The sequence below is a fragment of the Gossypium arboreum genome, chromosome 3, assembly GCF_025698485.1.
Source record: "Gossypium arboreum isolate Shixiya-1 chromosome 3, ASM2569848v2, whole genome shotgun sequence".
Classification (NCBI taxonomy): domain Eukaryota; kingdom Viridiplantae; phylum Streptophyta; class Magnoliopsida; order Malvales; family Malvaceae; genus Gossypium; species Gossypium arboreum.
In genome coordinates this window covers 83,846,953-83,919,041 of record NC_069072.1, presented here as the reverse complement: position 1 = coordinate 83,919,041, position 72,089 = coordinate 83,846,953, and the positions used below count along the sequence as shown (strand labels likewise).

At 37.3% G+C, this 72,089-nt stretch overlaps 2 non-coding genes across 2 annotated transcripts; one reads left to right on the top strand and one right to left on the bottom strand.

Moving 5' to 3' along the window:
• Positions 1-37,490: 37,490 nt before the first annotated feature.
• Positions 37,491-37,597, bottom strand: LOC128290918 (small nucleolar RNA R71). Its single transcript, XR_008280697.1, has one exon. It is a non-coding gene; the product is annotated as a small nucleolar RNA R71 (small nucleolar RNA).
• A 7,701-nt stretch (positions 37,598-45,298) lies between these two features.
• On the top strand, positions 45,299-45,405 carry LOC128290699 (small nucleolar RNA R71). The gene has a single exon (XR_008280487.1). It is a non-coding gene; the product is annotated as a small nucleolar RNA R71 (small nucleolar RNA).
• The last annotated feature ends 26,684 nt before the right edge of the window (positions 45,406-72,089 follow it).

Genomic DNA, 72,089 nt, shown 5'->3' with positions numbered 1-72,089 from the left:
AAGTTCAGCAAGTGTGAGTTCTGGTTAAGAGAGGTTAGCTTCTTGGGTCATGTGGTATCTGCATCGGGTATTCGAGTCGACCGAGCAAAATTTCAGCCATACTTAATCGGAAACCTCCAAGAAATATTACCGAGGTTCGAGCTTTTTGGGACTTGCGGTTACTACCGACGGTTTGTAAAGGATTCTCGATGATAGCCACACCCATGACTAAACCGCTTGAAAGATGTCAAGTTTGAATGGACGGAAAAGTGTCGAAAAGTTTCGACCAATTGAAAACTCATTTGACGGAAGCTCCAGTGCTAGTACAGCCCGAATCTGGCAAAGAGTTTGTCATCTATAGTGATGCCTCCCTACTTGGGTTAGGGTGCGTATTGATGCAAGAAGGTCAAGTTGTGGCCTACGCGTCGAGACAATTAAAGCCACATGAGAAAAATTATCCGACTCATGATCTCGAATTGGCTGCCATCGTATTCGCCTTAAAGATATGGTGACATTACTTATTTGGTGAGAAGTGCCATGTGTATTCGGATCACAAAAGTCTCAAATATTTAATGACTCAAAGAGACTTAAATCTGCGACAAAGACGTTAGCTCGAGTTGTTAAAAGATTATGAGCTTGTCATTGATTATCACCCGGGAAAGGCTAATGTGGTTGCGGACGCCTTAAGCGGAAATCACTTTGTTTTTACGAGCAATGAATGTACACTTGTCTATTATACCCGACAATGTGTTAGTAGCCGAATTAAAGGCCAAACCATTGTTGACTCATCAAATTCGTGAAGCTCGAAAGTTGATGATGGGTTGGTTGCAAAAGCAATGAGTGTGTTCGAACAAGGAATTGGAGTTTCATATTGGTGATGACGATTGTTTAAGGTTGAAGTCGTCATGTGTTCCAAAGAATTTAGAACTTATTTCAATGATTCGAACGAAGCCCATTGTAGCCGAATGGCAATCCACCCGGAGTACGAAGATGTACAACGATTTGAAACGTCGGTTTTGGTGGCATGGTATGAAACGAGACATCTCGACTTTGTTTGAGATGTTTAATATGTCAACAAGTGAAAGCGAACATCAAGTACCTTCGAGATTACTTCAACCGATCATGATACCCGAGTGGAAATGGGATCGAGTCACAATGGACTTTGTGTCCGGACCGCCATTGTCGACAAGTAAGAAGGATGCGATTTGGGTTGTTGTTGATAGACCGACTAAGTCGGCTCACTTTATCCCCGCATGCGCACGGATTTTCATTGGATAAACTAGCTGAATTGTACGTTTCTCAGATTGTGAGATTACACAGGGTACCGATTTCTGTGGTGTCGGATAGAGATCCGAGGTTCACCTCGCGATTTTGGAAGAAATTGCAAGAAGCTTTAGGTACCAAGTTGCATTTCAGCACCGCCTTTCACCCCCAAACCGATGGTCAATTCGAGCGGATAATTCAGATACTTGAGGATATGTTGAGATGTTGCATCCTCGAGTTCAGTGGTTCATGGGAACGATACTTACCTTTGATTGAATTCGCTTACAACAATAGTTTTCAATCAAGTATTAAGATGGCGCCTTACGAGGCCTTGTACGGGCGTAAATGCCGTACACCATTGTTTTGGACCGAGCTCGGTGAGAACAAAATCTTTGGAGTGGATTTGATTAAAGATGCTGAACAGAAAGTAAAAGTAATCCATAAAAATCTGAAGATAGCCTCCGATCGTCAGATGTCGTACGCGGATTTGTGACGAAAGGACATTGAGTATCAGGTGGGAGATAAAGTGTTTCTTAAAGTTTCGCCTTGGAAAAAGATACTTAGATTTGGCCGTAAGGGCAAGTTGAGCCCGAGATTCATTGGACCGTACGAAATCTCTGAACGAGTTGGCCCAGTTGCATATCGTTTGATTTTGCCCCCCGAACTCGAAAAGATTCACGACGTCTTTCATGTTTCAATGCTTCGACGCTATAGATCTGATCCATCGCACGTAATTAGTCCATCGTGAGGTGAAGGAGTTGCGAAACAAAAGGGTTCCGTTAGTAAAAGTGTTATGGCTCAAACACGGGATGGAAGAAACAACTTGGGAACCCGAGAACTCTATGAAGGAGCGTTACCCAAACCTATTTACCGGTAAGATTTTCGGGGACGAAAATTTCTTAAGTGGGGGAGAGTTGTGACAGCCTTAAAACGACCCTAGTCGGAATGTGGTTTCGAGACCACAAAACCGAGGCATAAAAATAATTTGATATTTATTTTGATGCCTATAATATGTGTTAATTCATGTGTGACATTTTGATGCTTTAATTTAGAGTTATAAATGTGAATTTCACTAGAAAGGACCTAATAGAAAACTTTGAAAGTATGATGGGGAAATGTATGATGACTAATTAAAGCATGCATGCAAAACAATGGCCTTGCATGTCAAATACCCCCTTTTTACAAGTGATGGCCGGCCATGACAAGGGAGTATGGGCTAAACATGTCATGAAACATGTTTTGTTGGTGCATTAGGGAGAAACAATAAACAAATAAGTATGGGTAATAAGGAAAGAAAAAAAAAATGTGTGTGAGTGAACCCCCCCCATTGCCGTACATGGAAGAAAAGAAAAGAAAAAAATTTTGCTCATCCATTTCATTGTCTCTTGACCGAAAATACTAGAAGGAAGGGAGGAATTTTGCTTCATCTTTGGGGTTGGAAGAGGATTAGGAAGAGGTTTGGCTATATTTGCATCAAGATTAAGGTATGTTTGATGTTGTGCCATGAGATTCATGCATGTTTTTGGTTGCTAACTTGATGTTCTTATTAGCCCATGGTTCAAATCTTTGTTATATCATGGGGATGGTATTTGGCCAAGGTGGATTTTGAGTTAATGCCATTGCATGCTAAATATGAAGCTTGATGATGATACATGTGATGGTGGGTTGAGGACTCTTAGATTTTCTTTGAGCATTTTGAATGATATACTAAGTTCTTTGTGTAATCATGACCAAAATTATGGTGTTGTGATGTATTCGCCATGGTACATCCCCAAGTGTGATTTATGCTCTTTGCATGGAGAGTAAGATTTGTGTTTCAAATCATGTTCATGTTTAGTTACAATCAACTTGAGATTCGGTTCTAGCATACATATATGTATATATGTTTGAGCATGATGTATTGGTATGACGTATATACTATCTTAAGGTATATACTTACTTATGATGATGTTTCGGTTATGAAGGAAATGATAGATGTGTATTGAGTTTCAATATGGAAAGGTATTAGTTAGTAAAATGTATGCTGTTTTTGTGTGGTAATAAGTGCATAAATGGCCTCAACATGGACATGCATATTCGGCCACATGAGGGGAAATTGGTGTGCATGTATTCGGTTAGAGGCAACCATATTGAAGCCTTATCTTGGCTTAGATTGTTGACTAAATGGGTAATAAGTGAGGATGGTTGCCAAATATACAAACATACATATGCATGTGTAATTGAATTATGAATGTTTAGCAAGATGGTTAAACTAGTTGATTTATTGATTAAGCTCAAGGAGTTAAAGAAGGAGAATCCAGCAAGGGAAAGACGAAGGTCATCGAGTAGCCGACTTGGACTATTTTACCCAACACAAGGTAAGTCATTAAGCATATATTTGATATTGCTTAAATGATTGTAATATCTATGCAATTGTGTTTAATGAGATGAAATATATACAAATGTATGTGTATGAAAAGATGATGTTGTTGAACGTAAAAGAGATAGTGAAATGTGTAGGAAGTTTGCTTCGACACTAAGTGTGCGAGAAATAGATGTGTACGGTGATTGAGATTGGCACTGAGTGTGCGAGCTTGTAATGTATGGCACTAAGTGTGCGAATTTGGACTATATGGCACTATGTGTGCGGGCTTGAATCACATGGCACTAAGTGTGCGTGATTGAGTATTAAGCACTATGTGTGCGAACTCTACATATATCTCCGATTGAATATTTATATGGAGGTGTGACTCTATCGAGATGAGTATGGACAGCGGAAAGAGTAAGTACCTTGAGTTCATGGCCAATAGATGCTATGTTCATGCTCAGGGTGGAGTTGGTAAGATTTAAATCTATGTGATGATTTCAATTGCATGATTGTTGCAGAAATGAAATGATGTATGGAAATTGCTTCAAATATCCTATTGAATAGTATATGAAATGTAAATGTATGACTTGGTATGAGATTGATCCGAAGGATCTAAGGAACTATGGTATAGTTCGGTATGGCTAGAACACTTGGCCTTGTTTCATTATTTCATTTTATGATAATGTTATTAATGGATGGTCGTGGAATGCTTATGACTTCATCGAGTTATAAACTCACTCGGTGTTTTCTTGTCACCCATTTTAGGTTTCTTGGACTCGTCTCCTTTTGGGTGTTCGAATCACAACGAAGTCATCACACCGTGAGCAATTTTTGGTATTGTTTTCTTAGTCGACTTAGGAGAACATTTGGCATGTATGGGCTATTTTGTTTTGTTAAATTTTGGGTTGTAAGCTTTAAGCCATGTGAAAATGGCCTATGTGGTCGTTTGAGTGGGATGCTAGAATCTATAGCCACCAGTCTTAGAAACCTTAATTTTGATAAGGTGGCCATAATTTGTGTCACGTATGATGGATGATTAGTAAGGCTAAGGAAGGATTCATGAAATTGGCATAGTCTACTGCAGTAACTGTTGCGGACAGCAGCAGTGATATGAGATCGAAAAATCACTAAAAATAGTAGAAGTGGAATTAATAGCTAAAAAAAAATTTCGTACTCGAAGCTTGATGGGTCTATTTTCATATGGATGAAACGAAACGACCATATGAGCTGTATTTTAAGAGATATTAAAGTTCTCGTGAAACAGGGCCAGAACGGTTTCTGGATCCCCTTTTCCGACTTTGGAAAATCATTGTAAATTAACCAGAGATAATTAGGAGTCCTGCAATATATGTGTAGATTCCTCTCTGAGTCTAGTTTCTATAGAAACAAACGGCATCAGTATTGAAGCCCTGTACAGGGAGATATCCAATTTGTAACGCACAAAGGTCAGTGTAGTCGATCCCTGCAACAGGGGAGACTTTAACTAATAAACTGTACTAATTGGCTTGACCAAAAATTCTAGAAAAAAATCTGTAGATGGACATATGAGTCTAGTTTCAGGGAAAAATTACGAAACTGATTTTCGAGTTGTAAAACTCAAGTTATGATTTTTGAAGCGACTAGTACACAGATTGGCAGCTTGTCTGGAAAATTCTCAATAAGTGGTTTGAAGTCTGTTAACACCTCGTGTTCGACTCCGGCGACGGTCTCGGGTTCGGGGTGTTACACGAGTTCTCTTGTGAGGCATGATCAACCTGAACAAAAGATGGGAAAAATTATTTTCTCAAAAAATTAATTAAAAAATTATTAATGTTTCAATAAATTGAAAAATTAATTAGTAGAATAAAATTAAAATTTAAGAGAAAATTTGGTCTTACTACCTTTTTCGTAAAAATTTAAAAGCTCCTAAGGAAAATAATTATGAAACAAAAGTTGGAAAATAAGAATAGATTGGGGGCTTTTTGGCTGAGGATTGGTGAAAGGGTGGTGTGAGTAATAGGGTTGATGCCGCACCAATGTTGAGCAGCAAGCGGATGCATCGAGTAAAGACCGAAGAGCGGCATAACCTGGCGTGGGCAGCTGCTTGGCAGCGGGCAGCAACGTGGGGATGTGAGAGTTAAGGCTAGACACAGCGTGGGATGCGCGGATCCTTGCAAGCAGGCCTGTCAAGCACTAGAGCTGAAGTTGGTGTGGCACCGAGCAAGCCAGGCGATCTGTTGGTGCTGGACGGTCGTACACCGTGTGCGTGAGCTACTGCTGGCCGAATGAGGCTGTCGGCTAAGGGCTTGCGGCACTTAAAGGTTTGGGTGTTTTGGGCTTTTGAGTGATAAATGATGAAGAAGGTTGGTGGTATAGAATTCTTAGAAAATTTTAATAATTAAAAATTCTAAGTTCTAATTCTACTTAGAGTTAACAACAATTAATAATTAATAAAATACATATTAAATTATTAATTGCTATTAATTTATTAAGATAATCCTAACTCTACATAGAGTTGATAATAATTAATATATATTATAATGGATATAATTATATATTAATAATTATCATCTTTTTATTAAACTAAAACATTTATTCTAGAAGCCTTTTGAAAATATTTACAAAAATGGCATCTAAATTTTATTATTTACAAAAACAAAGAACCAAAATTTAAAAATAATTCAATTAAGTCCCTGAATTCATCGAAAATTTGAAATTGAGTTGCAATTTAAAACTTGGATCAAAATTGACCCTTTTATTTGAAAACCAAAATTTAATTTTCTATTTAGGAATAATTTTTGAAAATTATGTTAAAATCAATTCGTGAAAGATTGGAGGGGTTACAAGCGGTCCCACTTAAGTTCCAATCTCCTACACAGAATTTATTTAAACATACTAATTCCGAAAATATACAATAAATCATTTATTAAAAAGGAAAATAAGAAAATTTAAACATCTGATAAAATGAATGAATTTTGATTTCGTTCAATCTTATCTCCCTAGTAATGTTTCTGACACTGAGCATTAACTTGAAAATTACCTCCTTTACCTTGGAGTTCAACAACTCCGTATGGATAGACGCGATGAATCGTAAATGGACCGGACCAATGCGATTTTAGTTTACCTAGAAAGAACCTTAATCTAGAATTAAATAACAAGACTTGCTGACCTACTTAAAATTCTCTATCATGCCATTTCTTAAGTCTCTCCTTGAGTAATTTGGCATTTTTGTACGAGAACATTAGGAATTCCTCTAGTTCATTGAGTTGGAGCATCCGTTTCTCTTTAGCAAGCTTAAGATCCAAGTTGAGTTGTCGAAGGGCCCAGTAAGCTTTGTGCTCTAACTCCAAAGGCAGATGACAGGCTTTCCCAAAGTCCAACCTATAGGGTGACATCCCTAAAGGTGTCTTGTATGTTGTTCTGTAAGCCCATAAAGCATCTTCCAGTCTTTTGGACCAATCTTGTCAGTTCGTGCAAACTACCTTCTCAAGTATGCCTTTGATCTCCTTGTTTGCCAGTTCGGCTTGCCCATTCGTCTGCGGAAGGTAAGTTGTAGCAACCTTGTGTTTCACTCCATGTTTATCTAATAACCATTTCGACCACTTGTTCACAAAATGGGACCCTTCATCGCTGATAATAGCTCTTAGGGTTCCAAACCTTGTGAATACGTGTTTCTGCAAAAACTTCATCACAATCCTAGGATCATTTGTTGGATAAGCTTCAGCCTTGACCCACTTAGACACTTAGTCTACTTCTACTAATATGTACTTGTGACCAAAGGACGGAGGGAAAGGACCAAGAAAGTCAATACCCCATACATCAAACAATTCTACCTCAATGATATTTATTTGAGGCATTTCATTTCTGTTGGTGACATTTCCAACCTTTTGACATCGATCACAACTCTTTATGTAAGCATATGCGTCCTTGAATAGTGTTGGCCAAAAGAATCCGGCTTGCAATACTTTGGCCGCAGTACAAGTACCTCTGAAGTGTCCCCCACTCAAAGTTGAGTGACAATGGTATAGAATCTTTTGTACTTCTTCTTCTGCCACGTATCTCCTGATCATTTGATCTGCGTACTTTTTAAACAAATATGGCTCTTCCCAGAAATAGTACTTCACATCGTGAAGAAACTTTTTCCTTTGATGATATGTCTTATCAATCGGCATCAAACCACAAGCTAAATAGTTAGCAATATTAGCAAACCAAGGGTTATTATGGACATGATTTACCTTCAATAGGTGTTCATCTAGAATTGTCTCTCGAATTGGTATAAGAGGAGAGTTCCCTTCTTGCGGCTCCAATCTAGACAAGTGGTCTGCTACTTGGTTTTCCACTCCCTTTCGATCTTGAATTTCTAGATTGAACTTTTGAAGTAGAAGTACCCACTGGATCAGTCTCAGCTTAGCATCTTTCTTGGCAAGTAAATATTTAATTATTGAGTGGTCTGTATAGACAATCAACTTGGTACCTACAAGATAAGATCGATACTTGTCAAAAGTAAACACAATAGCAAGTAACTCTTTTTCTATTGCCATAGAATTCAGTTGAGCTCTGTCAGAGTTCGACTTGCATAGTAGATGGGATGAAAAACTTTGTTCCTTCGCTAACCCATGACAGCTCCTATCGCGAAGTCCTTAAGCACTCTTCATCAAATTTGAAAGCTCTTAAGCACTCTTAATCAAATTTGGTGTGATGATTATGGGTGCCGTAACTAACCGAATCTTCAAATATTTGAAAGCTCTTAAGCACTCTTCATCAAATTTCAACGTTGTGTCCTTTTCTAATAATTTGCATAAAGGTTTAGCAATTTTGGAAAAGTCCTTGATGAATCTTTGATAGAAACCGGCGTGGCCCAAAAAGCTCCTAACACCCTTTACAGATGTTGGAGGTGGGAGTTTCTTAATAACATATATCTTTACTTTATCAACCTCTATTCCATGTCTTGTTATCTGATGCCCTAGAACAATCCATTGTCATACTATGAAATGACACTTCACCCAGTTGAGTACTAGGTTTGTTTCTTTGCATCGCCTTAGTACCTTGGCTAGATTGGCTAAGCAATCATCATAAGTATCTCCAAATACTAAAAAATCATCCATAAAAACTTCCAAATACTTCTCAACCATGTTTGTAAAAATAGACATCATACATCTTGGAAATGTAGCAGGTGCATTACATAAACCAAATGGCATGCGTCTAAATGCGAATGTACCGTACGGGCAGGTGAATGTTGTCTTGTGTTGATTTTCCGGTGCTATTTTAATTTGATTATACCCTGAGTATCCATTGAGAAAACAGTAATAGTCTCACCCTGCGAGTCTATCCAGCATCTAGTCCAAAAACGGCAAAGGAAAGTGATCTTTCCTAGTCACCTTATTCAACTTCCGGTAATCGATGCAAATTCTCCATCCAGTAATCGTTCTAGTTGGTATCAACTCGTTATTATCATTTTCAATAACCGTGATACCTCCTTTCTTTGGCACGCACTGGACCAGACTTACCCATGGACTGTCTGAGATGGGGTAGATTATACCTACATCTAACCACTTGATGATTTCTTTCTTGACTACGTCCTTGATGATGGGGTTCAGTCTTCGTTATCCATCGATCATCCCTTTTTTTCCATATTCTAGGATAATATTGTGCATGCATATAAATGGACTAATTTTGAGAATATCGGCTATGGTCCATCCGATAGCCTTCTTGAATTTTTTCAACACCAGGATGAGTTTCTCTTCTTGCTCACTAGTTAATTCTGCTGAAACAATCACAGGAGGAGTAGAAGCGTAATAAACATATTTTAGATGTGAGGGTAGTACCTTTAGTTCTAATTTAGGTGGCTCCTCGATTGATGCTTTTTGTTGTGCATAATCCCTTTTCTCCAATTCCAAAGATTCCAAAAGGGATTGTGAATTAAATCCCTTTTGATTAGCTTCTAACAAGTCTAAGTATTCATCATTCTCTTCATAATTCAAAGGATTTGATGTCAAAATTTGTTCTAATGGATTCTCAACATAGTTGAGCACCTTCTCCATTATTAAAACCTCTAATTTGGATACTGTAGAACAATCATCAATTGTGTTAGGAAATCTCATAGACTTAAAAATGTTAAACGTTACCTGATCATCTTGAACATGCATAGTAAGCTCACCTTTCTGCACATCGATAAGGGTGCTTCCGGTAGCTAAGAGCGGTCTTCCTAAGATAATTGACACTTCTTTTTCTGCTTCAAAGACTAGAATAACAAAATTAGCAGGGAAGATAAATTTATCTACACGTACCAATACATCCTCAATTTTTCCTTTTGGATATGTTAAGGATCTATCCACCAATTGAAGTGTAACCGTAGTAGGTCTAACTTCACCTATCTCCAGCTTCATAAATATTGACATAGGCATCAAGTTAATACTCACACCTAAGTCACATAATGCCTTACCACAGTATGTGTCTCCAATGTTGCAAGGGATGGTAAAACATCTAGGATCCTTCAACTTTGGGGGTAGTTTGTCTTGAAGATATGCATTGTATTCCTTCGTCAGAGCTACCATCTCAAATTTACTGAGTCTTCATTTTTTGGACAATATATCCTTCATGAATTTGACGTAGTTCGACATTTGCGCAAGTGCTTCAACCAACGGGATGTTGATATGAAGTTGCTTGAGTACATCTATGAACTTCTCAAATTGAATCTGCTACTTTTTCTTTTGAAGTCTTTGAAGGTAGGGTGGCAGTGGTTTCTTTACTAGAACTGGTTGATTCATCATCTGTGGCAATTCTACATCTAACAGAGTTATTAGTTGATCAGAATTAGCTAGTTCTGAAATTACCTTGTACGGTTTTGCAGAGTCTGGTTCTTGTGAAACTATAATTTCAACACTCAGTTGAACTTCCTCTAAATCTTGAGCGTCAGCTTGCTCCTATTCAGCTTTGATGGTGTTGGGCTCCACTGTCTTTCCACTTCTAAATGTCGATGCTTTGCAATGCCCCTTCCCCAGATTCCTCAGATTCTTTGTATCACTAGGTAAAGCACCTGGTGGTCAGTTTCTGAGTTCAGTTACAAGCTGGCCCATTTGGTTTTCTAGGTTTTTCAATATAGTTGCTTGGCTTTGGATTAAGGCATCATTCTTGACCATATATGCCTTCAACAAATTTTCTAAGCCATTAGATGATTCTGTAACACCCCTAGTCTGTATCCGTCGTCGGATTAGGATTATGAGGCATTACTGATCAACAGTTCAATTCCAGACATTTATGTATATATATATTCGTTCAAGTCAAATTCATTTATATTTGAAAATAAAATCAATTTAACATTTCAAAACAAGTAATGACTTATATCTTGCATATACGAGTAGCAACTAAGCTCCACTTATTACTTATTGCATTAAAGTATTTGCATGCGCAATATTAACTAATACCCACAAGGTCAAACATACTTCTAATACTAGTTATGTGGTTATTCATATGGTAACCAAATCATATACACATTTAAAATTTAGTAAGCCATAAAACGTATATAAAGCACCACATATGCGACTTAAATAATAGGCAAAATGAACTTACATGCTTTATTCTTTAATACAAAGTGAATCAACTATTGGATTTCTTAACTATCAATCTTTAATACCATTCAAAATTTAACTTTAAGAGAAAATCCTTAGAATCCATGTCAAATCATGCAACAATATTATATATTTTAATAAATAATCACAAATAAATGTTTAATACATTACACCATAGCCGAATAGGCTAACATATACTTGTACATAATATGCAATCAGCACTAAGGTAGCAGTCACATTTAGCATTAAACACATGGTAGAACAATTGACCATTTATTCACAAGACACATACAATATTCATCACTTAACCGATTCAAGTATATAACACCTAACATATATAATATAAAAACAACTTGCACATGAAATAAAATCAACCATACGCATATTTACATATATATATATATGTAACATCTATAATATAATCATTGTATGCCCATGTAAAGTATAAGTAACTTTTCAACTCAATTAAGGAGATCGAATATTTCATATACACATATCCTAGTATATACGTTGCTGGTTATTAATTTATTACAAGCATATGACATAATTGTTACCTAGCAAACACATGACAAACCCTAGCAAAAATATCATAATTTATAAACATATGACCGAACAACAAGTATTTTTAAAGACCACAACATGTAATATAATTATCAAAAGGTCTGAACAATAACTCAACCCCAAACCAATTTCCACCTAAGACATAAAGTCATTATCATTGCAAAAAGTACTTACCACCTACCAAACCATGACCAAGCATCATAGCATATATCAAACCAAAATCATTGACAGCAAAACTAAGCACATATAAAACTAAAACTAAACATAAGTAACAAGCCATTTTCGTATAGCCTTAGTTACATAGCTAAAATCAACATTTCAAAAATATATTCCAGCCTATACATGCCATAATTTAAGATTAGCTAATAAGTTACCAAAACGGTAGATAGTATGATGAACTTGGCTGACGGTCTCCCGAGCTTGTAGCTTGGTTCCAAAATCTATAAAATAAAGAATCAAATACACAAGTAAGCTAACATAGCTTAGTAAGTTTAAAACAAATAGACAATTCCAAGATTTAACCATTCCTTTCAAGCTAAGCCGAATGTTATAAACTAAACAAAGTTTAACTTCGAATTTACAAGAGAAATAAATGGTAGCATTATCATGCATACTTTTACTTAACCGAATGCTATCACAACCGCAATAGCCAAATGTGAAACCGACTTCCTAAGTTATAATATCACTATACACTTAAATACATATACATACTTATTCGCAGAAACACAAGAATTCAACTAACAATATGATGTACATTTGTATACAATAGTACTTTACTTAAACTAAATGCTTATATAATCAAGATTAACAGACATTATTTAACCTTCAAGGCTGGATGATCAATAGGTACCTAGTTCACATGTTCATAATATAATCCGATGTACCTATGTTAAATCATTTGAACGAATACACATAAATGCACATACACAAAATTATCACTTATTCAATAATGTACAATAGACCGAATATACTTACCTTATTTTTATTAATAATCAAACTAACTCATACCTGGCCATTTAACTCGTATTACACAATCCGTACACAATAACCTTTGCCCGATTAACCATTCAGAATTGGATAGGACACTCAGATAATCACATAATCCGTACAATGCCAACGTCCCAGACGTGGTCTTACATGTACCACATATCGATGCCACTGTCCCAGACAAGGTCTTACTCATAAACACATATCAGAATCACAAATTGAAGCCATGGACTTACTCGTACACATATATCGGAATCCTATGTCATGACATATCTATCCTAGCTATTCCTAAGGTTCATAGGGGGCTTTCGGACGTCGTATCTCGGTCGAATCGAACATATTCAGCAATAGCATAATTTAATTATAACATTTCATAACAACATATAATTATAACATTAAAATAATGATAAACACGTCTATGTGCTTATAAACTTACCTTGGACGTCGTAAAATGAGACGGGGCTGCTAGTCGACATCTTTCATTTTTCCCCGGTCCAAATCCTTTTTCTTTGGTTCTTGATCTAAACATATTCAAATTAAGCTCATTCAAACATATTTTCATTCAATTTAGTCCAAAAACACATAAATAGGCAAATTACCATTTTACGCCTAACATTTACAATTTTTTTACAATTTAGTCCCTATTGCACAAAACACAAAATACACAAAATTTCACAACACCCATGTTGGGCCGAATAGTACCCATGCTCATACAAGTCCCTATATTTTATCAATTTTACATTTTAATCCCCCAAATTATTATTTTTTGCAATTAAGTCCTAATTACTCAAAATCATCAAAAACTCCAATACAAAATATGTTAATCTAAAACATATCTTTCATTTTTCATCATCAAATAACAAAAATCACAAGATATTATCAATATCACAACTCAAAATATTTATCAAAATAAAAAATTAAAGCATGGGTCTTGAATGTTACTAAGCAATGGTAAAAAAAAACGTAGAAATTATCAAAAATCGAGCTAGATACATACCTTGATTAAGCTTGAATATGGTTGAACCTAGGTTTCTTTTCTTTTCTTTGGTTATTTTAATATTCAGCAATGAGGAAATATGAACACATTACGTATTGTCTTATTATTTTATGATATATCTTATATTATAATATTTTATTTCATAAGTTACTATTTTAACCTTAATATAAACTAATTATAATTCACCTACTCTTGACCGAATGTGTCCATGCAAAATTTCAAAGGTTTATTTGCATTATAAGTACCTTCACTAATAAAGACAACAACAATTAGGCACTTTCACATTTAACCACTAAATTTTTATTTTACGCGATTAAGTCCTTTTATTTAATCGGACACCTAAAAGACGAAATTAAATCATGAAAATTTCATAGATATAATTTCACACAAAATAAACACAGAAAATAATTTTTAAATATTTTTTTGACTCAAATTCATGGTCCCGAAACCACCGTTCCGGTTAGGGTCTAAATCGGGCTGTTACAACTCTCCCCCTTAAGGATTTTTGTCCCCGAAAATCTTACCAGTGAATAGGTTCGGATAGCGTTCTTTCATTGTATCCTCTGGTTCCCATGTTGCTTTTTCGACACCGTGTTTATGCCACAGTACTTTAACTAACATAATCTTCTTATTTCTCAACTCTTTAATCTCACAAGTTAGAATGCGAATCGATTCTTCCTCGTAGGTCATATCAGGCTGAATATCAATCTCAGACGGACTAATCTCACGTGAAGGATCAGACTGTTACCTCCAAAGCATCGAAACATGAAATACATTGTGGATCTTTTCTAGCTCAGGTAGCAACAATAGTTTGTAGGCAACCGGTTCGATATGCTCTATAACTTCATACGACCCAATAAATCTCGGGCTCAATTTGACTTTACAACCAAATCTGAGTATTTTCTTCCATGGTGATACCTTCAAGAAGATTTTTTTTCCAATCTGAAGCTCTATATCTTTACATTTTAAGTTTGAATAAGATTTTTGACAATCTGATGCTGCTTTTAAGCTTTCACGGATCACTTTTACTCTCTGTTTTGTTTCTCTGATCAAATCAACTCCGTGTATCTTATTCTCACTGAGCTCAGTCCAGTACAACGGCGTGCGGCATTTTCGACCATACAAAGCCTTAAAAGGTTCCTTTCTAATACTCAATTGATAACTGTTATTATACATAAACTCAATCAGAGGTAGATACCATTCCTACGTACCTTCAACCTCGAGAATGCAACATCTCAACATATCCTCAAGTATCTGAATGATTCGCTCAGACTGGCCATCTGTTTGTAGATAAAAAGCAGTACTGAAATGTAATTTCGTACCTAGTGCATCTTGCAGTTTCTTCCAAAACTGCGATGTAAACCTCCGATCTTTATCCAAAACAATGGATATAGGCACACCATGCAATCTTACAATCTGAGAAAAATACAATTCAGCTAGCTTATCAAGTGAGTAATCTATACGTATCAGAACAAAATGAGCCAATTTAGTCAATCTATCAACAACAACCCAGATTGCATCTTTCTTGCTCGGTGTCAACGGTAAACCAGATACAAAATCCATCGTGACTCTATCCCACTTCCACTCAGGTATCATGATAGGCTGAAGCAATCCTAAAGGCACCAGATGTTCAGCTTTTACTTGTTGACAAACTAAACATCTTGCAACAAAGTCAGAAATGTCTCGTTTGATACCATGCCACCAGTAGAGCTGTTTCAGATCATTATACATCTTTGTACTACCTGGGTGAACAGATAACTGACTACTATATACTTCATTCAAAATCATTTGAATCAACCTTAAATTCTTCAAAATGCATATCCGATCTCTGAATCTTAAACAGTCATCAGCATCAACTCTGAACTCTGAATCAGCATCCATCTCACACCGAGCTTGTTTTGCAATCAATTCATTATCAACCTTCTGGGCATCACATATTTGTTGAACAAATAACGGTCTAGCTTTCAATTCGGCTACTATTGAACCATCACCAGACATGGCCATATGTGTATTCATTGCACACAAAGCAAACAGTGACTTCCAGCTTAAAGCATCAGCAACAACGTTGGCCTTTCTCGTGCGATAGTCAATCATAAGCTCGTAGTCTTTTAGCAGTTCTAACCATCGACATTTTCTCAAATTCAGATCTTTCTAAGTCATCAAATATTTCAGGCTTTTGTGATCAGAATAAACATGACATTTCTCACCGAACAAATAGTGGCGCCATATCTTTAATGCAAACACAGTAGCTGCCAATTCTAAGTCGTGTGTCGGGTAGTTTCTTTCATGTGGCTTTAGCTGTCTCGAGGCATAAGCTATCACTTTGCCTTCCTGCATCAAAATGTAGCCTAAACCATTTAAAGATGCATCACTATAAATAACAAATTCTTTACCCGATTATGGCTGAACTAATACTAGAGCTTTGGTCAAAAGGGCTTTCAACTGATCAAAACTTTTCTGGCACTTCTCTAACCACTCGAATTTAACATCTTTCTATAATAGCTTCATCATCGGAGCTGTAATCATTGAGAAACCTTTCATGAATCGTCTATAATAACCAGCAAGTCTTAGAAAGCTTTGAACTTCAGAAACATTATTCGGAGTTTCCAATCCAGTATAGCTAAAATTTTGCTCAGATCAACCTGAATACCTGATGCTTATACTACATGACCCATAAAACTAACTTCACTTAACCAGAACTTACATTTACTGAATTTCGCATACAACTGCTTATCTCGTAATATCTACAATACAAGTCTAAAATGTTCGGCATGTTCAGCTTCATCACAGGAGTAGATTAGAATGTCATCTATAAACACAACCACAAACTGGTCCAGATACGGTCTGAAGATCCAATTAATTAAATCCATGAAAATAGCAGGTGCATTAGTGAGTCCAAAAGGCATAATAAAAAACTCATAATGTCCGTACCTCGTTCTGAAAGTAGTTTTTGGCACATCTGAATCCTTAACTTGCAACTGATAGTAGCCTGATCTCAAATCTATCTTCGAAAATATTGTGGCCCCTTTCAGTTGATCAAACAAATAATCAATCCGTGGCAACGGATACTTATTCTTTATAGTCACCTTATTAAGCTATCTGTAATCGATGCACATTCTCATAGTTTCATTTTCTTTTTCACGAACAACACAGGTGCACCCCACAGAGAGAAACTCGGTTGTGCGAAACCTCTATCTGTCAATTCTTGCAACTGAGCTATTAATTCTTTCAATTTTATAGGTTCCATTCTGTACGGAGCTATGGATATCGGAGTCGTCCCAGGTATTAACTCAATACCAAACTCTACTTCCTGAATAGGTGGCAAACCTAGTAATCCTTCTGGGAACACATCTAGATACTCACATACAACAGGTACTAATTCGATATTTCTTTCAGCTGCTTTACTGTCGAGCACATAGGCAAAATAAGCTTCACACCATTTTCTCACATATTTCTAAGCTAGCATCGAAGATATCACTGCTGGTAAACCTTACAAATCACTAGATTCATCTCGAATGACTTCATGATTTTGGCTTCGTAGATCAATGGTATTTCTTTTACAGTTCACAACAGCATCATGTAAAGTCAGCCAATCCATACCCAGAATTATATCGAACTCATCAAATGGCAGCAACATCAATTCAGCCGGAAAGCACAGATCTCGAACCATCAAGGGACAATTCTTGCACGCTTTATCAATTATAACACAACGGCCCAAGGGGTTTGACACTCTAATCACAAACTCAATAGACTCAATAGGTAGAGTCTTACTGAATACTAATGTCTCACATACATAAGAATGAGTAGAACCAGGATCAATCAATGGAATTACATTAGTATCATAGAGAGTAAATGTACCAGTAATGACATCTGGGGATGAAGCCTCCTCTCGTGCACATATAGCATATGCTTTGGCAGGTGCACGAGCCTCAGATCTAATTGTCGTATCTTTAGTCCCTCTCTGACTGCCACTCGTATTACTAGCATTTCTAGGTGGTCTACCTCGAGCTGCAGTGTTACCCGATCTCGTATTCTGCACTGGATTTTCCTTAGCTAACATTGGGCAGTCTCGCATATAATGATCTATCGATCCACATTTAAAATAGGCTCGCTCGTGCAATTTGTAACTATCGGGATGTCGTTTGCCGCAGTGCTTACACTCGGGTTGATTTGATCTAACATTACCCACACTTGCTACTGAGGTAGCTCTCGAACTCACCAGTGGTTTATTTTGATCCCGTCTGGAATAACCTAAAGTGGCTTTAGAACGACTAAAATCATCTCAGAACTTCTTTGATGCTGACTGGAATGACTTACCGGATGTTCTTTTGTGTGCATCTCTAGCTTCAAAGTCAGCTTTTCTTTTCTCTTTCCCGAGCTCTTTAGCTTTACAGGGTCGCTCAACAAGTACCACAAACTCTTTGATATCTTCATTTTGCCCATTTTCGAATCTTTTACACATTATGGCTTCAGTGGAAACACACTCTCGGGCATACCGACTGAGTTTCACAAATTTTCAGTCATACTCTATCACTGTCATCCTATCCTGTTTCAGCTCCAGAAATTCCTTACTCTTCTAGTCGATAAATCTCTGACTGATATATTTCTTACGGAATTTAGTCTGGAAGAATTCCCATATCACCTGCTCTCTCGGAACTACTGATACTAAGGTATTTAACCAGTGGTATGCTGTGTCTTGGAGCAAGGATATAGCACATTTTAAACATTCATCTGGAGTATAGGACAACTCATCAAACACATAGATGGTATTATCAAGCCAGAACTCAGCCTGCTCAGCGTCATCATGATCAGTGGCTTTAAACTCTTCATCTCCATGTATTCTGATTTTATCAACAAGTGGTCTACTCAATCGCAACGGATTACTTACTTGAGGTACAGTAGGCACGGAAGATGGATTAGTCGGGGGTGGAGGTTATTCTGTAGTCGGGTTCGTTCGGATATATCAAGTGAACCAGTCATTCATCATTTGATAAATGGCTTGTTTAGCCTCACTTTCTGGATTACTCGAAGTCGGTCGAGAATCAGCCTGCGCTCTCCCTTGCTCGGGAGCAGGCGCTACACTCTCGACATCATCAGCTACAGCTCTGTCGGGATCCATTTACTATATGAAAACATGTTTCAAATGTCAGAAGTTATCACACTATCACAGTATATAATTATGGCATGTATAGCTAACCTCACACACGCTACGTAGTACTAGAACCGACTAAACCGTAGCTCTGATACCAATAAAATGTAACACCCCTAGTCCGTATCTGTCGTCCGATTAGGATTATGAGGCATTACTGATCAACAATTCAATTCCAGACATTTATGTATATATATATTCGTTCAAGTCAAATTCATTTATATTTGAAAATAAAATCAATTTAACATTTCAAAACAAGTAATGACTTATATCTTGCATATACGAGTCACAACTAAACTCCACTTATTACTTATTGCATTAAAGTATTTGCATGCACAATATTAACTAATACCCACAAGGTCCAACATACTTCTAATACTAGTTATGTGGTTATCCATATGGTAACCAAATCATATACACATTTAAAATTTAGTATGCCGTAAAACGTATATAAACCACCACATATGCGACTTAAATAATAGGCAAAATGAACATGCATGCTTTATTCTTTAATACAAAGTGGATCAACTATTGGATTTCTTAACTATCAATCTTTAATGCCATTCACAATTTAACTTTAAGAGAAAATCCTTAGAATCCATGTCAAATCATGCAACCATATTATATATTTTAATAAATAATCACAAATAAATGTTTAATATATTACACCATAGCTGAATGGGCTAACATATACTTGTACATAATATGTAATTAGCACTAAGGTAGCAGTCACATTTAGCATTAAACATATGGTAGAACAATTGACCATTTATTCACAAGACACATACAATATTTATCACTTAATCGATTCAAGTATATAACACCTAACATATATAATATAAAAGCAACTTGCACATGAAATAAAATCAACCATACGCATATTTACATATATATATGTAACATCTATAATATAATCATTGTATGCCCAAGTAAAGTATAAGTAAATTTTCAACTCAATTAAGGAGACAGTATATTTCATATACACATATCCTAGTATATACGTTGCTGGTTATTAATTTATTACAAGCATATGACATAATTGTTACCTAGCAAACACATGACAAACCCTAGCAAAAATATCATAATTTATAAACATATGACCGAACAACAAGTATTTTTAAAGACCATAACATGTAATATAATTATCAAAAGGTCTGAACAATAACTTAACCCCAAACTGATTTCCACCTAAGACATAAAGTCATTATCATTGCACAATATACTTACCACCTACCAAACCATGACCAAGCATCATAGCATATATCAAGCCAAAATCATGGACAGCAAAACTAAGCACATATAAAACTAAAACTAAACATAAGTAACAAGCCATTTTCGCATAGCCTTAGTTACATAGCTAAAATCAACATTTCAAAAATATATTCCAGCCTATACATGCCATAATTTAAGATTAGCTAATAAGATACCAAAACGGTAGATAGTGTGATGAACTTGGCTGACGATCTCCCGAGCTTGTAGCTTGGTTCCAAAATCTAAAAAATAAAGAATCAAATACACGAGTAAGCTAACATAGCTTAGTAAGTTTAAAAAAAATAGACAATTCCTTGATTTAATCATTCCTTTCAAGCTAAGCCAAATGTTATAAACTAAACAAAGTTTAACTTCGAATTTACAAGAGAAATAAATGGTAGCATTATCATGCATATTTTTACTTAAGCGAATGCTATCACAACCGCAATAGCCGAATGTGAAACTGACTTCCAAAGTTATAATATCACTATACACTTAAATACATTTACATAATTATTCGCATAAACACAAGAATTCAACTAACAATATCATGTACATTTGTATACAAAAGTACTTTACTTAAACCGAATGCTTATATAATCAAGATTAACAAACATTATTTAACCTTCAAGGCTGTATGATCAATAGGAACCTAGTTCACATGTTCATAATATAATCTGATGTACCTATGTTAAATCATTTGACTGAATACACATAAATGCACATACACAAAATTATCACTTATTCAATAATGTACAATAGACCGAATATACTTACCTTATTTTTATTAATAATTAAACTAACTCATACCTGGCCATTTAACTCGTATTACACAATCTGTACATGATTACCTTTGCCCAATAACCATTCGAAATTGGATAGGACACTCGGATAATCACATAATCCGTACAATGCCAACGTCCCAGACGTGGTCTTACATGTACCACATATCGATGCCATTGTCCCAGACAGGCTCTTACTCGTAAACACATATTAGAATAAAAAATCAATGCCATGGACTTACTCGCACACATATATCAGAATCCTATGTCATGACATATGTATCCTAGCTATTCCTAAGTCATACGGGGCTTTCAGACGTCATATCTCGGTCGAATCGAACTCGAAAATGCCATAGCCAAATTTAACATATTCGACCATAGCATAATTCAATTATAACATTTCATAACAGAATATAATTATAACATTAAACTAATGATAAACACGTCTATTTGCTTATAAACTTACCTTGGACATCGTAAAACGGGACGGGGCTGCTAGTGGACAACTTTCGTTTTTCCCTGATCCAAATCAGTTTCTTTGGTTCTTGATCTAAACATATTCAAATTAAGCTCATTCAAACATATTTTCATTCAATTTAGTCCAAAAACACATGAATAGGCAAATTACCATTTTACCCATAACATTTACAATTTTTTTACAATTTAGTCCCTGTTATACAAAACACAAAATGCACAAAATTTCACAACACCCATGTTGGGCCAAATAGTACCCATGCTCATACAAGTCCCTATATTTTATCAATTTCACATTTTAATCCCCCAAATTATTATTTTTTGCAATTAAGTCCTAATTACTCAAAATCATCAAAAACTCCAATACAAAATATGTTAATCTAAAACATATCTTCCATTTTTCATCATCAAATAACAAAAATCACAAGATATTAACAATATCACAACTCAAAATATTTATCAAAATAAAAAATTAAAGCATGGGTCTTGAAGGTTACTAAGCAACGATCTCAAAAACGTAGAAATTATCAAAAACCGAGCTAGATACATACCTTGATTAAGCTTGAATATGGCTGAACCTAGGTTTCTTTTCTTTTCTTTGGTTATTTTGATATTCGGCAATGAGGAAATATGAACACATTACGTATTGTCTTATTATTTTGTGATATATCTTAAATTATAACATTTTATTTCATAAGTTACTATTTTAACCTTAATAAAAACTAATTATAATTGACCTACTCTTGACCAAATGTGTCCATGCAAAATTTCAAAGGTTTATTTGCATTATAAGTACCTTCACTAATAAAGACAACAACAATTAGCCACTTTCACATTTAACCACTAAATTTTTATTTTACACAATTAAGTCTTTTTATTTAATCGGCCACCTAAGCGACGAAATTAAATCATGAAAATTTCACAGATATAAATTCACACAAAATAAACAAAGAAAATAATTTTTAAATTTTTTTCTGACTTAGATTCGTGGTCTCAAAACCACTGTTCTGGTTAGGGTCTAAATCGGGCTGTTACAGATTCAGCTTGGGTTGGTTTCTAAACTTGTTGGGGGAAACTAGGCAGCTGGGTTGGTCTAGGTTGGGCGTAAGTGTTACTGGTTCCAACCCCTTTGTTACTCTAGGAAAATTTCAGGTGGGTTCGCCACTATGGGTTATAGAAATTGAATTAAAGTCCTTGTCTTCCTCGATTTTTGTTTTGGTTACCTATGTAGTACATGGATTATGGGTTTGATAGACATTCTTCGAACAAATGTCCTTCCCCACAATAGACATACGTTATATTTTCCAATTGGTTAGGTGGCTGTGCTGCAAAATTGTTAAAACCATTAGTAGTAAGATTTTTAAGCATTGAGGATATTGAGGACATCTGAGATACGAGTGAAGTGAGAGCGTCTACTTCATGTATTTCAACAACTTGTCTTCCTGACGCTATGATAAACCATAATATATTAATATTTTTATCCCATACTTGGCTTATTTTTGGATGATTTATCACAAGCTTTAGTGAATTTGATGGTCCTAATCCTTTAAAGTCATGTTTTATACTTAGGTGAGCATAGGATGGCGAAAAGAGTAAGAAACGGGCCAAAAACGGACAAAATGGGCCTAATGCAGTGTTTCACACGGCCTAGGCACTTCCACACGGGTAATCCACACACCCGTGTGTGACACACAGGTAAACCACACACCTATGTGTTATGGCCGTGTCAACACTAAACCAAGTCAGAATTGCACACGGCCTAAGCACCCTCACACGAGCGTGGCACACGGCTGTGTCCCTGTCGAACCCAAGTCTAATTCTATTCGAAAATGTCTAATTTTCAGATATTTTGGGCACTCCAAAGTCTATTTAAACACCCTATAAGAGGATCAAAAGGGGGACGCAGAGTAGAAGGCAGAGAATACTCAAGGATAGCCATCGGAATCAGCTCGGAAGCAGGATCTACTTCAAGACTAAAGATCTCCATTCAATTTCCTTAGAAGTTCTTAAGGTTTCTTTATGTTTTGTTGTTTTTCTAATTTTGAGATGTTTTCCATTATTATGAACTAAACTCCCTAAATACCTAAGGGGGATGAAACTTAAGACGGATCTTATTACTATTTGAGTTATATGATAAATACTTGTTCTTATTCTTAATTGTGAGTTTTAATCCTTGCTTTAATATTCCAAGATATTAATTCAGGTTTTGATGTGCTTATTCAGTGGAGAAAAAGTCTCTGTTTAAGAGTAGATCTTTTATAATTAAGCGGAGTTACGTGCAATCCTAGAGATAGGATGACATAAATCTACCGAATTAGAGTCAAATCTAATAAAGGAGTCCATAGATCGAGTTAATGATACAATAGGAGTTTTAATTAGAAAGAGATTTCAATTAATCAACCTAGAGTCAGTTGTTTTTAGTCTCGAGACAGATATTAACATAAATCAGGGATTTCTACGGATTAAGTCAAGTGACTAAATCGTCTAACTCAAAAGTAATAAGTGAAGTCTAGCTGAATTCCTTATTGGGTATTCTCTTCTTCATCGGTTTTCCAATAGTATTTTCCAACTTTAATCTCTGCCATAAACCTAGTCAATTAGATAATTAGTCTTAGTTTAAAACATCCCTTAATTCTGAGGCTAATGATAAACCATAATTTATACATATTTTTATCCCATGCTTAGCACATTTATGGATGGTTTCTCCTTAAATTTGGTGAATTCGATGCTCCTAATCCTTTAATTTCATTTTTTATACTAAGGTGAGCATAGGTGTAACACCCCGTACCCGAGTCCGTTACCGGAATCGAACACAAGGTGCACACAGACTTAACTCTTTTCACAGTCCATTTAGAATTTTCCAGACAAGCTGGTTACTGCATCACTGTCGCCTTAAAAATCATATCTCGAGTTTCAAAGCTCGAAAATTAGTTTCGTAATTTTCCCTGAAACTAGACTCATATGTCCATATACAGATGTTTTTCTAGAATTTTTAGTCAAGCCAATTAGTACATTTTATTAGTTAAAGTCTCCCCTATCCCAGGGTTTGACTACACTGATCTTCGTGCATTACGAATTGAATATCTCCTTGTACAAGGATTTAATACCGATGTCGTTTGTTTCTATAGAAACTAGACTCAGAGAGGAATCTATACATATATGGCATGACTCCTAATTATCTCTGGTTAATTTACAATGAATTTCCAAAGTCGGAACAGGGGATCCAGAAACTGTTCTGGCCCTGTTTCACGAGAACTTTAATATCTCTTAACATGTAACTCCTATGATAGTTTCGTTTCTTCCATATGAAAGTAAACTCATCAAGGTTCATTTACATAATTTATTCACTATTTAATACCATTTCTTCTATTTTTAGTGATTTTTCACATCCACATCACTGCTGCAGTCAGCATCTGCCTTTAAGGTAGGCTTTACCTATTTCATGATTTCCAAGATTCAATTGGCCCTTTTTGCATACATAGCACAAAGTGTGATCATGATTAACCATTCCAATGGCTAATCGTTCAAAACAATTCCATACCTCATAATGATCAACATACAAACGATTATAGTACTATACTAAAAACATATATAAGCCATTTTCGCATGGCTATCCAAGTTTACACAAAACCGAAAGGTACATGACCTTCAACAAAAGGGTAGTCCTATACATGCCATTTCGAAGTTCAACCAAAATTATACCAAAATGGAGGCTTTGATAGTGTGGATGACTTCGACTTCAATGATCCCGAATCCGATAGCTAATGAGCAAAATCTATAAAACAGAGAAACAGAGAAAACGGAGTAAGCAATTTATGCTTAGTAAGTTTGAGCAAGAAATTCCAGCACAACAAAAGCATAGCATTCATAAAGCTAACTAATAATTTCATATGCACAAATTCTCAATATCATACACATTTCACATTCCAACCCCTATGTTCATACATAAGGGATCACCTTAGTCAAATACCGGAAACTCATTACTCGACTGAGCGAATATTATTCGAAGGGAATCAACTAATTTAAGCTCATATGAACATACCTCATTGCTGGAATTTTTCAAGCGTATTAATTGAAATTTTACAGCAAGATCGCTTATTCTCGAATCACGCACCTTCGGAATTTAACCGGATATAACGACTCACTCAAATGCCTTCGGGACGAAGCCCGGTTATAGTGACTCGCACGAATGCCTTCGGGACTTAACCCGGGTTTAGTAACTTGCACAAATGCCTTCGGGCTTAGCCCGGATTTATTAACTCGCACGAATGCCTTCGGATCCTAGTCCGGATATAGTCACTTAGCACAAAGCCTTTGGGACTTAGCCCGGACATCATTCGAATAACCGAGCACAATTATCAATAAATTATGACACATTCGTATTTCATTTTCAATAGCAAAACTCAAACACAAGGCACTTTTCACACTTGCAATTTCGGCTCAATAGCCACACACAAAGAGCATGATTTTAATTTGCTTTAAACATGATCTAATCAATTCAGAATTTAAGCTCTATTACTCAAGAACTTACCTAGGATGTCGTCGAACGATTTCAATGGCTATTCGACCACTTTTTCCTTCCCTTTGTCGGATCTAGTTCCCCTTTGCTCTTGAGCTTAATTTAACAAATAAATCGATTTAATCATTTGAGCATCGAAAGAGGAATTCAAGGTACTTAGTCATTATATATACTCATTAGGCATCAAAGTCGCATATGTACGAAATCATGAATCGAACTTAACACATTAGTTAATATCCCTCTTAGCCGAATTTTCTAAGCCAAGAATAGGCATCAATATGCTTGCCTCTAACCGAATGCATGCACACCAATTCCCCTCATGTGGCCGAATATGCATGTCCATGTTGAGGCCAATTATACACTTAATACCACACCAAAAAAAAAACAGCATACATTTTACTAACTAATGCATTCCATAATGTAACTCAATACACATCTATCATTTCCTTCATGATCGAAACATCATCACAAGCGAATATACACCTTGAAATAGTATATATGTCATACCAACACATCATGTACAACATATATACATATATATATATGCTAGAGCCGAATCTCAAGTTGATTGCAACTAAACATGAACAAAATTTCAAAACAAAAATCTTACTTTCCATGCAATGAGCATAAATCACACTTTTGGATGTACCATGGCCGAATACATCACAACACCATAATTTTGGTCATGATTAAACAAAGAACTTGATGTCTTACCCAAAAATACTAAAAAGAAAGTCCAAGAGCCATCAATCCACCATCACATATATCATTAGTAAGCTTCATATTTAACATGCAATGGCATTAACACAAAATCCACCTTGGCCAAATACCATCCCCATGATATAACAAAGGTTTGAACCATGGGCTAACAAGAGCATCAAGCTATCAACTAACAACATGCATGAATCTCATGGCACAACCTCAAACATACCTTAATCTTGATGCAAGTATAGCCAAACCTCTTCCTAATCCTCTTCCAAACCAAGCATGAAGCAAAATTCCTCCCTTCCCCTCTAGTAATTTCGGTCAAGAGAGAATGAAAAATGGATGAACAAATTTTTTTTCTTTTCTCTTTCTCAATGCACGGCAATGGGGGGTTTCACTCACACACACACATTTTTTTTTCTTTCTTTATTACCCATACTTATTTGTTTATTGTTTCTCCCTAATGCACCAACAAAACATGTTTCATGACATGTTTAGCCCATATTTCTTTTTCATGGCCGGCCATCACTTGTAAAAAAAGGGGGAATTTGACATGCAAGGCCAATGTTTTGCATGTATGCTTTAATTAGTCATCACACATTTCCCCATCATACTTTCAAAGTTTTCTACTAAGTCCTTTCTAGTGAAATTCACATTTATAACTCTAAATTAAAGCATCAAAAATGTCATACATGAGTTAACACATATTATAGGCATCAAAATAAATATCAAATTATTTTTATGCCTCGGTTTTGTGGTCCCGAAACCACATTCCGACTAGGGTCGTTTTAAGGCTATCACAACTCTCCCCCACTTAAGAAATTTTCGTCCTCAAAAATCTTACCGGTAAATAGATTTGGATATCGCTCTTTCATAGAGTTCTCAGGTTCCCAAGTAGCTTCTTCTATCCCGTGTTTGTGCCATAACACTTTCACTAGCGAAACCCTTTTGTTTCGCAACTCTTTCACTTCACGAGCTAGGATACGAATCGGTTCTTCTTCATAACTCATATCAGCTTGAATTTCAACCTCTGATGGACTAATTACGTGCGACGGATCAGATCTATAGCGTCGAAGCATTGAAACATGGAAGACGTTGTGAATCTTTTCGAGTTCAGGGGGCAAAATCAAACGATAAGCAACTGGGCCAACTCGTTCGGAGATTTCATATGGCCCGATGAACCTCGGACTCAATTTGCCTTTACGGCCAAATCTGAGTATCTTTTTCCAAGGCAAAACTTTAAGAAACACTTTATCTCCCACCTGATACTCAATGTCTTTTCGTTTCAAATCCGCATACGATTTCTGACGATCTGTGGCCGCCTTCAGACTTTTACGGATTACCTTTACCTTCTGTTCAGCATCTATAATCAAATCCACTCCGAAAATTTTATTTTCACCGAGCTCGGTCCAAAACAATGGTGTACGGCATTTACGCCCGTACAAAGCCTCGTAAGGCGCCATCTTAATACTTGATTGAAAACTATTGTTGTGCGAATTCAATCAAAGGTAAATACTGTTCCCATGAACCATCGAACTCGAGGATGCAACATCTCAACATATCCTCAAGTATCTGAATTATCCGCTAGGATTGACCATCGGTTTGAGGGTGAAAGGCGGTGCTGAAATGCAACTTGGTACCCAAAGCTTCTTGAAATTTCTTCCAAAATCACGAGGTAAATCTCGGATCTCTATCCGACACAATAGAAATCGGTACCCCGTGTAATCTCACAATCTGAGAAACGTACAATTCGGCTAGTTTATCCAATGAAAAATCCGTACGCACGGGGATAAAGTGAGCCGACTTAGTCAGTCTATCAACAACAACCCAAATCGCATCCTTCTTACTTCCTGACAATGGCAGTCCGGACACAAAGTCCATTGTGACTCGATCCCTTTTCCACTCGGGTATCGTGATCGGCTGAAGTAACCCTGAAGGCACTTGATGTTTCGCTTTCACTTGTTGACATATTAAACATCTCAAACAAAGTCGGAGATGTCTCGCTTCATACCATGCCACCAAAACCGACGTTTCAAATCGTTGTACATCTTCGTACTCCGGGTGGATTGCCATTCGGCTACAATGGGCTTCGTTCGAATTATCGAAATAAGTTCAATTCTTTGGAACACACGACGACTTCGAACCTCAAACAATCGTCATCATCAATTTGAAACTCCGATTCCTTGTTCGAACACACTCACCCGTTTTGCAAGCAACTCATCATCAACTTTCCGAGCTTCACGAATTTGATCATCAACAATGGTTTGGCCTTTAATTGGCTACTAACACATTGTCGGGTAGGATAGACAAGTGTACATTCATCGTCAGAAAACAAAGTGATTTTCGCTTAAGGCGTCCGCAACCACATTAGCCTTTCGGGTGATAATCAATGACGAGCTCATAATCTTTTAACAACTCGAGCCAACGTCTTTGTTGCGATTTAAGTCTCTTTGAGTCATCAAATATTTGAGACTTTTGTGATCCGAATACACATGGCACTTCTCACCAAATAAGTAATGTCGCCATATCTTTAAGGCGAATATGATGGCGACCAATTCGAGATCATGGGTCGATAATTTTTCTCATGTGGCTTTAATTGTCTCGACGATAGGCCACAACTCGACCCTCTTGCATCAATACGCAACCTAACCCAAGTAGGGAAGCGTCACTATAGATGACAAACTCTTTGCCGATTCGGTTTGTACTAGTATTGAGCTTAGTCAAATGAGTTTTCAATTGGTCGAAACTTTTCGACACTTTTCCGTCCATTCAAACTTGACATCTTTTCAAGCGGTTTCATCATGGGTGTGGCTATTATCGAGAATCCTTTTACAAACTGTCGATAGTAACCGGCAAGTCCCAAAAAGCTCCGAACCTCAGTAATATTTCTCGGAGGCTTCCAGTTAAGTATGGCTAAAATTTTACTCGGGTCGACTCGAATACCCGATGCAGATACCACATGGCCCAAGAAGCTACCTCGCTTCACCGTAACTCACACTTCTTGAACTTAGCATATAACCGCTTATCCCGTAAAATTTGCAACACTAATCTCGGTGCTCGCATGTTCGGTCTCATCTCTTGAATAGACCAAGATGTCGTCAATGAACACAACTACGAACCGATCCAAATACGGTCTGAAGATCCGATTCATCAAATCCATAAATACCGCAGGGGCATTAGTGAGCCCAAACGGCATTACTAAGAACTCGTAGTGACCATATCTCGTTCTGAAGGCAGTTTTAGGTACGTCCGAATCTCGGATTCGCAACTGGTAATAGCCCGATCTCAAATCTATTTTTGAGAACACTGAGGCTCCCTTCAGTTGATCGAAAAAATCGTCGATACGCGGTAACGGATATTTGTTCTTTATTGTCACTTTATTAAGCTGACGATAGTCGATGCACAACCTCATGGTTCCGTCCTTCTTTTTCACAAACAACACTGGTGCACCCCAAGGTGAAAAACTCGGGCGAGCAAAACCTCTATCCACCAACTCTTGCAACTGAGCTTTCAACTCCTTTAATTCCGTTGGTGCCATACGATATGGAGCTATTGAAATCGGTGTGGTCCCAGGTACAAGCTCAATACCAAACTCTATCTCCCGAACAGTGGCAAACCCGGTAATTCTTGGGAAAACATCCGGTATTCACGAACCACCAAGCATGATTCGGGTTTTATTTCTAACTCCTTATCATCAAGTACATATGCAAGGTATGCTTCGCACCCCTTTCTTACATATTTTTGGGCCAACATTGATGATATTACAGCTGGCGACCCCTTCAAGTCCGTAGGTTCAACTCGGATCGTCTCGTTATTTGCGCACCTCAAATCAATAGTCTTGCTTTTGCAATTCACAACCACATCATGCACGGTCAACCAATCCAACCCAAGAATAACATCAAATTCATCGAACGGCAAAAGCATCAAGTCCTCCGGAAAACAGGAACCTCGAATTACTAGGGGACATTTCTTACACACTTTGTCGACCAGCACGTAACGACCCAAGGGATTTGACACTCGAATTACGAACTCAGTAGACTCAATAGGTAAAGTCTTACTGGATGCTAAGGTTTCGCATATATAAGATTGAGTAGAACCAGGGTCAATTAAAGCAATCACATTAGTATCAAAGAGAGTGAAAGTACCCGTAATAACATCTAGCGAGGAAGCATCCTCGCGTGCGCTTATAGCATAAGCCCTAGCAGGAGCGCGAGCCTCGGATCTGGTCGTAACATCTCTAGATCCTCTCTGACCACCACTAGCATTGCCCGTATTTCTAGATGGTCTACCTCGGCGGTGGTAGCACCGGCTTCCCACTCGATCTACATTCATTCGAGACAACCTCGGGCAATCTTTAATGAAGTGGTCAACTCGATCCGCACTTGTAACAGGAGCGGTCACGGAATCTACAACTTCCAGAATGCCATTTGCCACAATACTGGCACTCCGTTCTCTCTCGTCGATCATTCCCACCACTGGCAATCGAAGTGACTCGTGTGGTCACAGGGGGTCGATCGTGATCTCGTCTAGAAAAGCCGAAGTGTCTCTAGACCGCCTAAGCCATCTCTAAATTTCTTTGATGATGTTGGAAGGGCTTCCCAAGACCTCTTCTGAAACTCCCTTGCTCCCACTTCACTTTTCTTTTCTCCATCTTGAGCTCCTCGGCTTTGCACTTCGCTCGACAAGAGCCACAAACTCTCGGATTTCCAAAATGCCAACATATAGCTTTATCTCATCATTCAGTCCATCTTCGAAGCGTTTACACATCACAGCTTCTGAAGAAATGCATTCTCGCGCGTACCAGCTAAGGCTCACAAATTTTCGTTCATAGTCGGTAACCGACATGGAACCTTGTTTAAGTTCGAGAAATTCCTTCCGTTTTGATCCATAAATCTCGGTCGATATACTTTTTCAAACTCGGTTTGGAAAAACTCCCAAGTTACTTACTCTCGGCACTGTGAAGTCGAGTACTCCACCAATAGTAGGCAGAATCACGTAGCAAGGAGATAGTACACTTTAGGCATTCATCGGGTGTACAAGATAGCTCATCGAGTACCCGGATCGTGTTGTCCAACCAAAATTCAGCTTGCTCGGCATCGTCGCTATCGGTAGCTTTAAATTCAGTAGCCCCATGTTTTCGGATTCTGTCCACTGGGGGCTTATTCGACCTTATTTGGTCAGTTACCGGAGGCATTGTAGGTGCGGGGGTCGTATTAGTCAGGAATGGAGGTTGTGGAATAGCCGTGTTAGTTCGAATGTATTGGTTGAACCAATCATTCATCACGCTATAAGAGGCTTGCCTAGCCTCATCATTCGGATTGCTAGCAATAGGTTGAGAGTCCGCCAGAGCTGTACCTTGCGCGGGAGTAGGCGCTACACTCTCAAGATCATCAGCTACCGCTCGGTCGGGATCGGGATCCATTACTATAAATAAACACATTTCAATTGTCAGAAATCACCACACTATCGAATAATCACATAAAATGGCATGTATAGCTAGACCCAAACGCATTACGGTAGTCCTAGAATCGACTAAACCGTAGCTCTGATACCAATAAAATTGTAACACCCCGTACCCGAGTCCGTTACCAGAATCGAACACAAGGTGCACACAGACTTAACTCTTTTCACAGTCCATTTAGAATTTTCCAGACAAGCTGGTTACTCATCACTGTCGCCTTAAAAATCATATATCGAGTTTCAAAGCTCAAAAATTAGTTTCGTAATTTTTCCCTGAAACTAGACTCATATGTCCATCTAAATATTTTTTTCTAGAATTTTTGGTCAAGCCAATTAGTACAGTTTATTAGTTAAAGTCTCCCCTATCCCAGGGTTCGACTACACTGACCTTCGTGCGTTACGAATTGAATATCTCCTTGTACAGGGCTTTAATACTGATGTAGTTTGTTTTTATAGAAACTAGACTCAGAGAGGAATCTATAAATATATGGCATGACTCCTAATTATCTCTGGTTAATTTACAATGAATTTCCAAAGTCGGAATAGGGGATCCAGAAACCGTTCTGGCCCTGTTTCACGAGAACTTTAATATCTCTTAACATGTAACTCCTATGACTGTTTCGTTTCTTCCATATGAAAGTAGACTCATCAAGGTTCATTTACATAATTTATTCACTATTTAATACCATTACTAATATTTTTAGTGATTTTTCACATCCACATCACTGCTGCAGTCAGCATCTGCCTTTAAGGTAGGCTTTACCTATTTCATGATTTCCAAGATTCAATTGGCCCTTTTTGCATACATAGCACAAAGTGTGATCATGATTAACCATTCCAATGGCTAATCGTTCAAAACAATTCCATACCTCATAATGATCAACATACAAACGATTATAGTACTATACTAAAACGATATATAAGCCATTTTCGCATGGCTATCCAAGTTTACACAAAACCGAAAGGTACATGACCTTCAACAAAAGGGTAGTCCTATACATGCCATTTCAAGTTCAACCAAAATTATACCAAAATGGAGGCTTTGATAGTGTGGATGACTTGACTTGATGATCCCGAATCCGATAGCTAATGAGCAAAATCTATAAAGCAGAGAAACAGAGAAAACGGAGTAAGCAATTTATGCTTAGTAAGTTTGAGCAAGAAATTCCAGCACAACAAAAGCATAGCATTCATAAAGCTAACTAATAATTTCATATGCACAAATTCTCAATATCATACACATTTCACATTCCAACCCCTATGTTCATACATAAGGGATCACCTTAGTCAAATACCGGAAACTCATTACTCGACTGAGCGAATATTATTCGAAGGGAATCAACTAATTTAAGCTCATATGAACATACCTCATTGCTGGAATTTTTCAAGCGTATTAATTGAAATTTTACAGCAAGATCGCTTATTCTCGAATCACGCACCTTCGGAATTTAACCGGATATAACGACTCACTCAAATGCCTTCGGGACGAAGCCCGGTTATAGTGACTCGCACGAATGCCTTCGGGACTTAACCCGGGTTTAGTAACTTGCACAAATGCCTTTGGGCTTAGCCCGGATTTATTAACTCGCACGAATGCCTTCGGATCCTAGTCCGGATATAGTCACTTAGCACAAAGCCTTTGGGACTTAGCCCGGACATCATTCGAATAACCGAGCACAATTATCAATAAATTATGACACATTCGGATTTCATTTTCAATAGCAAAACTCAAACACAAGGCACTTTTCACACTTGCAATTTCGGCTCAATAGCCACACACAAAGAGCATGATTTTAATTTGCTTTAAACATGATCTAATCAATTCAGAATTTAAGCTCTATTACTCAAGAACTTACCTAGGATGTCGTCGAACGATTTCAATGGCTATTCGACCACTTTTTCCTTCCCTTTGTCGGATCTAGTTCCCCTTTGCTCTTGAGCTTAATTTAACAAATAAATCGATTTAATCATTTGAGCATCGAAAGAGGAATTCAAGGTACTTAGTCAATATATATACTCATTAGGCATCAAAGTCGCATATGTACGAAATCATGAATCGAACTTAACACATTAGTTAATATCCCTCTTAGCCGAATTTTCTAAGCCAAGAATAGGCATCAATATGCTTGCCTCTAACCAAATGCATGCACACCAATTCCCCTCATGTGGCCGAATATGCATGTCCATGTTGAGGCCAATTATACACTTAATACCACACCAAAAAAAAACAGCATACATTTTACTAACTAATGCATTCCATAATGTAACTCAATACACATCTATCATTTCCTTCATGATCGAAACATCATCACAAGCGAATATACACCTTGAAATAGTATATATGTCATAACAACACATCATGTACAACATATATACATATATATATATGCTAGAGCCGAATCTCAAGTTGATTGCAACTAAACATGAACAAAATTTCAAAACACAAATCTTACTTTCCATGCAATGAGCATAAATCACACTTTTGGATGTACCATGGCCGAATACATCACAACACCATAATTTTGGTCATGATTAAACAAAGAACTTGATGTCTTACCCAAAAATACTAAAAAGAAAGTCCAAGAGCCATCAATCCACCATCACATATATCATTAGTAAGCTTCATATTTAACATGCAATGGCAATAACACAAAATCCACCTTGGCCAAATACCATCCCCATGATATAACAAAGGTTTGAACCATGGGCTAACAAGAGCATCAAACTATCAACTAACAACATGCATGAATCTCATGGCACAACCTCAAACATACCTTAATCTTGATGCAAGTATAGCCAAACCTCTTCCTAATCCTCTTCCAAACCAAGCATGAAGCAAAATTCCTCCTTCCCTCTAGTAATTTCGGTCAAGAGAGAATGAAAATGGATGAACAAATTTTTTTCTTTTCTCTTCCTCAATGCACTGACAATGGGGGTTTCACTCACACACACACATTTTTTTTTTCTTTCTTTATTACCCATACTTATTTGTTTATTGTTTCTCCCTAATGCACCAACAAAACATGTTTCATGACATGTTTAGCCCATATTTCTTTGTCATGGCCGGCCATCACTTGTAAAAAAAAGGGGGTATTTGACATGCAAGGCCAATGTTTTGCATGTATGCTTTAATTAGTCATCACACATTTCCCCATCATACTTTCAAAGTTTTCTACTAGGTCCTTTCTAGTGAAATTCACATTTATAACTCTAAATTAAAGCATCAAAAATATCACACATGAGTTAACACATATTATAGGCATCAAAATAAATATCAAATTATTTTTATGCCTCGATTTTGTGGTCCCGAAACCACATTCCGACTAGGGTCGTTTTAAGGCTGTCACAATAGAAGAGTACAAAGAGCGAGAAATGAGCCAAAAACGGAGAAAATAGACCCACATGGGAAATCAATTGGACTTCCTCACACGGGCATGTCACACAGTCGTGTCCATTTGGCAGGATTGAAGTACGACTTACACGAATAGACTACACGCCCATGCCTATTCAACGGCCTTGACCTCGAGCTAGAGTAATCGTACACGGGCGTGTCACATGGGTGTGTCCCTGCCGAGACCAAGCATAGCCCTATTTGAAAAAGGCCACTTTTGAGGGCTCTTAGGCATTCTAAAGCCTATTTAAACACCAAAGGAGGCACTTAGAATGGAGGACACAGAGTAGGAGGAAGGAATTACTCAAGGGAAGTCGATTGGTCCATCTCAGAAGCCGGATTCATCATCAAGACTGAAGATCTCCCTTCAATTTCCATTCAGGGGTTTTGGGTTTTCTTTATGTTTTGTATTCATTATTCTTCTGAGATGTTTTCTTCTATAATTATGAACTAAACCCCTTAAATACCTAAGGGGAATGAAACCTAAGATGGATCTTGTTATTATTATCTGAATTGTATGATAAATATTTGATGTTCTTAATTATGTGTTCTTAATTCTTGTTTTAATATTCCAGGATATTGATTCGAGTTAATGCTCTTATTCAGATGAGGAATAGACCCTATCTAAGAGTAAATTTGTCATAATTAAGCGGATTTGATTGCACGCCTAGAGATAGGGTGATAAGATTTTTTCGGATTAGGGTGAAACCTAATAAGGGGAACCATAGATCAAGTTAGTGCAACACTAAGTGTTAATTAGAAAGAGATTTCAATTAATCAACCTAGGGTTAGACATTATTAGTCTCGAGAGAGATAATAATATAACTTAGGGATTTCTATGGATCAAGTCAAATGAATAAATTGTCTGATTCAAAGTCAAATAACAAGTGAAGTCTAGGTGGATTTTTCCTTGGGTATTGTCTTAGTCAATCGAATTTTCCCAAAAGCTTTTCCCTGATTTCTCTCTGTGCACTCTTAGTTTAGTTAATTAATTTAGATAAACAAATCCCTTAATTTTTAGGCTAGATAATAAAAAGAAAGTAATTACTAGTACTCTTGGTTCCTTTAGGTTCGACAATTCGATCTTGCTAAAGCTATACTACTGTTCGATAGGTACACTTGCCTTCATCGTGATAATAGTTAGTTTCAAGAACGCGTAATTATAAATTTTTAAAACTTGTCGCGAATATCATGTATCAGCTAGATAATAAAAAGATAGTAATTACTAGTACTTTTAGTCCTTGTGGATATGATATTTCCGGTCTAACCATAACTATACTACTGTTCGATAGGTACGCTTGCTTTGGTCGAATTTTTAGTTAGTTTAGCGACCACCAAGTTTTTGGCGCCGTTTCCAGGGACTAAGATATTAGGAACACTTGGTTTTTATTACTTTAGCCATTTTTACTTTTATTGCAATTTACTTTTTGTTTTTAGTTTAATTTTTCTTTCCTAAATTTTTCTTTTTAATTGCTTCTGGCAGGTGTCTCTAGTTTATGACTAGGAGGAACCCGTCAGGGCCATTTCTTTTTAATAGTGAGATCGAGAGCACAGCTATCAGAAGCCAAAGGGAAATAAGGCGTAGTCTACAATACATAGAGGAAGAGATAGAAGACGATATCCATACTACAACCGAGGAGATGGCTAAAAATAAAAATAATCCACTGCCTCCTGTGGTTGCCGCAAATCCAGTGAACCAGGATTCTGCTCCTCGTACTATGTACGAATATACTAAGCCCAATTTAACAGGAATTGAATCGAGTATAGTTAGACCTACTTTTGCTGCAAATAATTTTGAACTGAAACCTAACACGATTCAAATGATACAACAGTTTGTTCAGTTTGATGGTTTGCAGGACGAGGATCCGAACACTCATTTAGCAAATTTTCTAGAATTTTGCGACACTTTTAAGATCAATGGCGTTTCTGACGATGCCATTCGCCTTTGGTTGCTTCCCTTTTCATTAAGGAATAAGGCTAAGCAATGATTGAACTCGTTACCACAGGGATTAATCACTACTTGGGAGCAAATGACCAAAACTTTTTTACTCAAATATTTTCCGTCGGCTAAAATGGCTAAATTGAGGAATGATATCTCTTCTTTTGTGCAGATGGATATAGAAACTCTTTATGATGCATGGGAGACATACAAGGACTTATTGAGAAGGTGCCCTCACCATGGGTTACCTCTATGGCTACAGGTTCAGACTTTTTACAGCAGTGTGAACCCTTCAACTAGACAACTGATCGATGTAGCCACCGGTGGAACTTTAAACAACAAAACACCTGAAGAGGCTTACGAATTTATTGAAGAGATTTCACTGAATAACTATCAGTGGCAAGTCATGAGAATAAAGCTAACAAAAGCAGCTGGTGTTTTCAACCTAGACGCGGTCACTATGCTATCTAACTAGGTAGAACTTTTAAATAAAAAGATTGATGGTTTGTATGGTTCTCCTCAGGTACATCTAGTAATGAGGTGTAATTCAAATGGAGGAGGAGTACACAACACATATTATCCATCCCTCAACCTTAGTACCGAAGAGGAACAAGTCCACTATATGGGTAATAATTCTAGACCTCAAAATAATCCGTATAGTAACACTTATAATTCAGGTTGGAGGAACCATCCCAATTTCTCATAAGGTGGTCAAGGAAATAAAAAACCACAACACTTTTAATTCAACGCTTAAGAATCAGCAAGCGTCAATTCAAGGGATCGAAAATCAAATAGGACAGCTAGCTAAGTTGATCTCTGAATGATCACAAGGTAGCTTACCCAGTAACACAGAGACCAACCCAAGGGAGCAACTTCATGCCATCACTGTGCGCAACAAAGAAGGGTTAGTTGAATCTAAATTTGAAATGAGGCACGAAGCTGTGGTAAGTAATGGTAAAGATAAGATGAATCATGGTACACAGAAGCTGGTAAGCAAAGAATATAAACCCCGTGTACCATATCCTAATGCAAAAAGGAAATACCACAAAGATGAACAATTCGGTAAATTCCTTAAACTACTTAAAAATTTACATATTAACTTACCGTTCATTGAAGCTCTTTCACAGATGCCAAACGCGATTAAATTTTTAAAAGAGCTTTTATCAAAAAAATGGAAGTTAGATGAGTCATCACATGTGGAGTTAAATGTAGTCTGCTCAGCTATTCTATAAAACAAGCTACTCAACAAACTAAAAGATCCAGGGAGTTTTACGATTCCTTGTTTAATTGGTAGTTTAAATGTTAATAGGGGCAAGTATTAATGTTATGTCATATAAGATGTTTAAATGACTAGGTCTTGGGAAACCCAAACAAACTAGGATGAGCGTTCAATTGGCTGATAAAACCATTAGGTTTCCTAGGGGTATAATTGAAGATGTACTTGTTAAAATTGACAAATTTATATTCTCAATCGATTTTGTTGTCTTAGACATGGATGAGGATAATGACGTACCTTTAATTTTAGGACGCCCATTTTTAGCAATTGCTAGAACTATCATTGATGTTTGTATAGGTGAAATCACACTCCATGTAGGAGAAGATACGATCACGCTCTAAGCTCGTGATTCGGTCAAGACAGTAAGTCATGAATATGATTTTATAAAATATGTTAATAAGACTAATCATGTGGTTCAACCTTCTTTGCAGGAAACACTTCGGAAAAGCATAAACGGGCCACGATCTATTACGAACAATGGGATCATCCATGACTGACGAACATTACAAATCGAGGAACTAGATGAATGGCGAACAACAGTTAAGGAGAAACCGATGATAGACGATGAACCAAAGTAGTGTCATGAGGAACTTAAAGGTGTATCAAATCAGCTTAAGGTTGGAGACAAAGTACTATTAGATGAATCAGACCCTCGTGTTGCCATTGCTGATCCTAATGGAGCAATCCCTTTTTTGGTACTCAATGTTTTCCCATGCGGTACAGTCGAGGTAAATCATTCCAAATTTGGTACTTTTAAGGTAAATAGTACTCGTCTAAAACCTTATTTTGATAAGATTGATAGCAGGAACGAGGAGTTTCAACTCCTCGAGCCACCATGATCGTGAAAATACGAGGTAAGTTGAGCTTAGACTCTAAATAAGCTCTTCTCGAGAGGCAACCTCAACACTAACACCACTAAGTAATTTATTTTTATCTATTTTTTGTGTTTAAATACAAGTTTTTTGACCCACACGGCCTGGACACATGGGCGTGTCCTTGGTCGTGTGGAAACAGGGCTTAAATCACCCAAAATCGATAGACACGGTAAAAAAGATGTCACACAGGAGTGCGACACGGCCGTGGGGGATACCACATGGGCGTGGCAGAAGCGAACAATGAAGCACACAGCTGTGCGATACGGCCGTGTGAACCACACGGTTGGGACACACTAGCGTGTTTAAGGCCATTTGATGAGTAGCCATTAAATTTTCACGACAAACACGGGTTAACCATGATCCACACAGGCGTCTGACACGACTGTGTGGCCCAACACGGACCTTACTCGACCGTGCCCCCATTTAACCCTAATCCCCTTTTCATATTTTTCCTAGTTTTTTTTTTCTAATCTCTTCTTCCCTAAGCCGTAGCCTGCCCCAAATTCGACCACCACCTAGCTCCTCTCCTTGCTCTCCCTCTCTTCTTCTTTCATCTTTTTTTCTTCTCTTCCCTTTTCTTTCTTTCTTTCCTATTTGTTTCCCTTGCTCCCCTCTCCTCTTTCTTCCCCATTTTTCTCTTACTCACACGGCTACCAGCTTACACCCTCGCCACCGTAACCTCACCGTCTGACCCCTAGCCCATCGTCAACCTCACCCCAAGCCCTAAAAGCCATCGCGCACCACCCTCGCCCTTACCCCGCATGGACTTCAGCAACAGCCCCCACCCCCACCCCCAACCAGTAACCCCAACACCCACCCTTGCCCCGGTCCACCGTCGCCCTTTCTTCAGACCGACCACCCTTCATATAGCCAGTTTCCCCTTTTACCCTTTATATTTATTTATTTATTTATTTTTAATTATTATTATTCATTATTATTATTACTGTTATTATTCATTATATTTGTTATTAAGTATTATTATTATTATTATTACTATTACTATTATTATAATTATGATTATTATTCCTTTATTATTATTTTGTTGGTTGTGGTTTTCTGATTCTTTCATCTTTGTTCTTTACTCTATCCTATTTTTCTATTTTTAGTATTAATACAATATTTTCACCTATTTGCATCCATATGTTTCATTTTGGTTTAGCTGTTCTTATAAAATAATATTTAGCTTTTTCTTTTGCATTTTTTTGCTTAATTAGTATTATTGTTTCATTTTTTCTTCTTATCAACATTATACTAGTCATGCATATAGTGTTTACTCTTTTAACTCCCTACCTTCTTTAGTACATATTCTGTGCGGGATATATTTTTATAACTAAGGGTCTCTCTATTTAGACATGTGGATTGAATATTTTGTCATGTCTTGTTACTAATAAATTCTTTTAATTTTCAGGCACACAATGACAAACACACGAGGCAAGAAGACTGTCGTCCTCACTTCCAAAAAGTGGAAAGGTCCTAGTGGGACCTCCTCATCAAGCGCTTCGACCGCAACTCGCCACCCTTTGCTCCAATTTACATTGAACAACTAGGAGGATTTATATCAGCTTCTCAATATACGACCTATTGGTATGGGGCGTTGCATTGATTGGGCCACACTAGAGCAGGTCCATTTGACTAATGATGTGCGCGTAATTATTACCACAACCCCGTGGAACAGGTTCTTCACCATCATCGAGCCCACCTACTTGGAGCTCACCTTAGAGTTCAGCGCAACAGTTTCAGTCTAGTAGGTTATGTCAGTCCATGACGAGCCCGGCACTATCACCTTCCGCCTCGGAAGGATGGCGTGATACATGAGCGTCTTAGAGTTTGATGCTGCGTTGGGACGTTACACAGAGGAATTCATAAGCGTCGGGGACTTTCTTCAGCTTCATAGACATATTCATTACTCACCTTCTCGATGTTGGACTGAGCTCATGGGTAGCCTAACTAACTATGACGAGAGTCGCTCGAAGGCGACGCACCTCTCTCTGGCCCTACGGAATATTCACTCCCTACTAGCTCACACTTTGATAGGTCGAAGAGAGAGCACAGGTGGGGTTAGTACTTATGACGCATATTTCTTGTAGAGCATGACTACCGGACATGTGTTTGATTTGGCATATTTCATCGTACTCGCTTGCCGCAACCAAACTGAACGCCATAAAAAAGGCTCCATCTTTCTCTGCCGTTACGTAACTCGTCTCGCTCGGCACTTCGGCCTCTTTGACACTCTAGAGATGTCATCGACACTCACACTAGTAGGCCAGATGTCCCCTCAGGGAATTTCTAGTATGATCCACATGAGAATGATAAAGTGACACTGTGGATTTGACCCCTCTCAGTACAGACTCGTTCACTTTGATGACCAGGATGAGCCAAAGGACAATGCTGATGATGTCCCTCCCCTTCACGAGGACTCGTACCCACCACCACTACTGAGTCACCAACCTCTTGCTGCCACTTTAACCGATATATTCGAGTGACTCACTCGCTTTGAGCAGTAGTGTTTTGAGCGGTTCGATAGCATCGATGCCACTTTTCAATAGATTTGCCACTACCTTCACATCTCTCCTTCGGCACCGTCGACCCACGAGACATCCGATAATGAGAACCTTTGAGTCCTTTTATTTTATTGTTATTACTATTTTTTATTTTAATTTTATTTTTCTTTTATTTATTTTTGAAGACTTATGTTTTATATTTTGAACTATATTTATCTTTATGGTTATTATCGAGTAGCCCCTTAATTCTCTTCCACAGTTGTGTTTATTTTCTTACTAGTAACTCAGAATCATGCCTTTCATTAGCCTTATCTACAATTCTAGCTTTCGCTATTCCATGGATTTCATCCAAAAATTTAGGGCAGTTTCGTTTCTCTCCCTCTCTTCTGATATTATGCTTATATTGTTATTATCAATCTTTGTACATTGAGGACAATGTACATCTTAAGTGTGGGGAGGTTATTTATATGATTTTCAGAAAATCCCCGAATTATATCTTGTTCTCAAATAATTTTCTCATATTACTATTAGAATGAATTTTGATTGATTTATGATTTTTATTAATATTTTTTGAATTAAAGCATAAGTAATTGTGCATTGATTATTTAAACTTTAGGACAATAGATAATCAAGCATGATAAGTTGACTTTTGAGAATTAAAATTGCTAGGTTGTTTCCCTGAATTGAGGTATTATCTTAAAGTTTCAAATTTACAGGATTGACATCAAATACCCATTATTTTTGTGAGATTTTGAGCCTTTAGAGCATACATTTTTTTCTTACTCACTTTATTATTGGTTATGAGTGTGTCAATATTGAATTGTTATTCTAGAACTTGCTTCGATTATACATGTCGAGACCACATCTTTGATTTGATAAACTGAGATGATAAAGACACCTAGGTTTTAACCCACTTACCCCACAAAAAGCCTACCTTCATAATTAACTCTTAGTGAACCCCTTTGAGCTTAACAAACCATTTCTTAATTTACCCTAAATTTTAACCCCTATATCATACTTTTTGATTCGTTGAGAAATTTTTCTATTTTATTGATTCCCTTTTTGTTGAGATTTGATTTGGTTAATTGCCTAACTATTTTCTTTCATCTTAGTTGTATAATTCTATCTCATTATTTATTCTTATTCTTAAAAAACAAAAAACAAGAAAAAATTATATATATTTACATATATGTTGACTATTATTAGTTCTTTGTTTGAGCTTAAGTATTTAATTTCATATCCTGAGAAGAAGCTCATGTTTATCTTTAATAAATCGATTGATGTAATTATTTAGTGTTAGTTTATTTTTCCAATTAAGTAATTTATCAATTCGATCTCGATTCTAACCTTCTTTTTCAGCCTTTATCCACACCTTTAACCCAAGCCCCGTTGCAACCCTTTAAAGACCTTTTGATTTCTGTATCATCTCATTTATAGTGGTGGAGATTTGATTTTCATGCAAGCCTATGGTAATAACTTTTCATGTTTGACTATTGAGTGCTTAATCATTGAACCTTAAACACTTTGAGTGATTTGAGTGACTCTTTAATGGGGATGTCAACCCTTGTCGGTTTGGAATTAAAGATAATTACTTAGATAAAAGGGGATACCTATGATTTTATGATTAAAATGCTCAACTTGGAATGTTTGCAACTTTAATGTTCTTTTAGTTAAGCTCTCAATGTACGATTACTAGTGGATTATTTCGAAACATTATTTATGAGAATTATAAGTTGAGAAGAATTTATTTTAATTGTGAATTAAGGATTTTGCTTAAGGACAAACAAATGCTTAAGTGTGGGGATATTTGATAAACCATAATATATTCATATTTTTATCCATACTTGGCTTATTTTTGGATGATTTATCACAAACTTTAGTGAATTTGATTCTCCTAATCCTTTAAATTCATGCTTTATACTTAGGTGAGCATAGGAGGGCAAAAAGAGTAAGAAACGGGCCAAAAATGGACAAAATAAGCCTAATTCAGTGTTTCACACTGCCTAGCCACTTCCACACAGGTAATCCACATGATCGTGTGTGACATACGGGTAAACCACACACCTATCTGTCATGGTTGTGTCAACATTAAACCAAATCAGAATTGCACATGGCCTAAGCACCCTCACACGGGGGTTGCACACGGCTGTGTCCCTATCGAGCCCAAGTCTAAATCTATTCAGAAAAGGCTAATTTTGGGCATTCCAAAGTATATCTAAAACCCTAGAAGAGGATCAAAGAGGGGACGCAAAGTAGAAGGCAGAGAATACTCAAGGATAGCCATTGGAATCAATTCGAAAGCATGATTTACTTCAAGACTGAAGATCTCCATTCAATTTCCTTAGAAGTTCTTAGGGTTTCTTTCTGTTTTGTTATTTTCCTAATTTTGAGATGTTTTCCATTATTATGAACTAAACTCCCTAAATACCTATGGGGGATGAAACCTAAGATGGATCTTATTACTGTTTGAGTTATATGATAAATACTTGTTCTTATTCTTAATTGTGAGTTTTAATCCTTGCTTTAATATTCCAGGATATTAATTTAGGTTTTGATATGCTTAGTTAGTGGAGCAAAATTCCTTGTTTAAGAGTAGATCTTCCATAATTAAGCGGAGTTGCATGCAATCCTAGAGATAGGACGACATAAATCTGCCGGATTAGAGTCAAATCTAATAAAGGAGTCCATAGATCGAGTTAATGTGACAATAAGGGTTTTAATTAGAAAGAGATTTCAATTAATCAACCTAGAGTCATTTGTTTTTAGTCTCGAGAGAGATATTAACATAAATCAGGGATTTCTATGGATTAAGTCAAGTGAATAAATCATCTAACACAAAAGTAATAAGTGAAGTCTAGGTTAATTCTTCCTTGGGTATTGTCTTCTTCATCGGTTTTCCAAAAGTATTTTCCAACTTTAATCTCTATCATAATCCTAGTCAATTAGATAACTTGTCTTAGTTTAAAACAGTCCTTAATTCTTAGGCTAGAATAATAAAAAGATAGTAATTACTAGTACTTTTAGTCCTTGTGGATACAATATTTCCGATCTCACCATAACTATACTACTATTCGATAGGTACACTTGCCTTATGCAAATTTTTAGTTAGTTTAGCGACCACCACACTGCTTGATTGGTTGGCCATTGATAATTGTTGCTGGCAATCCTCTCAATGTTTTCATAAGCCTTTTTATAAGACTTAGAAAGGAGAGTACTGTTAGCAGAAGCGCCCAATACTATCCTCGTGCGAGCGTTGAGACCATTATAAAATGTCTCACCTTGGATGCAATGTGGGATTCTGTGATGAGGGCACTTTCGTAAAAATTCTTTGTACCTTTCCCATGCCTCATACAATGACTCATCATCCATTTGTTGGAAAATAATGACCTTGTTCCTCAACTTAGCATTCTTACTAGGCGGGAAATACTTCATAAGGAATCTTTCTGCTAACTCTTGCCATGTGGACATTGAATTCAGTGGCAATGAGTTCAATTAGGATCGAGCTCTGTCCCTTAGTGAATATGGGAACAACTTCAATCATAATGCATCTTCGGTTACTTCGACTAACTTGAAAGAATCATTCACCTCCATAAACAATCTTAAGTGTAGGTGAGGATCTTCGATAGGCATTCCACTAAATTGGCCTATAGTTTGATGCATTTGGAACATGACTGGCTTCAGCTCGAACTGTTGTGCCTTAATTTCGGGTCTCCTAATACTCAGATCAAAATCATTAAATACTAGCACGGCATACTGTCTTAAAGCTCTATCCCTATCATCAGCAATAAAGATAGGATTTTAAGCAGGGTTTGCTCCATTTTCTTAATTTGGATATTCAAAGTTCATCTCTTCGATCCTTCTCTGATTTGCTTGTCTTCTTTGCTCTCGAAAAGTTCTTTCTATCTTAGGGTCTACAGGGAGTAGATCAATAATTCGGTCAATACTCATAAACACCTGAAATAATTAATTAAGTTAGAATTTAACAGAAAATTAAACCAAAATGTAAAACTAACAAATTCACAAATAAAGACCTTTTAAAACAATCTCCGGCAAAGGCGCCAAAAACTTGGAACAACGGAAATGTGCAAGTGTACACAATCGCAACAAGAAATAAAGTGACAAGTAAATATCGAGTTATCGTACCCACAGGGACTGTGAAAGGAATTATTTATGAATACAGTTTAAAACAATTTGATGAAAAAAAATATTTTGTTTTCAAAAAGGTGATTAAAAAAAGGGTTTTAAACTAAATAAAAAAAAAGTTCTAATACACGATTTCAAAATATGATTTAATCAAGATGACATAATTGTGTTGGATTAATTACATTTCTTTAACTTAGAATTATTAAACTCATGCTTATGCTATTACGAATAAATTCATGGCAACTCGGTAATTTGTTAACTTATGAGCATACTCAGTTACACAAATCCAGTCATTTCTTAACATATGCCTATGTCAATTCAAACGATTAAATAGATTTTAATAAGCAAACATGTTATTGCACATATATACTCATTAAATTAAACTATTCTATTGCATATTCCTATTTCAATTCAAAAAATTGATTAAATCTAATGATCATATAAAAGACTATGTTAAGTAACAATGTATTATTACCTTGAAACATTTTAATCACAAAAATCTTGCAAGTTATGCAAGGCAAGTGTATCACTAGATACATTGCTAATTTAACCTTAGCTACCTTAGAAGAATAAACATGCACTGATTAATTATTGTGTCAATTAATTACAATTTCAATCTGTTTAAATAAATAATTCATTAGTTACCTTACAATCATAATGCTAGAATAACTTAGGCATGATTTTGCTTAATCAAGCATTTTATCGAGGCCTATAACACCATAAACATAATTTTAAAAATTTAAGCAGATGAAATGCAATCAAACCAACACAAATTAAATTTAAGATAATCTGATTAAATTAACCATTCCAACAACATAAATATTCATAGATATGTTCATCATAACAACAACAGAAATTAAAGAGATAGGGAACAAGAATCAAATCCGGTGTTCCTTCGTGGCTTGACTAGTTTGCTCCATCTTCGTTCTCTATTGACCTCGCCGATCAAGGCTGCTATGAACACTTCAATGTTGCTCCAAAATGGCTGATGAATACCCCTTTTCCAAGATGAGAAATCGGCAAGAGAGCAAGGGACTTTGAATGGAAAAATTAGAGGAGAAAGTGAGAAAGGAGAGAAGAGATGTGAATGAATGAGGGATGCTTTGAATGATCAGACAAGGGGGTTTTATAGTTGAATGTGGCAGCTAAAATTTGCTAAAAATAGCAGCCAAAGAGCCACCCCTTGGCGGGCCACCTATGTGGCAAAGTTGATGGCTTCAACTTTTCTAAATATGGCTTGGGGCAAATCTACAAAGCCACCAATTGTGGAGGGGTTGAATTGCAATTTGAAAAAGTCTTCAAGGGCCTCTTTGCAAGCTTAAATAATCAGCTAATGAGCTGAATTGGTCAGCACTTGGACGATTTTGGGCTGTCCTTTTTTTGGCCGGTTTGGTTCACTCGGTTCGTTTCAATTGGACTATTTTTTCATAATTAATTAATCATAATTTATTAACCAAAATTAAATTGGATATAAATTAAAATTAATTATATTATGAATAAATACATATAATTTTGGACCGTTTTAGGCTGAAATTTAGTTCTCCTCGATACTTCAAATTGCTTCTTGGTTTTCTGCTTCTAGTAGTGTCTGCCGAGCTATTTTTCGCCCTTTGTGCAAATCTCTCGAAAATAACCAAAATTCATCAAAAATAATTATAAAATTAACTAAAATTAAACATGTTCATATTTTAAGTGCAATTTCATATTTTAAGTGCACTTTAATTATTTTTCGACAAGAATTTAACCGAATTCGCATGAATTTAAGTTAAAAAGGGTATGAAAAAGTGTTTAAATTTTTGTGTTTCCAAGCTTCACGAATTTGCTGAAGAAATATCAGTCTAGCTCTCAACTCGGACAAAATTGAACTGTCATTAGACAAAGTCAATCTCGTACTCACAGCACTCAAAGCAAGCAAGGACTTTTTGCTCAAAGCATCTGCGACTACATTTGCCTTACCCGGATGATAGTCAATCACTAGTTCATAATCCTTCAATAACTCGAGCCATATCCATTGTTGTAAGTTCAAATTCTTCTGAATCATCAAGTATTTTAAACTCTTATGATCAGTAAAGATATGACATTTCTCACCGTACAAATGATGACGCCAAATTTTCAAAGCAAAAATAATGGCGGCCAATTCCAAATTGTGCATCAGCTAATTATTCTCATGCGGTTTCAACTGTCTCTAGGCATAAGTTATCATTTTGCCCTCTTGCATCAACACACATCCCAAACTATTTACACATCCCAAACTATTTAATAAAGCGTCGCTATAAGTTAAAATTTTTTTCCTCGATTCAGGTTGTATAAAATTGGTGCCTCAGTCAGTAATGCTTTCAATTTCTCAAAACTTTGTTGACATTTTTTGGACCATTCAAATTTAACATCTTTTTCCAACAACTTGGTCATATGAGTAGCAATCATTGAAAATCCTTTGACAAAACGTTGGTAATAACCGGCTAAACCCAAAAAGCTTTTAACTTCAGATACATTCCTTAGCAGTTTCTATTCAACAATTACCGAATTCTTGCTTGGATCAACTCGAATACCATCACCTGAAACTATATGTCTCAAAAATCTAACTTTTTGGAGCCAAAACTCACTTTTACTGAATTAGCAAACAACTGCTTATCTCTCAAGGTCTGCAATACAATTCTTAAATGCCCGACATATTCAGACTCATCTCATGAGTAAATTAGAATATCATCAATGAACACAATCACAAACTTATCTAAATACGGTTGGAAAATTCTATTCATCAAGTCCATAAAAATGGCAGGTGCTTTAGTTAGTCCGATAGACATAACAATAAATTCATAATGCCCGTACATTGTCTTAAAAGTAGTTTTCGGCACATCCTACTCTTTAACTTTCAACTAATAGTAGCCAGATCTCAAATCAATTTTTGAGAATATCGATAACAAGTCATCAATCCTAAAAAAAGGATACTTGTTCTTTATAGTCACCTTATTAAGCTGTCTGTAATCGATACAAAGTCTCATTGATCCGTCTTTCTTCTTTATAAATAACACTAGAACACCCCAGGGTGAAAAACTATGTCTTGCAAAACCCTTATCTGTCAACTCTTGCAACTGAGCTTTCAATTCTTTTAACTCAGTTGGAGCCATTCTATACGGAGCAATCGATATCGATGAAGTCCCAGATATTCAACCAATAGCAAACTCAACCTCTCTAAGAAGAGGTAACCCAGGCAACTCCTCTGGAAACATATCCGGATATTCACAGATTACCGACATTGATTCAATTTTCAATTCAGACATTTTTTTATTCAACACATAAGCAAGATCACAACCTTTCCTTATGTACCTCTGAGTAGACACAGATGAAATCACAGTAGACAATTCACTTAATTCATAGGTTTCAACCCGAAGAACTTCACCATTTTCACATTTCAATTCAATAGTTTTCTGTCTACATTTTACTATGGCATCATGTAGTGTCAACCAATCCATACCCAAAATAACATCGAATTCGTCAAATGGCAACAACATTAGTCAGCCGAAAAACAGTGACCTCAAATCATCAAATGACAGTTCTTGCAAACTTTATCAACTAGCACATATTTTCCTAAGGGGTTTGACACTTTAATCACAAATTCGGTAAACTCAATAGGCAAATTCTTACTAGATACCAAATTCACACAAATATAAGAATGAGTGGATCTAGGATCAATCAATGCAATAACATTAGTATCATAAAGAGAAAATGTACTAGTAATCACATCGGGAGATGATGCATCCTTACGAGCACATATGGCATAAGATCTAGCAGGTGCTTTGGCCTCAGATTTCACAGCTGTATCTTTCGCCACACCTTTACTGCTAGTTCCATTCCAAGTATTTCTCGGTGGCCTACCTTATTGGTAGTATTACTCGGCCTTACACTCAGAAATTGTTCTTTCTTAGCCAGCTCAGGGCAATCTTGGATAAAATGCTCTTGAGAACCAGACTTTAAACAAGCTTGGTCATTTATCCTACACTCGCCGGGATGTCGTCTACCACAATGCTAACATTCAGGTCTGCTAGACCTAACATTACCACACTTGCAATTGAAGTAGCTTTAGTTTTCAGACTCGAATATTGTTTCCCGTGGTCTCTGTGTGAATACCCAGCTGAAACATTCGAACGAGAATACATTTCTCTAGATTTCTTTGACTGAGATTGAAATGACTTATTCATCAGCCTTTTTCTTGCATCTCTAACCTCACTCTCGGCCTTTCTTTTCTCTTTACTTAGCTGTTCGGTTTTGCAAGATGGTTCAACCAATGCAACAAATTCTTTTAGTTCCAAGATTCCAACTAACAATCAGATGTCTTCATTCAGTCCATCTTCGAACCTTTTACACATAATAGCCTCGAAGGAAACACACTCTCGAGCATACTACTGAGCCTGAAAAATTCTCGCTCATACTCTGTCACTGACATTCGGCCCTGTTTCAGTTCAAGTAATTCTTTACGTTTCTAATCGATGAACTGCTGACTGTTATATTTCCTTCAAAATTCTGCTTGAAAGAATTCCCATGTAACCCTCTCTCTCGGTACCACAAATACTAGTGTCTTCCACCAGTGATATGCTGTGTCCCTCAATAATGATATAGCACATTTCAAGCACTCTTCGGGTGTACATGATAACTCATCAAATACCCTGATAGTATTCTCAAACCATAACTCGGCTTTCTCGGGGTCATCATCTACATTAGCCCTGAATTCCTTAGCTTTGCTTTCGAATCTTATCAACCGGAGGCTAATTCAGTCTTACTAATTCCACACCTAGAGGAGCTACGAAAATTGGTTGGGGATAAGGAGGGGGTGGAGGATGTTAAGCATTCAGATTTGTTTGAAGAAACTCCAAATACCAGTCGTTCATCATGTGGAGGAAGGCTTCCCTAGACCCTCCTCCCTGACTGACCGTGGGAGGCTTATTTTCAGATGACACTGCCCTTTGAGCGGGAGGCAGCACATTACTTTCTACATCATCAGCTATAGCTCGATCAGGATCCATTTACTATATGGAAACACGGTTTAAAATTGTCAGGAGTCATCACAGTATCACAGTTCATATATGGCATGTATAGCTAGACTCTAACACACGCTACGTTAGTCCAAGAATCAACTAAGCCGTAGCTCTGATACCACTAAATGTAACACCTCTTACCCGTATTCAATGCTGAAACAGGGTACGAGGCATTACCAGACTTATCACACGAACAAACATACATTTTCGAGCTACAAATTTCCATCCAAATTAAAACTTTTTATGTCCAATCATAAAGTCCCTAATATGAGCCTACAAGGCCCAAAACACGCTTTGGAAGTGGTTTGGGACTAAACCGGGAACTTTAGAGAATTTTACAAAACTTAGAAAAAAATTTCACTAAACAGAGGTCACACGCCCGTGTGGATATGGAACACGCCCGTGTGGGCAGGCCTTGTGGTCACACACCCGTGTCCCGACCCTATGTAACTCTCTGTTTGTCACTTAATAACAAATTGAAAACATACGGCCATATCACACACCCATGTGCTACGTCATGTGGTCGATTTAAAATTCATGATTTTTCATTAAATAGGTATAAACTTCACACGCCCGTGTGCAAAGCCATGGACCTCACACGGCTAAGACACACAGCCGTGTCTCTGCCCATGTACTCAATGTTGGGCATTATGTTTTCCAAAAATTAGGGTGCAGGGGACACACGGCCTAAATACATGCCTTTAGGGCAAGCCATGTGTTGCACACGACCTAGAAACACGACCTTGTGTCTACCTGTGTGGACAAAAATAAGGCTATTTACCAAGCCATTTTGCCACCCTTTAATGCATACACCTACACAACATAATATTGCACCAATCCAAGCATATACATACAACCAACATCCATAACCAAGACATCAACACATCATTCATGAAATGCATCATTATATAAATATACTTATAACCAATATTGGCTTATTTCAAATGGCCTTATACAAAATGAACTTCTAACCACTATAACCCAACACATTTGGCCAAAACAATTATGACACATAACAGAATAACCAAGTCCCCTATACATGCCATAACTGAAAATGTTGAATTCATTGGTACCAAAATAATTGTTGATAGTGTGAGTGGATCTCCAATGATTTCTGAATCCCGAGCTAGTTTGGTGACACTATAAGACAAGGGAAAGGAAGGGGAGCAAGCTATATAGCTTAGTAAGTTCCTATGCTAATAATAAGCATCATAACCACACAATTAACATACAGTTAACATGATAAAGATTAGCATGAACGTTATCAATTATCATAATCATAACTTACTCAATCACAATCCTACCAAGAGTTCATCACACATCGAGCTCATTACTTATGAGTTTTACGTACATACCTGCACCCACTCGCAACATAACCATATCATTTCACAACTTTGACATTATCATTAAACACTTGGAATATTAACGGATACTCAGAAATCTTGCATACAAGTGCCATATATGTAGCCGAAGCTACCTCATATCTCATAGTACATATGGGCTCATTTTTTAGCTATTCACAGCCTACTCACACAAGCTGTCAGTCAGGACGTAGCTATACAGTGCTGGTCACACAATCTGTTAGGTATCCGCAACACAAGCCAGACTACCCAGCCATTGGTAGGACGTACGAGACCAGCACCCGGATTACATAATCGCATATACTCATGGGTTCCTAGTAACATGACACTCGTATCCTATTTTATTCCCAAGGTTGAACCATGATTTCTCTCTTGTCAAAACTTTTTCGAATACAAGAGTCAATCAGAATTCATACAATATTAAAGCATTTAAAACATAAATATAATGATTCATTATTTGCATACGAACTTACCTCGTGTACAAAAATAGTAGAATTGGACCTAATCGTCAAACACTTTGTTTTTCCCCCGATCTAGGTCTGAACCTCATTTTTCTTGATCTATAATAACAAATTTAAATCATTTAATGCTCACATTATTCAATTGATCCCAAAAAATCATATTATGGAAAAATTACATTTTTGCCCTTAATGTTTCACATTTTTACAATTTAGTCCCTATGCTCGTAAAATGAAATGTATTCAATTTCTTTATAACTCAAGCCTAGCCGAACCATTTTCATACTTATACTAGCCCACAATTTCCACTTAATCACACTTTTACTACTTATTTTATAACTTCTACAAATAAGTCTTTTTTGACATTTTTACCGAAAATCACTTACCAAAAGTTATTTATCTAACACCAAACATGCATTTTCTACCATTAGACATCAAAATACACAAAAATCTAACATGGGTAAAATTTTAAACTTCATCTTTCTTTCAAATTAGTCTTTGAAATAGATAGATTAGGTTACAAGGATCTCAAAAACATGAAAATCATTAAAAACGGGGCTAGATCGGGCTTACAATCGAGCTTGGAAGCTTGAAAAACCCTGGCTATGTCTTTCTCTTGTAAATTTCAGCCAATGGGGACTAAATTGATGAAGATAAAGACTTTCATTTAGTTATTTTTTCTTTATTTGACAAATAACCAAAATGCCCTTCATGCATAACTTTAAAATTTCATTTAATCATGTCCATTTTTCTCCATCTAATTAACAAATGGTATAATTACCATCTAAGGACCTTCAATTTAAAATTTCATAGCAATTAGACACCTCTAGTGTAACACCCCTTACCCATGTCCGATGCCGGAACAGGGTACGAGGCATTACTGGACTTAAACATACACATTCATGCAAAAATCGGGCTATAAAACCTCTTTTAATTCAAAACCTTTCAAACACATGCATGTCATCCCATGAAATAGGGCCACACGCCCGTGTGGACATAGGGACACGCCCGTGTCCTCAGGCCTTGTAACTCTCTATTTATGACGTCAGCATGTACATCAAACTACACGGTCGGGCCACACGTCTGTTTCTCCAGGCTGTGTCCCTAACACGGTTTAGACACACGGCCGTGTCTCAGCCCGTGTGGCCAACACTTAGGCTATTTTCCAAGCCTTCATGTTACCCATAATCTTTTACAACCTTATGCACATCACAATTTCAAATCATGGCATCATTTTAGTGATTAAACACTCTTTATTAAGACACATCCTTAACATTACATGCCCCCTTACAAGTAATGCATCTACTCAATCAATACCAAGTCTAGACTCCTTATTTCACATTCATAAGACTTTTCATTTTGATGACCACTTTTATCATTATACTATGGTTACCAACTTATTCATCAAGCACTCATGTTCAATCATTATCACGTTGTGTTTATAACGTGCAATTACTATATGGCTATGACGTCCTTAGTTGGTCATAGAGCATACATCCAACACACATGTCATATTACTAACCATGCACGGCAAACAAACATAATCATATTATAAACATTAGACATGACATGAATAGCTAGGCTTACAAGCCATAATCAATATGAGCCACATCTTATGGCCATATACATATAACTCAATATAAGCCAACACATTTGGCCAAATCAAAATAATACATATCAATCAACTAGATCCCTATACATGCCACACACTTGAAATTTCTAATATATGCTTCATTATTCCAAAGATAGCGACTTGATTGTGTGATGCTGCCTCCAATGATCTCCAACCCCGAGCTAACCTGAAAACACTAAAGGAAAGGAAAGAAAGGGAGTAAGCTTTATAGCTTTGTAAGACCGTATGAAAATAATAAGCAATTTATAAACTTGCTTCTCATGGTAATACAACCCTATTTGCATTTTCACTCATGTTCTAGTCAAGCTGTTTTCTCGAGTCACAGTCACTAAATTATTTATATCCAGACCTACGGAACTCCAAATTAAGTTCTGCTAATTTTTCATGAAACTAGACTCACATATATTCTTACCATAAAATGTTCAAAATTTTTGGTTAAGCCAATTAGTACAGTTAATTCCTTAAAGTTACCCCTTTTTTTCTGTCTTATAGTTCTATCCCCTCTTCACTAAAAACTAATTATCTCATAATACGGGACTCGGATGATGTTCCTGTCTATTATCCTAAAAATATACTCATTAATAATTCTAAACATATAAATTATAACTCATAACTATTGTTTTACAATTTTCAATGATTTTATCAAACTAGAACAGGGGATTTCGAAGTCATTTTGACTCTATCTCACAACAATTAAAATATTTCATCATATGAAACTTTTTTGCTTACACCATTTCTTCTATGTGAAACTAGACTCATTAGGATTTAATTTCATATTTTATTTTGTAACACCCCAAACCTGGCCCAAACGTTATGGCCAAGTCTGACGTGTCACATTGACTTACGGTTGAATGTGTTCTTTGTTTATGGTAATCAGGGTGATTTTGTAAAACAATGATTAATTGCTGACTAAGAAAAAAAAACACTGATTAATTAAGTCTTTAGGTTATCCATTTGTTACGCTCGTTGTGTTTGAAATCGTTTATTAATTTTTGAACAAAAACCCATACTGCCTAAATTTAATAGTTTAAATGGAGTATAAATAAAACAAGTAATAAAACCATAAAATTTACGAGCGACCTTATTATAACTTAAAACCCAAACCAAATAAAGTAAGTAAATGCTGTCAAAACACATGAAGAAAACCGAATTTGTAGAACATGTGGCCACTCCGAATCCCTCACAGCTCCAAGTCCACTATGGTTGGGGATTTCCTGTATGGATGAAATTAAGGGCGAGTTTGGAAAACTCAGTGTGTAGAACAACCCAACCATAGTCCAAATCAGATCAAACCACAGAAACAGATTAAGTTGGGCCTTAGCCCTATAGAGAATTTAGAATGAAGCCCATAGGCCCATAACAGATACAGAGCAGATATATCATGTATGCAGAAAACCCAACTCATATCCATCCGTATACACCCCCGTACCAACCTTGCGCCATGTGGGGAGACAACTCGACCCACCCATCCGCTACACACCTCAGAATTTGCAGCATGGCTGCCAGAACAGATATTTTGACAGAGTCACCAGATACAGATATTGTTGTAGAGCCATCAGAATGCTTCCTCCATCAATATAACCCATATCCCATGCAACAGATATACATGTCATGGCACACAACATACAGAATCAGAATATCATGCATTTCAGTCAAAATCAACCCTAGGGGTATAACGGTCATTTTACACCTAGGGGTATAATGGTAATTTTCATACTTAGGGGAATTTTACTAAATTTACTATTTTAGGTTTTTCATGCATATTACAGCCATTAACGTATTAATAGAAACACTTATTGAGCATTTTTACTGAATTGGACCTATTGGCCCATTAACCCGATTTCAGCCCGTTAGGCCCAAATATACCAAAGTGCATGAAATTACGCACTCTGCAATCTTACAGCTTGAGATTACCAGGATTAATAAACAAACTATCTCACGAGCGCTCGCACACTTGCAAGTTCACCAAAATGCTGGCTTTTCAGCATTTCGGCTTTTGCGGATCTAGTCTATAAGTGGGTGTCGTTTACACACCTGATCTGTAACGATACGTTGGCGAGATCCACACATGAGTTTCCTACAATCGAGTTACTAATACATCAGACTACATATCAAAACAAAATACGTACCAGTCTCCTTACCATATTCGGCCAACGCTGCTTTAGACCCTAAAGTTCTTACCTTTCTACCGAAATATGGACTAGATCTAGATGTCCAACCGTGTTAGCCTTCAAAGCCCTTTGCTGTACGTCCCCTTGTCCACACTCGTGCACACAAAACCAAAAGAAAGAGGCCAATATGCCCTTAGTCCAAACATTAGCCACCCTTAAGGGGTTTCGACTTATCCTTAAAGCATAAGTAACTAACGAAAGTTGTTCGAATACTTACCAATCGTTGTTCTGCCCAAAAGAGTATTCCTATCTATGATATTAATCCCAATATACCATAGTTACGAGAAGAAACAGGTTCAAATAGCCAAAGATTCGGCTTCCTATACCACAGATATGAAGGTTTCGGCTTTTTAAAGCAAAAGGGAAAGAGGTTCGGCTATATTAAGATTCAGCCTCCTAGATATGAGGGGAATAAATGAAAAGAAGAAGAAAAGGAAAGGGATGGTAGATTCGGCCAATTGAGGAACAATGGAGAAAAGAAAATGATAAAAGAGACAAAAGATAGGAGAGTATAGGTTCAGCTATGGGGAAAAGGAAAAGATGAAAGAAAGAAAGTTGAGAAGGGAAAGTAGTATTCAGTTATGGCAAGGGAAAATGGCACAGAGAGTTATGAGGTGTTCCAAGTTTTGGATACTAGAAAAATGGAAGGGAAAAGAGAAAAACCCTAAGCACAATACCTTATTTCCGTAAGCCAAAAGAAGACTAAACTGAAACCCAAAGGAAAAGCTACCAAGAAACGGCACAAAACTTCCTTAATGTTGAAATTGCTACTTCAGAGACCTAGCTGAATTTTCCTATACTAGAGACCCTTGGCCGACCAACTCTTGCTCCTCAAGAGTCCAACATTCGGCCAACTCCAAGCTCCTTGATTAGCTCCTAAATTTCCTCCAATATCTCTCCCTTCACCAATCTCCTGAACAACTCAAACTCTTCCTCACAGAGTTCCACCTATGTTCCAATACCTACCTTTCCTGTTCACAAAAATAAATACCTTGGCTCCCCCCTAAACATCACACGCCACTCCCCAAGCACCTATGTGGCATCACATGCCACTTTACCACAAATCTTCTTGTGGCTTATTCTACCACCTTTATTTTAAAAGGCCATAATGCCAGAACCCTCTCTCTCTAAAATTGAAAATTCTAAAATTGCCTCGGGTTAAATTTACTCTTGGGCCTTCTAAAGGCCCGTTAACATACTCAGACCTACATTATACAATCAAAATACAGAAATTCTAAAATTTATCAAAAATCACAAAAATCCCAAAAATCTCAAAAATTGGGGTGTTACAACTCTATCCTCTTTAAAGAAATTTCGTCCTCGAAATTTACTTGATTTAAACAGATGAGGGTATTGTTGTCGCATTGCTTCCTCTGGCTCCCAAGTAGCTTCCTCTCTGCCATGATTACGCTAGAGTACCTTTACCAATAGAACTGCCTTCCTTCTTAGAACCTTAACATCCCGATCCAATATCTGCATAGGTTCTTCCTCGAAAGTCAAATCAGGCTGCACTTCGATCTCTACAACCGGCATGACATGAGTAGGGTCAGAATGATAACATCTTAACATGGAGATGTAAAAAACATCATGAATCCTGTCTAACTCTGAAGGTAATTCCAATTGGTAAGCCACTGGACCTACTCGCATAAGAACTTGATACGACCCGATGAACCGTGGACTCAACTTGCCCTTCTTACCAAACCTTAATATCTTCTTCCAAGGAGAAACCTTCACGAAGACCATATCACCCACTGAGTACTCAATCTCCTTACGCTTCAAATCTGCATACGACTTTTGCCTATCAGATGCTTCTTTTAACCGATCTCTGATTATTCTGACCTTATCTTCAGTATTCGCTACCAACTCAGGTCCAAGAACCTGCCGTTCTCCCAATTCAGTCCAACAACTAGGTGTACGACACCTACATTGATACAGTGGTTCATATGGTGCCATTCGGATACTTGCCTAATAACGGTTGTTATACGCAAACTCTGCCAACAGCAAGTAATCTTCCCAACTACCTCAGAAGTCAATAATGCATCCCCTCAACATGTCTTCCAAAATCTGAATAACCTTTTCTGACTGACCATCCGTCTAAGGATAAAAAGCCGTGGTAAAGGTCAATCGCGTTCCCAACGCCTCATGCAACTTTTGCCAGAACCGAGATGTGAACCTAGGATCCCGGTCAGAACTAATTGAGACTGGGACTCCATGAAGTCGAACGATCTCCGCCACATACAACTTAGCTAACTTCTGAAGTGAATAATCAGTGCGGACAGGTATGAAATGAGCAGATTTGGTTAACCTATCCACAATCACCCAAACCGAGTCCTTCTTCGTCGGTGTTAAGGGTAGCCCACTCACAAAGTCCATGGTTACCCTCTCCCACTTCCAAAGTGGTATCTTCACTGGCTGTAAAAGTCTAGAAAGTAGTTGATGCTTAGCTTTCACTTGCTGGCATGTCAGACATTTCCCCACAAACTCTGTTACTTCTCGTTTAAGCCCAGGCCACCAATACAATTCTCGTAAGCCATGATACAACTTATTCCCTCTCGGATGCATAGCACAAAGTCCTCCATGAGCTTCTTTCAGTATTGACTGCCTTAAGTCAGAGTCCTTCGGAATGCAAACTTCCTCGGAAACATAGAACTCCTTCACTATTCAACCCAAACTCAGAAGTTTCCCCTTTCTTAATTTGTTGGAATCGAGAAACTAAAGACTCATCCTTCGACTGCTTTTCCCTAATCTGATCCACCTAGGTTGGTCTTACCTGTAACTCAAACAACAAACTACCATCATCATATAGACTCAAACGAGCAAACATTACTCTTAGATCAAATACAACTCTACGCCTTAAGGCATCAGCTACCACGTTAGCCTTGCCTGGGTGATACTCAATTGAACAGTCATAATCCTTAAGCAACTCTATCCATCGTCGTTGCCAAAGGTTCAGCTCCTTCTGAGTCAGCAAGTACTTAAGACTCTTATGATCCGTGTATATGACACACCTTTCTCCGTACAAGTAGCGTCTCCAAATTTTAAGTGCAAAGATTACTCCTGCCAATTCTAAATCATGAGTAGGATAGTTTACTTCGTGAGGCTTAAGTTGTCACTATGCATACGCAACCACCTTACCCTCTTGCATCAATACACAACCCAAACCCACATGTGATGCGTCACTGTACATGATAAAATCATTCCCAGACTCTAACTGAATTAATATAGGTGCCTCAGTCAGAACTTTCTTCAATTTCTCAAAAGCTTCCTGCTTCTTCTCGGTCCAAACAAACGGTGCTCCTTTCCTTATAAGCTTTGTCAATGGTGCTGCCAACACAGAAAAACCTTCCACAAACCTTCTGTAATACCCTGCCAAACCCAAAAAACTCTGAATTTTCGACACCGACCTAGGTGGCTTCTGCTCCAGAATCGCTTCAATCTTTCGAAGGTCCACCTTGATCCCTCAGCAGAGACAACATGACCTAAAAAGGTTACCTCCCTCAACCAGAATTCACACTTACTGAATTTTGCATAAAGTTCCTTCTCTCTCAACACTTGCAGCACAATGCAGAGATGCTCAACATGCTTCTCTTTAGTTTCAGAATATACCAGAATATAGTCAATAAAAATGACTACGAATCGATCCAAAAATGGTTGGAATACACGATTCATCAGATCCATGAATGCTGTAGGAGCGTTCGTCAGTCGAAATGGCATAACCAGAAACTCGTAATGACCATACCGAGTCCTGAATGCCGTCTTATGAATATTTACCTCCTTGACCCTTAACTGATGATATCCAAAGCAAAGATCGATCTTGAAGAATACCGAAGCTCCTCTAAGTTGGTCAAATAGATCGTCGATTCTTGGCAGAGGGTACTTATTCTTAATCGTCAGTTTGTTCAACTGCCGATAATCGATGCACATTTGCATCATCCCATCCTTCTTTTTCACAAACAACACTGGTGCTCCCCATGGAGACACACTCAGCCTAATAAAGCCTCTATCCAACAACTCTTGAATCTGCGCTTTTAGCTCCACTAACTCCTTCGGTGCCATCCTGTATGGTGTGATGGACACTAGTGCTGTTCCAGGCAACAAGTCGAATCGAAACTCAACTTTTCGGTTCGGAGGCAATCTAGGAGCTCCTATGGAAAATATCTTGGAATTCCTTAACGGTTCTAACCTTATCCACCGTCAGACCCTCAGTCTCTGGCTGACTTACAAATGCCAAATAAGCCTCACAACCCCTACGAATCCACTTCTCGGCTCTCAATGCCGAGACCACATTGGACAAATAATCCCTTCGCTCACCTATCACCATAACCTCCTCATCCTCTGCGGTCTTTAACACCATTCGCTTAGCAGCACAATCCAGAGTTGCCCTATGCTTAACAAGCCAGTCCATTCCTAGAATGAGGTCGAATTCTCTAAACGGTAACTCCATCAAGTCTCTAGAGAAAATCTTACTTTGAGTTTCTAAAGGCACATCTTTATACAGTTTGTCTACCCTAACCGAGTGGCCCAAAGGACTTAGTACCGATACCCCACTCACAGTCTCCTCAGAGTGCATACCCAACGACCCAGATATGGAACATGCAACATACGAATGAGTAGATCCAATATCTATCAAAGCAGTGTACGGCATGCTAGAAATCAAGAACGTACCAGTTATGACATCGGGTGCATCACCCTCCTCTCGACGACGAGCTACATACACCAACGCTGGCTGACGAGCCTCAGCATTTTCGGTACCCCTGCCAGGTGCTCCTCGACCCTAACCGTTTCCATTACCGCCCCTACCTTGTCCACGTCCTCTCGGTGGTTGTGGTCCACCTCTCACTGGTTGAGTAACTCTTTGTTTTGCATTTTCTGAGGACAGTCCTTGACTTTATGCTCCATAGATCCGCACTGAAAACAAGCACCAGAACGTCTCCTACACTCGCCCAGATGTACCTTACCACAGTCCCCACAAACTTGCGGTCTAACAACATTCATCAGAACTGCTCGAACTGACTCTTCCACTCTTGCTCTTTTAAAATTCCTATTTGCACCACCCGAAGGTCCTGAATCCCTCTGAAAATTGTTCCGATCCTTCTTACGATTCTTTTTTTCAATACGCTTCACCTCCTCAGCTATCTTAGCTTTCTCCACCAAAGTAGTAAAGTCACGCTCCCTCTGCGGAGCAATCAGCACCCTAAGTTCATCTCTAAGACCATCCTCGAAGCACACACTACGTTCATAATCTGTAGCGACTATCCCAACGGCATACCGACTCAGCCTCAGAAACTCAGCCTCATACTCAGCAACTGTCTTACCCCCTTGAACCAGATTTAGAAATTATTTCCTGCGGACGTCCACATAACTCGCCCCAACATATTTTCCCTTGAAGGCCGTCTTAAACAACTCCCAAGTCACCCTGTTAGCTGGGGTCCCATCTCTCATAGAGAGCTACCACTGATAAGCCTCATCTCATAGCAATGATATGGCTCCCTTCAGCTTCTGCTCTGTGGAACAGTCCAAATCATCCATAATCCATTCCGTGGCCTCTAGCCAATATTCAGCCACATTCGGGGCTACACCAGATACGCCCCTAAAGATCTTCGCTCCATTAGCTCATAGTCGCTCTGAAATAGATCCTCGAATTTTGTTACTCGTACTTGCCCCGGTAACCCTTTCTAGAACACGAAGCATTGCCTGAGATAGAGTGTTATCCCTGGTACCTCGATCATGAGGCTCCACTTCTATTGCCAGTGGTACCGGTGCATCTATCATCGGCATATGTCCTGAAGACGAAGATCTCACGTCCACGGCCTCTTCCACGAGCTGCTCTCGTACTCATATCGTATTATCTTATTACGAATTTTATGCATCAATTAAATATTTCAGTGTTTATTACAGATGTTTTGTGAACAGATAGTAATTCGGAGTTTGTTTTTCGCGGAATCATAGCCTAGCTACAGTCTCAGTCTACTTATCAAAATTCCTACAGTTTCAGTATCACCCTAACTAGAGTATCATAATAGGGTTTTAGTACAGGCATATAGCTGATAATTCAGAAAAATTCAGGCTGATACTTACAGACTTGGGTCGGAGATTCAGTGTGCTACCTTCTCAGAATCCAAATATTAGAGAGCCGGATTTGCAATCTTTGAAATCATTTATTGTAGAAAGAAAATTTAAAAAAAAAACGAGTTCCCAAAGTAATTTTCGAAAATCTTTGTTTTATTTTTAAAATTTCCAAAAAACTTTTGTTTGTTTGTTTTTTTTAGACCCATTCCACAGCCGAGTTGTTGCAACCTGGCACTGATACCACAAAATGTAACACCCTAAACCCGGCCCAGAAGTTACGGCCAAGTCTGAAGTGTCACATTGACTTACGGTTGAATGTGTTCTTTTTTATGGTAATCAGGGTGATTTTGTAAAACAATGGTTAATTGTTGACTAAGAAAAAAAATCAATTAATTAAGCTTTAGGTTATCCATTTGTTACGTTCATTTTGTTTGAAATCATTTATTAATTTTTGAACAAAAACCCACACTGCCTAAATTTAACAGCTTAAATCGAGTATAAATAAAACAAGTAATAAAACCATAAAATTTACGAGAGGCCTTATTACAACTTAAAACCCAAACCAAATAAAGTAAGTAAATGCTATCAAAACACATGAAGAAAACCAAATTTACAGAACATGTGGCCACTCCGAATCCCTCACAGCTGCAAGTCCACTATGGTTAGGGATTTCCTGGATGGATAAAATTAAGGGGTGAGTTTGGAAAACTCAGTGTGTAAAACAACCCAACCATAGTCCAAATCAGATCAAACCACAGAAACAAATTAAGTTGGCCCTTAGCCCTATACAGAATTCAGAATGAAGCCCATAGGCCCATAACAGATACAGAGCAGATATATCATGTATGCAGAAAACCCAACTCATATCCATACGTATACACCCCCGTACCAACCTTATGCCATGTGGGGAGACAACTCGACCCACCCATCCGCTACACACCTCAGAATTTGTAGCATGGCTGCCAGAACAGATATTGTGATAGAGTCACCAGATACAGATATTGTGGTAGAGCCACTAGAACAGATATTTGTGGCATAGCCACCAGAAACAGATATTTATGGTATGGCCACCAGAACTCTTCCTCCATCAATCTAACCCATATCCCATGCAACAGATATACATGTCATGAAATACAACATACAGAATCAGAATATCATGCATTTCAGTCAAAATCAACCCTAGGGGTATAACGGTCACTTTGCACCTAAGGGTATGATTGTAATTTTCATACTTTGGGGAATTTTAGTAAATTTACTATTTTAGGGTTTTCATTCATATTACAGCCATTAACGTATTAACAAAACACTTACCGAGCGTTTTTACCTAATTGGGCCAACAGGCCCATTAACCCGATTTCGGCCCGTTAACCACAAATATACCGAAGTGCATGAAATTGCACACTCTGCAATCTTACCGCTTGAGATTACCAGGATTAACAAACAAACTATCTCATGAGCATTCGCATGCTCACAAGTTCACCAAAATGCCGGCTCTTCGACATTTCAGCTTTTACTGATCTAGTCTATAAGTGGGTGTCGTTTACACACCTGATCTGTAACGATACGTTGGCGAGATCCACACACGAGTTGCCTACAATCGAGTTATTAATACGTCAGACTACATATCAAAATGAAATACATACCAATCTCCTTACCATATTTAGCCAACATTGCCTTAGTCCCTAAAGTTCTTACCTTTCTGCCGAAATATGGACTAAATCTATATGTCCAACCGTGTTAGCCTTCAAAGCCCTTTGCTGTACGTCCCCTTGTCCACACTAGTGCACACAAAACCAAAAGAAAGAGGCCAATATGCCCTTAGTCCAAACATTAGCCACCCTTAAAGGGTTTCGGCTTATCCTTAAAGCATAAGTAACTTACGAAAGTTGTTCGAATACTTACCAATCGTTGTTCTGCCCAAAAGAGTGTTCCTATCTATGATATTAATCCCAATCTACCGTAGTTACAAGAATAAACAGGTTCAAGTAGCCAAAGATTCAGCTTCCTATACCATATGTATGAAGGTTTCGGCTTTTTAAAGCCAAAGGGAAAGAGGTTCGGCTATAGTAAGATTCGGCCTCCTAGATGTGAGGGGAATAAATGAAGAGAAGAAGAGAAGGAAAGGGATGGTAGATTCGGCCAATTGAGGAACAATGGAGAAAAGAAAATGATAAAAGAGAAAAAAGAGAGGAGAGTATAGGTTCGGCTATGGGGAAAAGGAAAAGATGAAAGAAAGAAAGGTGAGAAGGGAAAGTAGTATTCGGTTATGGTAAGGGAAAATCGCACAGAGAGTTATGAGGTGTTCCAAGTTTCAGATACTAGAAAAATGGAAGGGAAAAGAGAAAAACCCCAAGCACAATACCTTATTTCGGCAAGCCAAAAGAAGACTAAACTGAAACCCAAAGGAAAAGCTACCAAGAAACAGTACAAAACTTCCCTAATGCTGAAATTGCTACTTCAGAGACCTAACCGAATTTGCCTATACTAGAGAACCTTGGCCGGCCAACTCTTGCTCCTCAAGAGTCCAACATTCAGCCAACACCAAGCTCCTTGATCAGCTCCTAAATTTCCTCCCTTATCTCTCCCTTACCCAATCTCCTGAACAGCTCAAACTCTTCCTAACAGAGTTCCACCTATGTTCCAATACCTACCTTTCCTGTTTACAAAAATAAATACCCTAATTAACTTACCTTTTGACTTAAACCTTGGCTCCCCCCTAAACATTACACGCCACTCCCCAAGCACCTATGTGGCATCACATGCCACTTTACCACAGATCTTCTTGTGGCTTATTCTACCACCTTTATTTTAAAAGCCCATAATGCCAGAACTCTCTCTCTCTAAAATGAAAAATTCTGAAATTGCCTGGGGTTAAATTTACTCTTGGGCCTTCTAAAGGCCCACTAACATACTCAGACCTACATTATACAGTCAAAACATAGAAATTTTAGAACTCATCAAAAATCACAAAAATCCCGAAAATCCCAAAAATTGAGGCGTTACATATTAAGCCTTTAATTCAATTTCCACAATTTTTGGTGGATTTTTAAAGTCAGACTATGGCTGCTATCCAAAACTGTTTTAGTGTAAATTAATGATACTACATTTATTGCACCATATTAATTCATTTTCACTACATTGGTAAGGTTACATATTCATACATCATAAGTATAGACCTATAATCACAAGGTCATCAAAAAAATCATTCTCAAAAGCATGAATTACCTATTTACATCTTCATTAAATGTGCATCATAAATTGAAATCATTTCTCAGGAGCTTGGCATACATACTTGTGTTACTCAACATGCTCATATTCATTCCTTACAAATCATATAACATGAATTGAATTCATATCTCATCAATTTCATGTAAGTACCTGTACCACTCACAATATGGTCATAACCTTTCTCATTTAGTTTAAACCATAACTCTCACCGTTGAACCATTCAAAAAGCTATCGGATATTCACTAAGCCTTAAACATAGGGTATAATGCAGATGCCATGTCCCAGACATGGTCTTACACTGGCTCATCCATCAACTCGATGCCATGTCCCAGACATGGTCTTACACTGACTATCGAAATCGAGGCCGACGCCATGTCCCTGACATGGTCTTACACTAGCTCTCACATATTCGTGCCGATGACATGTCCTAAACATAGTCTTACACTAACACATCTCGTAGTCGATGCATGTCCCAAACATGTCTTACACTGGCTCTCGTCTCAATGACGATGCATGTCCTAGACATGTCTTGCACTGGCATTTCATAATGTGGCCGATGCATGTCCCAGACATGTCTTACACTAGCACAAACATATCGCCCAAATGTCATGGCATGAATATCCGTTTATTCCTAAGGTTCAACCGAGAGGTTCCTCTACATCAATTCTCCCCATACATAATCATTGCCACAATCAAGCAATTTATGTTATATCTATTCAAATATGTGTAATAATGATGTAGTTATATTATTTACATACGACTTACTCGTTTCTATGGGATATCATATTCCATTAAATTTCTAATGTATTCTACCATCACGTGAATGTTATTAACTTTTGGCATCACTTTCATCATACTCAATATCATCAACATGTAATTCAATATAACCGCAGCAAGATAGATTCAAGTATATTAACAATAACACGGATAACATGCTTATTTAGTCATACGAACTTACCTCGAATACGAAAACGGTAATTTTACCATTTGTCCATAACCTTGTATTTTCTCGATTTAACCCCGAATCTCAATTTCCTTGATATATCATTTCAAATATAGCCCATTTAGGACTCACATTATTCAAATTGACCCAAAAATCATATTTTGGAAAATTTACAATTTTACCCCTACACTATTCCAGAATTACGCTTTTTCCCCTAGGCTCGTAAAATGATTTTTATTAAATTTTCTTACTCTTTAAGCCTAGCCAAACCATTTTCATAACTATAGAAATTCAAGATTTCAATTATTAAACACATTTACTCTCTATTTTATAAACTTTATAAAATGATACTTTTAGGTGTTTTCATGCTAACACCTTTCACAAAAGTTGTTTATTTCACAACTAAGATTCATTTTCTTCCATAAAAATGCAGCAAACAACATGATTATTCTCATGGTAAAACCCTAGACTTTCAACCATTTTGCAAAATAGTCCCCTCATTAGCTAGTTTAAGCTACAAGGGTTCCAAAAGTACAAAAATTTTAAAAAATAAGCATCTAAATCACTTACTTGTGAGGGTGAAGAGTTTGCTAAAATTCCAAGCTTCCAAACCCTTATTTTTGCTGGTATTTTTGGTTAAGAAAGATGGAGAAGAAGGGTGGCTACTTTTGTTTTATTTTATTAGTGTTTGCTTATGTCATCAAATACCAACCATACCAAATTTTTACTTTTCAACTCTTTTGCTCCCACTATGGCTGGCCATCACTTATGTCCTAATTTTATTTTAAAGACCCAAAATTAAGGTTCTCTAGCAATTTGACACCTTTGACTATTAAAACAAAACCTTTTCCCTTTATGATATTTAGTCCTTTTTCGCAATTAAGCACTCAAACGCCAAAATTAATTCACCAAAATTTTCATGCACTTATATAATCATGCTATAACACATAAAATAACGTTAAAATAATTTATTGACCATAGATTTGTGGATTCAAAACCATTGTTCTGACTAAGCCCTATTTCGAGATGTTACAATTCTCCCCCCTTAGGGATTTTCATCCCTGAAAATCTTACCAGAAAAGTGGTTTTGGTATTCACATAAACTTCTCTTTCCCATAATCATTGTTAAAGAACTTTCACTTGACTGTGTCTGTAATACTTATCTTTTTACCTTCCCATGTCAGTATCATAAGCGGTTCATTACTATACCGTACCTCTACTGAATTTCAACCTCTACCTGAGAGTTCAAATACACAAAGGTCCCATTTATGCCATATATCACATATACACACATACTTGAATCTTTTCAAATTCGAATAGTGAATCTAGCTGGTTCACCTCGGTCTCATACTCTCTATAATTTCACACAGTCCAATTTTTTTGCCAATTAAACTCTCAGTTACCTTTAATTCCAAAACCTCCTCTCGCTTTCCCAAGAATTCATGATATAGAATCCAGATCCTCAATCCGATTAATGGAGACTAAAATTTTAAAATATCCAAAAATCATAAACACACGAAATTCCTCGAACCTGATGAGCGAAAATTCAATACATACTAGCATGATTTACGTATCTCATCAGACATTTAACAATAAGCCACATAACATTTTTCTCTTTCAGAGATAGTACTAAATCAGACATGAAATCCATAGTACCTTCTTCTCATTTCCATTCCATTTCCAAGATGGGCGAAGATAATTCTGATGACACTTGATATACATTTCTTAAACTTTCAACATTTTAGGTATTTGTACCCAAGGATCAACAATGTCGAGTTCCAAACTCGATTACTAATACATTACTCCTATAAGTTTTCTTGCGAAATCTCTATATAAGATTTGGATTTTCTACCCAAATGTTTACCACTGCATTTTGCTATTCTCAAAGGTCATACAATAACTATCATTGAAAATCAAGAAGTCTTTGTCCAATGCATACTAAATAAATTCAAATGCTTCGGTTAACATCTGTCCAAACTTTGCTAATGTTAAATCCTCATACGAAAATTTGAGAACCCCAATTACTAAGATCATCCAATAACCTTAATCAAATTAGAAACACAGTCATACTTGATATATATATACCGCAAGCTAAAGGTCGTACTTTAACTATAAGCTATGTTCGACAAGTGACGAGATAAAGATAACCAAGAATTCACGATAAGGAAATCCATAACGGAGAAATCCAGAATATAAAAATCCAACATAAAGAAATCCAAAATAAGAAAATCCAATCACGATACTGTATCGAAAGTTCTAGGACAAAATTCATAAGAAAATATAAGAGACCTCAATGGTTCCTTAGAGAAAAGAAATCCAGAAGAAAATATAATTGTGACCAACAAAGATAGATGTAACAAGAATGACATACCTTTCCATATACATATTAGACAAATTAACTATTAGCAGAAGCCGAATCATAGCATCATACGCACCCCTTTTCATCAATTCCCAACAGACAGAAGGTAACAGAATACCAGAAGGAAATAGGATCATGTAGATTATGTACCAATTAGACTGTCAATGTGTAACACCCCAAAACCCGAGACCATCGCCGGTGTCGGACCCGAGGGTTAACAAACCAAGTTCACATGTTTTTGCCCACCAATTTGACATTTCCAGTCAGGCTGGAAAACTGCGTCACTGTCGCCTTAAAAATCATATCTCGAGTTTCAAAACTCGGAAACTGGTTTCGTAAATTTTCCCTGAATTTAGACTCATATATCCATCCATGGATTTATTTCTAGGATTTTTGGTCGGGCCAATTGGTACAGTTTATTAGTTAAAGTTACCCTGTTACAGGGATCGACTGCTCCGACCTTCGCGCGGTATAACTTGAATATCTCTCTGTACAGGGCTTTAATTCTGGTGTCGTTTGTTTCTAATGAAACTAGACTCAAAATGGAATCTGTACATATAAGATATATCTCCTAATTATTTTTGGATAATTTATAGTGAATTTTAAAGTTGCGACAGGGAACCCAGAAACCATTCTGGCCCTGTCTCACAATAGCTTTAATATCTCTTAACCTGTAACTCCTATGACCGTTTCATTTCTTCCATATGAAAATAGACTCATCAAGGTTCATTTACATAGCTTATTCACTATCTAATTCCATTCCTATGAATTTTGGTGATTTTTCACATTCACGCCACTGCAGCTGGCAGCATCTGTTTTAAGATAGGACTCACCTATTTGGTGGTCTCCATGATTCAACTAGCCTTACCATACATAGGTTCATATATGATCATTTTAACTGTGCCAATGGCTGATCATATGACCAACATTCTCATTTCAAGCCATAGCCACATCATGACACAAAATATATACATACAACCCACAATTAGTCTAAGTTCATACTTCCCTTTCGAGCCATTTTCGCACGGCCGTACATACGTACATTACAACATATTTAACAAACAAGGGGTAGTCCTATACATGCCATCTCAAGTTCAAACAAAAATTTATACCAAAATGGAGGCTTGATAGTGTGGATGACTTCGACTTCAACGATCCCAAATCCGATTGCCTCGAGCGAAATCTAGAAAACTAAGAGCCAAAGCAACGGGGTAAGCATTTTTATGCTTAGTAAGTCTCAAGGAATATAATGAACTATAATTTACAGCAATACATTCACATAGCCAAATGCATCATTTCATTAATACACATCCTTACTTCATACTTCATCATTATATAAGTTCGCAAAGCATCAATCAATTCAATAACTGAAATTGTTAGTCGATTGAGCGAATGTTGCTCAAACACGCCGACTTTCCAATGCACATATAACGTACCTTATCCTTTGGGCTGTCCGAGTGTACTAATTAAATTCATTTCAGCAACCAACACTCACCTCCAGCCCAAGATTCTTCGAATATAACCGGATATAATCAAGTGCACAAATGCCTTGGTCTTAGCCGGATAGAATAACTCGCACGAATGCCTTCGGTCTTAGCCGGATGTAGCCACTAGCACAATTGCCTTCGGTCTTAACCGGATATAATTTCCAGCATAATTGTCTTCGGCTTAGCCCGGATATCATTCAATTTCTCATGCACACATACATCAATAATCATTGGACATACATATTTCATTTTCGTTACTAAGGCTCAAACACAATTAATATCATTAGCATATTCGCCGGGACTTAGCCCGGTGGAATTCAAATACTCATACACACCTAATCAATAATCATACACATCCATATTTCATCTCACATAATTCAAGTAAGGTCACTTCTTGAGGACTTACCTCGGATGTTGTCGAACGGCTTTTTCGGCTATTCGATCACCTTTTCCTTCCCCTTGTCCAATTGTGGCCCTCTTGGCTCTTGAGCTAATTCAAACAAATTCAATTTATTAAAACCTCATTGTGCTTGCTTATGGCCGAATATGACAAGGATTTTAGATGGTCATATGGCCACTCTTTAGCTTGAATACACAATGGTCATGCACATTTTATACTACATCAAGCAATTCAATACAATTTGTTTGAACATCAAGGAAATGCTAAGGCCTTCAATGGGCTACCCAAGGCCGAATATTCATGTACATGTTGAGGTCAAAATTTGCACTTAATACCTCACAAAAACAGCATGCAATCTACTAATTAATGCTTGCACATTGTGGCCCAAAACTTATAATATAGCATCAAGCACTTATATGTGTGCTAGGCCGAATTGTGCTTGCAATTTCACAAGCATTCTTCCACATTTTCTTCTTTAAATCAATATATTCATCACTTAGTTCATAACCAAACAAAATGTGCAATCATATATATGCATATATGAGCATGGCGAATTTTCAAAGTGTCCATAGCCATCCAAAACACAAACTTTTAACTAACATGCAAGAAGCATGAATCATGCTCAAGAATGCATCATGGCCAAGTATGACAATCATGCTCCTTTTCAACTTTAATCATGATAAAACAAAGAGAAAACTCAAAATCTTACTCATGAGTAGAAAATCCATCATTGCATGCATCATCATCAAGCTTCACACTTAGCATGCAATGGCTTTATCACTATAACAACTTTGGCCAAAT